Source organism: Phragmites australis, chromosome 1, assembly GCF_958298935.1.
Source record: "Phragmites australis chromosome 1, lpPhrAust1.1, whole genome shotgun sequence".
NCBI classification, from domain to species: domain Eukaryota; kingdom Viridiplantae; phylum Streptophyta; class Magnoliopsida; order Poales; family Poaceae; genus Phragmites; species Phragmites australis.
This window is the reverse complement of record NC_084921.1, coordinates 43,599,554-43,671,058: the sequence shown is the minus strand read 5'-3', so window position 1 is coordinate 43,671,058 and position 71,505 is coordinate 43,599,554. Positions and strand designations below refer to the sequence as shown.

At 45.4% G+C, this 71,505-nt stretch overlaps 4 protein-coding genes across 4 annotated transcripts; 2 read left to right on the top strand and 2 right to left on the bottom strand.

Moving 5' to 3' along the window:
* Window positions 1-16,980: 16,980 nt before the first annotated feature.
* Window positions 16,981-21,001, bottom strand: LOC133921086 (protein BIIDXI-like). Its single transcript, XM_062365822.1, has 4 exons — window positions 20,623-21,001; window positions 18,463-18,630; window positions 18,033-18,368; window positions 16,981-17,870 (listed from the first exon to the last, which is right to left on the bottom strand). The coding sequence occupies exons 1-4, from the start codon at window positions 20,729-20,731 to the stop codon at window positions 17,278-17,280; spliced, it is 1,206 nt and encodes a 401-aa protein (XP_062221806.1). The 5' UTR covers window positions 20,732-21,001; the 3' UTR covers window positions 16,981-17,277.
* Window positions 21,002-24,548: 3,547 nt separating this feature from the next.
* On the top strand, window positions 24,549-30,277 carry LOC133921079 (la-related protein 6A-like). The gene is made up of 10 exons (XM_062365809.1): window positions 24,549-24,999; window positions 25,719-25,800; window positions 27,573-27,667; window positions 27,796-27,867; window positions 27,943-28,022; window positions 28,123-28,207; window positions 28,486-28,533; window positions 28,634-28,885; window positions 29,142-29,238; window positions 29,815-30,277. Exons 1-10 carry the CDS (start codon window positions 24,652-24,654, stop codon window positions 29,940-29,942), a joined length of 1,287 nt encoding a protein of 428 aa, XP_062221793.1. The 5' UTR covers window positions 24,549-24,651; the 3' UTR covers window positions 29,943-30,277.
* Window positions 30,278-39,247: 8,970 nt separating this feature from the next.
* Window positions 39,248-40,448, top strand: LOC133921071 (uncharacterized). The gene has a single exon (XM_062365799.1). The coding sequence runs from the start codon at window positions 39,689-39,691 to the stop codon at window positions 40,193-40,195; it is 507 nt and encodes a 168-aa protein (XP_062221783.1). The 5' UTR covers window positions 39,248-39,688; the 3' UTR covers window positions 40,196-40,448.
* A 14,331-nt stretch (window positions 40,449-54,779) lies between these two features.
* On the bottom strand, window positions 54,780-57,562 carry LOC133889681 (basic leucine zipper 6-like). The gene is made up of 4 exons (XM_062330138.1): window positions 57,013-57,562; window positions 56,774-56,864; window positions 55,387-55,513; window positions 54,780-55,156 (listed from the first exon to the last, which is right to left on the bottom strand). The coding sequence occupies exons 1-4, from the start codon at window positions 57,450-57,452 to the stop codon at window positions 55,017-55,019; spliced, it is 798 nt and encodes a 265-aa protein (XP_062186122.1). The 5' UTR covers window positions 57,453-57,562; the 3' UTR covers window positions 54,780-55,016.
* Window positions 57,563-71,505: the final 13,943 nt, after the last annotated feature.

Genomic DNA, 71,505 nt, shown 5'->3' with positions numbered 1-71,505 from the left:
AGTACCGCCGTCGTTTCCTTCCTCCGAGCCCACTAGCAGTCTCTATGAACAGTGTACTGTACTGTAGCAGGGCAATATTATCTCCGCAGTACTGCTACAGTGACCCCACAAACACTGTGCGTCGAATCTGCAAATTTGTGGGATCTATTGGAGTTAGCCTAACGGCTGCACAGGCAGCAGAGCAGTAAATGCCTTTTGCAAGTTGCCAAAAGAGTAGTGCTAACCGGGATAAGACAGTCATTTACTAACAATCCAATTATCTATTAGCTAATCTATCCAAATAGATTCTAGCAAACTATTATTCAACTAACAATTAGCTCTAACTATTAACTAACTAACTATTAGTGTTAGTTCATTTCAAACAGGGCTTGCTCGGTGGCGGCTCACCAGTTGAGCAATGAGCGCTTCATCTCATAAACAAGGGCATCCTAGTCAAAGCTTTCTCTCACGCTTTCAAACACCTTTTGAATAAAAATCTCCGTACCGGTGTACTAGGCACGCATAAACAAGTTCGAATTTGCCACTGCAGCTACTATGTTCTCGATTATTGGAATGAGCATTGGATCGAACTCTGATTCATCTATCTGCCATCGAGCGGTCACAACGATTTGAAATCACTAACTTCACCGGTCCCGATACCTGCTAGAAATGCATGCCAGTTGCGCACATGCACAGACAGACAGACATTCTATTCCCGGTAGAAACTGCCTTCCTCCGAGATTCCAATGGTACAGAGAGGCTGACCGGCCATTGCCGTATTCCAAGGACTAGATCTGACCATATGTCTGAGAGTTCGAGTTGGACCGGCCAGCAACACCTGTAATATACCGTTTCCAATTAAATATGTGATGTTTTGAACGTATCAGGTTACTAATATGGACCTGTAATATACTTCCTCTAGTCATAAAAAAAAGTCATATCCAAAACATTAGATATTTTTTTACTGGAGGGAGTTGTGTTTCACATGATTCAATGATCTAAAATAATACTAGATAGGATCCCGTTCACTCAATTCGTATTTGATCCATAACTCTATTGGTACTATATCCAGTCAAAAAAGTATCATTTTAGATATCAATATAGTCACCAATACACTACTTTAATAATTAATTAATAATATAAATATATACAAAATACAACAAGGTTTAAATATGTTGACTATATATGCAATCCAAAATAATCTTTTTTTATGATTTTTTTAATGAACTGAGGGAGTAACACGGTAACTGAGAAGGCTAGTCGAGAGTCGATACTGAACGTGGGGAAGAGCGTTCTGTCCATTCTTTCACAAGGGGTAGCCGGGGGAATCAGATCCTCTGACTTCACCGATAGGTAAAGTTAGATAACTTCAAACCTCCGTGGACTGTTGATCATGGATGGATGGGTCAGATGCACTACTACAGTGCACCAGGAACAGTAAAATTAATACAGTAAATTAGTCGAACCATTGCTACCGTACTTTTGCTATAGTATTTGACGTTGGGGAACTATTTATCTACTTATAATTTACTACCTCGTGACTTAGTACCCCTGAAGTCAGGGGATCCGGATCCATAGCCGGGTAGGCTACGCTTTTGAGGGAAACTCTTGAACGCAAATTCGACAGCGTGGAGGTTGCAAGTTGAAATGTGCATGCAGCACCTCCTTGGGATATGAGAAAAGAAGTGGTTATCCTGCTTCTCGCAGAGGAAATCGTGGTGTGTGTACGCGGGAGCCGGAGGGCGGTCTCTCTCTTGGATTTGTTTATTCTGTTCGAGACTGTAAAGGGTGACGCAAGTACTGCTAAAAGGAATCCAGCACGCACTGTGCTGTACGTGCTCGTGAAGGCATGGAATGTTGGTCGTTTGGTCAAACGCGCGGCGGCCGGCCCACCGGCACTTTTCTCGGTCGAGGAGACACTATACTAAAACTACATGCACACACCCTCGATGTTTCGCAGAAGGTGCCGTGCTGTGCTGCATGCGCTCACACGATGCCATCCGTGCATGAGATCGAACGAGAGACTGATCTGCAGTCAAGCAGGTAAAAAAATCGTTGCACTTGCATGGATCGATGGCGCGTTGCCTTGAAAGACTAACCCGAATATGGAAAGCGAGGAGTTCCAGTTGTACACATCACCTAAGTGGCGATGAACCGATAACGAGATGCGCGCAGCTAGTGCGTGCTAGCTAGTGATGATATACCATACCAACTCTCTAATTGGGCTTCAGGTCACAGGAAAAGAAATCGAAAAGAAAAGCAAAACTCATCACTTCGGCGTCCAGAATTTGATTGGTTAGGTAGGAGGAAGCTGAAACATGTAGCCAACGTGAGGATATCTCAAAAGTCGTGCGCACCACTGCACCACCATATCTCCACTTCGCCACCGAATGAAGCTAGCTCCTCTCCACGTCTACGCATGCAACAGGAACACGACCTAAAGGACGGTTGCCAAGTAAAGCTCGATCGGGGTTTAAAGCTGGTGCATGAACCATGCACGCACGGCGCCCGTACGCCTGCACGTCCAAATCATCTAGAGAGCAGTACGAGATATTGGGTTAGAGAAAACCTGTCGTGAACAAAAAAGAAAACAAAAGAAAGAAGAATGGATTGACCAATAATCTGTTGACGAGATGTAATCCCGCATCGGTCATAATATATAATCGATCTCAGTGGGCAACTCTGAACATATCATCGTTTGTTTGGTGGAAGACACAATGCTCTTCTGTAAAAGCGAAGGCACGCGAGCTTTTGCGTGTTCCCGAAAAAGAAGTGCCACGGCTCTCATTATCGGGGTTGGTTTTTTACTACGAGTTGAGCTGAGTCTCTAGTGCTAATCTAGTCCATATATTTGGAGTCACATGTGAGATAAGAAGATTACAATAAAAATCGTCCTCATTTGGAAAACTTTGTTCATGATTTGGCCACATCTCTTCAGTGCTTTTCGCAGTCTGCCGCGTAGTCGGTGCTTGTAGTGGACTTCACTGTTGCGTACTGCGTCGTCCGTTTCTCTCTCTCTCTCTCTCTTTCTCGCACACAACCTTTTCCGGGTTTCCCCCCCAGCACACAGCTATATAATGCTGCAAATACGGTGGCCTGGTGTTTATATAGAGGTTGCCTTTGACTTAAAGAAATGCTGATTGGAGGCGATTTTAGGTCATCTTAGGAGATATTTTAAATTTTATTTTATATAATACTATTAAAGCATTATTTAATAATATTATAAAATTCTCTATTATTATATCTCAAGTAATTACTCTATTTTTTATTTTTATTATCTTTCTCTTTTCTTTGAATCTATGATTATCTTCTGTGACCAGTGATGAGGAGAGACTGGACTCCAAATTTAGAGTACGTTCGTCCGCTGTCGCAACATTGTTACACGGGAAATGGAGTTTGCTGAAGTGTTTTGTGGAAGGGGGCCGATCAGCTTTACACTGTAGCACTGGAAACACGGTGGATAGGGAGTTTTATGGAGTCGGCCTTAGATGAGTTTACCCATCCTCTTCTGCTTGCGCCGCAAGTTCCTGATTTGCATTTACCAACTACGTTACTGGCCCTGGATCTTTTCTAAGCCAACTATTGGTCCCCTTTCGTACTGCTCCGTAGTATTTTGGATGACCGCGTCGTCTGGGCAAAGAGCCACCTATGGATTATATACTTCTTTTGCACCGGTCGTTATAGTCATCAAGGCTTAGCTACTTCGATATCTCGAGATCAATTCCTAGAATTTCGAACTTAAAAAATCACTGAAGGATTTATTATATGTGAATTTTGAACTTTGAAAAAATCTACATATATATTTATCTTTGCTAATTGGAGGCTTCTACAGAAGTTTCACTGTAATTCCCAGAGGAGACATGCTATGAGAAAAGTGAAATCCTAGAAAATCTTAAAAAACGTCAAACATCCCTGGCTTAATTTTATAGATCCCGATTATATACGAAAGATTTACTGTTGATATTCCTTATAGGTACGAGTCAGGTACGCGAAAGACTTAGTCTGGCTGGACGACTCCCGTCACGTGTAGGGAGAATCCATCTTGGCACTGGTAAAAAAGGTATATCAGTGCCCGTTAAAAAATAGTTTTACTACTAGTTTTTTAATCGGTACTAATGTATAGGTACTGATAGTCACCGATAATTAGTGTCGGATCAGGCACCGGCACTGTAACTCAATATCAGTATAGGTTCGAGCTATGAACTAGTATTGATGGTATTTTTTTTTAAAAAAAAAGATGACCCGCGGGCGCGGTGCCACAACACCCGCTCGTCACCACGGCCGCTCGGCCACGCGCGCCTTGCAGAGAAAAATGTGGTGGCACGAAGGTCGCCGTTACAAATCCACCACTGCGCCTGCGAGCGGAGCCTGAGCCCCTACTAGCCCCAGGCTCGCCGTGCCGGACTGAGCTCCCTTCATTACCCGCGAGCTCACCTGCATAGCACATCGAAGAGGATAAGATGAGATCAGATCAAGGCATACCATTACCACCAGCAGCAAATCCAATCCAATCCAATCTAGTCTAATGAATTGCTAGAAGACAATAGAGAGAGAGATTGGTTACTCACATATTATCGAAGGGGAAGACATCGATGAAGGATTGAAGCCGAATCCATCCTGCAACTCTAGCACCACCCGCTCTTACTCCACAGAGAACTTGTAGTCGTTGTTGAAAAAATGTTGATTGCATCACCATCATGATCAACTGTGCATAAAATACAGGAGACAACAAATTAATCAACGCAAAGCTTTGCACTAGTGGAGAGATGACGAGGGATGAATCGGGATCAATATACCCTAAACCTAAGCAAATACTAATCACCCAATGCAAAATGGCCACTCAAGAAAGCCAAGTGTTCCAGGACCCTTCCGCACCGCCTCCCCTGTCGTCGTGTCCCTCCTGCTGCCCTGCCAGCGAGCGTCGCCAGGTGCTCGAGCCATCGCCTACAGATCTAGAGCAGAATGCAACGTGATCCTGCAGGAGAAATGTTCCGAGAGAGAGGGCCGCGGGGCGAGGCAGGAGTGAGGGAGGAAAAGAGAGGAAGAGATAAGATGTAGAGAGACGTTGTTAGCCGAATGGATGCTAGGACAACCAAAACGTGATTGAAGGAAATTTCGGGTCTGGTTATTTTTAGTGGCGGTTGTAACTGGAACCGGCACTGATAGTCGACTATCAGTGTCAGTTAGTGTTACTAACCGTCACTAATGTATCTGTGTTCATAACACGAGCCGACACTGATAATCTATTTCAATGGCGGTTCTTAACACCTTGATCATTGTTTGCATGCAAGAACTTAAGAACCGGTACTGATACATCTTTAGTGACGATTTATACGATCGACACTGATATACCATTATTTTTAATCAAATCTGTAGTAGTGTGGACATGTACCGACGTACTTACATGAAAGATGTTTGGACTCCTCGGTAAACATTGTACACTTCCCGTGATTAGTTAGGTGCTGTCCTGCCATGATAGTCCGTGACTCCTTGAGGCTCTCTGTCCAGATCGCCGTGTTGATCGCCAAAGCTCTGGTTCGCGTTAACCGCTGAGCTGCTGGGACATCGAGAAGTTTATATTAGATTGTGAAATGGGCAAAGCATTTATGGAAAAAGAGTGAATTGTATAAAACTAAAAGTATTATGCTATTTGTAACATAAAATTATAAGTATTATAAATAGTAACATAAAACTATAGGTATTATGCATTAATTTTATATAAAATCCGATTTTAATTATATTCACTTAAAAAATAATCTTATGTTTCTCCAAAAATCGTAAAAATTTTTGTTCGTGTTTCATAATCTATGTACAACTCATTTTAATTGAACTCATAAAAAAGCCTACGAATAATTTAAAATTCTTCAAAAACGTTATTTTTATAATTCCTAACTATTGTTAGGACCTCAAATAAAATCCTAAAAATATAGTAAAATTCAATAATATTCTTCTTATATGGTAGACTAATTTTTATTTGTAAGTATATAAATGGAGCATAACCATATAACCTATGATTTTTTTTAAGCAAAGTGGCAAGAGCTTTGCCTTTCAATTGAGAGGAGAAAAAGAGTAACAAAAGGAGAATAAGAGGTCAGCGTAAATGCTCTATGCCCATTACGTCCCGCATTACATGCCCAAAACTATAGGCATACGATATATAGAAAGCTAATATACATCGCCTCAAAACATCATGAAGGCTCTTTTTCTTTGCTCAATATCCTCTTCACGCTCATGAATAACATTTATATTTCTACTTGCAAACCATAAAATTGCGGTTCTAAACTAGTGCTATCTATTTTTCCACGCTTGAAAATGTTGAGCATGTATTTAATTTTTCCACATACTTCGAATACTCATGTGCCTTCTAAAATTGCCAGCCCATAGAGTCGGATAGGTTGACGGACTAGTATACTTAGGTCTGGTTTGTTTTCTGCTTCTGGTTCTGCTTCTACTACTGGCAGAAGTCAGAAGTCAGAAATTAGAATAAACGGGGTTCTGGAGAAGTGGCTTCTGAAGAAGCCAGAAGTCTGCTTCTGAGGAAAATAAACTAAAGCTAAGAAGCTCGCTGAGATACGCTTTTCTGAGAAGCTATGTGCTGAGAAGCCAAAAATTTGTTATAGGAGCCAACAGACTATTTTCAAAAACAGCTTTCAGACAAGTCAAAAGCACAGCTTTCAGAAAACCCAAAAGCAGAAGCTAAAACAAACAGACCCTTAATCCATCAACAATAGTAGATGAAATTTGAACCTTGGCGTTATACTACTATATAATTTATTTAGTGGGACGCCTCTATATAAATAAATCTATAGATCCGTTCATATAAAGGGTATTACAGACGGCTCCAAATTAGAATTGTTTGAGAAAATAGCAACGAGCAGTTGCAACAAAGCGGGACGCTACACTACAGACGGTTACAAACTACAACTGTTTATACTAATAGTACAAACAGTTCTAGTTGAGACCCTTCTACACGGTTCCGTTTTTATAGCTGATTTTAAATTAGAACCATTTTTACGGTTCCGTTTTTACGGATAATTTCAAATTAGAACCTCCATTTGTGCTCCACCTAGAACCACTAGGCAACTGGCCACGCGTGCACAGCATTACTACTGTTGTCTGATGGTGCCCATGTACTTAGCACTGTTGTGATCTCTCCCACAGGATACGCCGCAAAGAAAGAACGGCGCGGTGCCGGGCGTTTTCCTGACAGGACATGTGTTGGCGCCTCGGCAAATGGCGTCGAGTTTCGTGTGCTGTGTTAATTCACGCACGCGACCGTATGCATGCGCGTCACCGGAGAAGCGCGCGGTGCCGCTGCTGCTGCCACGCCCACGATCCGTCGAGCGCGTGCTGGGCTAGCTGCAGCAACAGTCGTCTATCTGGTCGTGCTAGCTCCATCAGGAGACGGTGGTATTGTTGCGATGCTGAGGCTCCATTGCGATCCAGGGGAGCATATAATTGGACTCTCCGCGCATTAATGGAGAACGGAAGATGGAGATGGCCTGCGATGAAGTTATATTTTTAGATAAAAAATTATAAATATATGTGTCTATTTTGAAAAATTAAAAATTTAGATTTATATCGTACGTTAGAAGAGCAACAGTTTGACGTGAAGTGCTAACGTGGATAGACATAGCTTTCTATTACCCTTCAAACAGGCGACATGTACCAACAATTTTTTCAATAAAATTATGAGTGGTTTTAAAAAAGAAATTTCTAATTTTTTAAGAATTGGTTGTTTTTTTAGATATTTGACATCGTAATGCTGACGGAACAGTTGCTTAGAGTCATATGTCGTGATGTTGATAGCGAACTGAAGTTGGAAAAATGAATCGGATGTACGATAGGAAGTTAGTAGAATAATATGTCCATAGTATATGGTACATACAACGAAGTCCGTAAAATACTATCTAAATGCACCCCCGTTTCATGACAATTCCACTATACTCATAAGGTCTCGGCACCTTGCGACCCTGTTCTCTCGCGTGGTGCGCTGATTGCGTGAGCGGGACAGGCAGGACGACTGTCCGCAAAGGCCGGCCGCTGGGAGCTGGCATCATGTAGTCCTCGTGAATCTGTTGCGTGCCTACGGGAGGTGCACCACCTAGTTGGGAGGGTTCGATCTCATCCTGCGTAGGACCTGAGCCCATGAAAGTGTCAAAGCAAGCCGAGACGTCCATGGTACCTTCCATGATGACTTGCTCGAGATACTCAGTCCTTGCATGTATGTCATCATAATCCTTGATATCTGCATGTAGTTTACAGAGTAAAAAATGTTACCATGAATTGCGAATGCAAAAATAATGAAGTACATAATGTATTCTTGACAGAGGTACTTGGCTCCACGACACCACTTCAGGAAGACTTGGAAGAGTTGGGTCCGTGATGCTCACCGGGACCAGTGTAAGATGGCCTGGAGGAGCTATCGCCGTAGTGGTAATCGGCTCAAGTGTAACACACCCAAGAGGAGTTGTTGCCATAATGCTCAATGTGCGTCGAGCGTAATGGGTGGGGACCTGTAGCCATGAACATCGCAAAGATGCGTGGACTCAGAGCAATGGTTGTCGTGGAGGGGCAAGGGGACCTAATAGGTTGTCGTTGTCATGCAGGGGCAAGGGGACCTAACAAGAGGCATCTGAACCGGTCGAGCAGAAGGAGGTCGATAAATAACATCATGAGTGGACCTACAATTGAACATCTTCATAATCTTCTACGCCTTCTTGCAAATCCTATGGAACACCCCACGTGTCTCGGAGGCAGGGACATCTATTCCACTGTCTAGCTGTTTGACATTAGTACAAGCCTCCATTGAGATTTGGTACACCATGTCCCTCTGGGGAAAAATATTACGTAGGTTGACACAAATATTTTATAAATTAAATTTAGGGTACACCTAATGTTTCTGTTGAAGAAACATAGTGCCAATTTAGGGTACACGTAATGTTTCTGCACGTGCACCGCATGAGTCAGCACCTCAGACGGTGTGTATGTCACCCTGATCCGCGTCCGAGGTAGAAACTAGGCCAGATACTCTTGTCAATGCCTCCTCAGAGTGCGACTGGTCCTCATCAACCACGCTGTCTGTCAAGTTGGCCTAGCACGCTATCCTTAGCCGAAGACATGGTGCCCATTAGGTAGTAGACAATGTACCCTCCCGCATCATCCCACAAGATAAGTAAATACATGATATAAGGTGCATGACTGAAGATTGAAAATAATCAATCATAAAATCTACATGTGCACATGGACAGACATAATTTGGACGGGGGATAAGGGAACTACTAGTACCAACTAAACTGACGCATCACCCGAAGCGCCACGTAGTCCTCGACGAAGATGTTGAAGATGATGGCCTTACTCATCATTCAGAGCTCACTGTCCCATGTGAATAGAGAAGACAATCTATATAGGGCATGTCTGATTACGTCCTCGTAGGTGGACCCTCATATCGTTGGCAATGAGGTCATCGAACTAGGCTGTTAAGTCTAGGTACACCTTGTGCGCCTAGGCGCTAGTCCACATCGGCTGTGTAGAAAAGGCTCGTTAGAGAAACAAATTAATATATTCAACATAGGGAAGATGTGAGATATGTAGAGATCTTACTCGTTGCTGGAACCACAATGAACCCATGGTGGGTCCTTCCTCACAGTCTGACGCCATGTAGTAGGGGAGTGCTACAGTACTATTAGGCCAATGGCGAACCGCTTGTACGACCACAACTGGAAAAAAAGTGGGCAGCCGGAGGTGGCCGAAGTTGCCTTCGTGCATGTCTCGTATAAACCTCTGTATGTAGTGTCTAGCACAACGAAAGTCCAACTGTACTTGGGGACCTCTCTCAGACCCATATTAGCTATCTCCTTGGTATATGTGATCAAGGTATTGAAGTTCGAGTTGACGTGGGTGGCGGTGAACATGATCCACCCGAATAACCACAACAAGTAGGCCTCGAAGTGCCTAGAAACAACATCATTGTCCACCTCGGGGTGAATGTAAGCCGCTTGTAAGTAAGAAAATATATACCATTAAACACATATAGGCGGACCATTAAGCACATGAAGAAAATCAGATATGTAACGTACCATGAACTGGAGTAGAAACCTCTTTGTAGGTCCATACGTCTCAGTCCTGGGCATCGTCCTGTACGCCAGGGGGAGGCATCGTCCCTCTAGACAATGGTATCGAACCGTGACAGGATGTCATCTCGCTAAGAGGGACCTAGGTCCCTCAAACCCACCGCTTGGCCCGCGTAAGGTGGGCCAAGTAGAAACGAGACGTCCTCAAGCATAGGCCTAATCTCCCTGTACGGGAGATGAACATGTGTGTCTTCGATCTCCACCTGTCCATCAGCGCAACAAGCAAGGACCAGTTGAAACTAAATCGCCATGTGGACTCTAATCACCCGAGCCCCGCGTCCACCTTGACAAGCCTAATGAGCGGGAGAAGCCCAGCCTTGTGCAACTTGCAAACAAAATATAATGTAAGTCGGAATACTTCACAAACACCCGAAGTATGTGAAGAAAAATGAATTGCAAATATGGGGATCCAACGCTCATCCAACCTCATGAGCTCATCAGGAATCCGCGATCGGAGTATCGGGAGCCCAAGCGCCTTAACAACGATCATGTATGAGCGGTGCCTTTCATCCACGCGTGGATCAAGCAGCTCTGGTGGTCAGCAACCATACCTGTACATGATCATTGCTAAAAAAATCTATATCTAATAACAATATAGCTATCCTATAAAACCTAGATATAAAAAGTTACACATATCTCTAAAAATATAGGTATACAAAGTTACAATTATCTCTAAAAAGCCTAAGTCTAACAGTATCTCTACGTTGCTAAAAAATCTATATCTAATAACAATACAACTTATACCTATAGAACTAAGATATAAAGAGTTATAATTATTCCTAAATAAACTATGTATAAATAGTTACGACTATCCATGATAATCCTAGGTCTAACAATAGTTCTATATTACTAAAAAAACTATATCTAATAATCAGCCATGGACGACGCGACACCGAGACGCCTCGCGCATCATCAGCCAGCCCATCATTAGTTACCGTCACATCTCTCTAACATGCGCTGAACACACGTAACCCCTAACAATCATTCCTCCAACTGTTCGGTCTGATTAGCCTGCGCTAGCTAGCTGGACTGCTGGAGTAGCTATGTTAGCTCAAGTGGAAACTCTTGACGGACTGTAACTTTTCCGGGAATTATCGCATCTCTGCCGCCTCAATCCACCACAAGTTTCAGCCAGCGATATATATGCATGTTCACCAGAACCACCGCCGGCCGTTCGTTTTTAATTGAGCTAGGTGATAGACATGATATAATCATACAACCAATCAAGCAGGAAGCAGAAATTTTTCTAACGACAAACTGTGCGCCCAATTTATTCCGTGAAATAATCTCAAAGCTCGATGCCGTCCCACTTGAAACAGTGGGAGCTTGCTGTCTGAAATCTGAACTGTCCAACACCAGGGACTAGGTTAATCACGAATCTGGCAACTGAACTGCCGTGTTGAGTACTGAACAGAGCCAACTTGGCAGCACACATCAACTGCACAAACAAAAAGCAGAGTTCAGGGACTACTGTACACGCTTACACTTTATACTGATACCACATTAGGAGGACATGGGAATAGGGTACCACAATCTGGTACCATTTGTACGACTGGATTGCTCAAGTGAAGATGCAAAGCCTAATTAGCTGGGAGTGACGCACTGGGTGACTTATATTTCTGTGGTTGGTATTGGAGGAACGGGGTTCCTGTTCAGATACGAAATATATTACTCCTGTAGCTGTACTAGTCATCACATAGTAAAAGCGATTCTTATTCCGATTTCTGACTTGACACTACATAACTGACCGTTTCATTGGCTGTGTACTTTTGTGGTGTCTGAAGAGGCAGCTGATTCCTCGGCAAATCCGTCCAGAAAAGTAAAGATCATGCGTGATCTACCAGATCGACCCGTCGCTTTTAAAACCAGTATGTCGTTCCATGCTGCTTGGAGAAGACATTAACAGCGCTTCTGATTCCGGTTAGATTTTTTTAGATAATTGGTTCCAGTTAGATACGTGATATTGTATAATGTGACAGCTGAAAACCGAATGCTATCAAGTCATCTGCGGGAGTGCGAGGCAATTCGGTAAATAATTAGCAGCAGCCTCGGTTTTTTTCATGCAGTACGTACCACATAACCCTGTCATGTCTGAAGCTCAGTGGTTCTGATTCAAGCTGGATCTGTTACTCCTCTGATGGAGAGAGCTTTGGGCTCATTGGTTCAGATGTACAGGAGATGCAACTGCCTCTTATCATTACACACCCATGTCCTGTCGAAGTTATAGTGGCCGTCAACTTGTTGTAACAGCTCCTCAATCCCCCCGAATCATATTCATATCCATAACGTTTATGCCGATCGACCTGTGTCAAGATAAGCTCGATCGATGGAGCCAAAGTCATTCAGCTATCCAATCACCATTGCCGTCATAGCTTCTGCGCCTCCTGTCCCTACTAACACCAATAATGTGCCATGACAATGTTCTCGGCGTGCCCAATATAATGCCTTTAGCAGGACACTGTTCGGCTTCACTGGCAGTAAAGTTGCGGCCAATGCTGTAATGGATCACCGAGATCTTGAGAGATGGCTTCACCGGCACTTGTTGCCATTTGGCAGAGGGGCAATATGTAAGGCAGCTACCGGTGATAGATGCGACGTATTACGCCTGTTGTTGCATGCATGACTGACATTCCAACCGTTCGTTCGTGCAAGAAAATATCGTGACGAAATTCCGTCAATTACTATCACCCAGTGAGCAAGTAACAAGAAGGCGAATCATCGTCGATTATCTCTGATCCCCGCGACGTTCTTATGATAAGCTGAACACATTGAATGCCTCATGAGCAATGGGCAGTCTGGCGCAAGTGGCGATAGTGGCGGTAGAAGATGAGCCTGTGGTACCGCTATCAATCATATCTGGATTGTAGTCGGGTCATAAGTTCTCTTGCACACGATCACCTTGGAATCAATAAGCACGTGCGATATTTACCAGCCATTCTTTCTTGCATACCTGATTCCAATTGTATGGCCAGATAATCAATCCGAATGCATGGTCAGATAATCGGATTGATTGACGGGACACCGCCTTTAATCCAAGAGCAGTGATAGCAGTTAGCCCATCTGCCTAGCTATTCTCCTGCCTGGTCTCCAGCTCCACGCCCGCACGTTTGTGCATACCGTTAGGGATCCGTTAGCAGATCTAACTGTCCTGTACATGTATGAATATGAATTACCAAGAGTATCGATTGAATACATTGAGCGCTGCACATTAATCTCGTTCAAGCAGAAAAGCTGAGCCCGATCACGAACGATTATTGTAGTCCCGTGGTTCGTTATGCCACCATCCGCCAGGCCCGGGAATGGACGGACGCAGGCGTAAGGAGCCGGAGCCGACGCGGGAGGACGGATCTCGGCGACGGGACCGCGGCGGCCACGAAAGGTCCCGAGAGGCGGGCAGCGGCACCCAAGAAATACTTTCACCGCTGAATCGCCGCTGACCAACACACCCGAATAATCGCGGCGAGCAGAGGATGCGTTCTGGCGAACTGTTATGGCTCTAGTTGGGCCTAAATTGGGCTGTTTCCCTTACCACGTCACTCATCCATCAGTTCCCGCACCTGGTGGCCCAAACAGGCTCGCGGGCTACTTCATGGTCTTTCATGGGTGAGGCTTAGGGCCCGAACAGGCTCACAGCTTTTTATGGGATAGAAAAACATCGCAGCTGTGGGAAAATGCGCATTGCATCGAGAAATTCATGTCGTTTACAGAAAAAGTCCTCTCGGAATGTGCTCTCACAAAAAGGAATTTGCTCGGTGCAGTGATTCCGGAAAGGGCTCACAGCTCTCATTCTATATCGCTCTGAATTTCCCTTCAACAGTTTGCGGATAAGTTCTGTTTGAGTGCGAATTGTGACATCGCCAGATTCAGTCGCTTATTCGTTATTCTTACGCGAGCCGGAAATGTTAAAAGAATAACAAATAAATGATATTATTGAAAAGATAATTCTCTCTTATACAGGCAAAAGAGAGATTAAGCATCCCACAGTCAACTCCACTGGTAACACAGCTAACGAACGCCTAGAACGAACAGAAACAATTCCCCTCTCCACTCTTCTCTCGCAGCAATCCAGATCGCAGGATTCTTCCCCATCTCACGCGCCCCCCGCAGATCCACCAGGCCAGGCCGCGCCCTCAGTGAGCGAGGAAGGCGATGAGCGAGACCACGGCGGCGACGGCCCACGCCGCCGGCGCGGCGGCGGGCCCCGCGGCGCCGCCCTGGGCCGGCGCGGGCGCCGGGGCGAGGCTGCCGAGCACAACGTCTTCCTCCAGCTGCCTGCTGGCCACCGCGGACGCGACAAGCACGAGGAGCACCGCAGCGAGGAGAAGAGCAACGGGCTTGGTCGACGCGGCCATGGAGACGGAGACGAGAAGAGCAAGCCAAGCGAAGCGAGAAAACCGAGGCTGCGCGAGTGCTTGCTTGCTCGGCAAAAGCTTCCTTCTCGTCGGCTTCTCGGGCTCGCTGCGCTCGATGGGGATTCGGGAGTGTGTGGGTGAGCATTGGGGAGGTGGAGCGGCGGATTTATAGGGGGATGAGAGGAACGTAGCCGTTGCGGTGGCCGGTGGGGTCGCAGGGGTGGAGACGCAGGGGGGACCTTCGGAAACGTTCGAATTCGGCGGGGCGGCCGGCGGGGACCACACCAGTGGTCTGGTCTTTGAGTGGAGTAGCCGTTAAAAAGTTAAAGCTGCTGCACGGCCAGGCGTAGGCGGTCAGCAGCTAGCCGTTGAGCTGGACCGGTCACGCGTGCCGGCGGAGGGAATCCAAAGCACGGGGACGGCACGGGCGAGGCGAGGCGAGGCGAGGCCATCAGTCCGTCACGACCGGGCGTGGCGGCGCGTGGTTCTCTTCTGCACGACGAGGAGCGCGGAGCCCGATCCGAGAGGCGGTTCGATTTTGGAACGTGTTCCCTAAAGCGCCGTGCACGCTCATGACGGTGGGTGGAGAAAGACTGGACCAGGAACGGTGCGTGGCAAGCAAACCGAGTATCATCTGGTCTGATGAAAAATCATGTTTTGACTCGGAAAAATCGACGCGGTTAGATATTGAACAGGTAATGTTCCTTGGAATCCCATGATCGATCTGCGTTTTGCACTACCTTCCTACTACTTGAAGAGTGTATGCGTTTTATATGTTCTCACGTACTTTTCTAAGAGTACATGTGAAGAATTATGCCCACATAAACTGAGCGGAACAGAAGTCACCAAAATTAATTGGGTGTTTTTTTCTTTTGCGTTCTTAGGTCCGGGCTTTAGGATGTACACCCAAAGCTAAAGGTGCAGAACTAGAGAAACCGCGTTACACAGTCCCTTTTAAGTTCGTGGCCCAATGGAGCCGAATTTTGGAATATCTTTGGAATGTCTAAGATCACCCCAACTATTTTCATTTCATTTGGTTCCCATTCTATTTCTCTAGCAGCTTCACTTCGAGAAAATTTATGAAGAAAAAGGAGAGAATCTCATGGTGAAGGGATTAGAGGTGAGAATATTTTCTGACGGGAACCGCGAAGTGGAATCGTTGAAGCGTTAAAAGGAAAAAAATCGCTTCACAAAAAGAACTCACTTTTTTTTACAAAATAACCTAAGGTTGGAGATATTTTTATAAATTAGTACATCATATGAGAAGAATATTAGTGATTTTTTTTTCTAATTTTAGAAATTTATTTGAGGCATTAAAATTACTATGATTTATAAAATAGGTTTCTTTGGAGAATTTTACTTAAATATTGTCTTAAGATTTTTGGATCAAATCAATTAAAATGGGTTGCTAGTGAGCTCTAATTTACTCATAAAAATATTTAAATTTTTTTACTACTCGTGTACTTAGGATAAAATTGAGAGTTAAATAAAAAAACAAATACACACATACATAACGCAACACAAGTTGAATGGGCAAAACAGTCTGGCCATATTTTTCATATTTTTTAATTTTCTAATCGATGGGATCTACAAGGCCAATTCGGTTCATCCGACGAGATCAAGAACGACGATAGCCAATTTGCAATTTATTGAAATAGTTGTGTAATTTTATAAATATTAAAACATAAAATATATCAATAAAAAATTTCCAAATATATCACGTGGCCATCCACACCTTCCAGGACCGCTCTTGCGTTATCACAGCCCCCAAATGCGCGCTGGATAGGGATTCGCCTGGGCTCGATCCATCAATCTCGTTAGTCCAGCCGAAGCGGGCCTTCTCTGCACACCTATTTGTTTGGGCTGGCCCGTCTAACCACCGACCAACCCCCGTTTCCCCAAGCCCAGCATCAGCGTTGAGCTGGCCCAGGCAAAAAAGTTGACCAGGTCTGGCAATGGTACTCTCTTTTTTTCTTTTAGCTCAATGGTACTTTTTTTATAGATGAATGGTACTCGTGTTTGGTAGCGCACAAGTTGTTCTGGTTTGTCTTCAAGCCATGCAGTGCAGATCTATTCAGGCATTGCTGCAAGCCTGCATCCAAACATCAGTGAAACACGCCCATACTGATAGATGTCCATGCTAGATTAAGGTGGTAAAACTTTAGTTTCGAGATTTATGCAGGATTTAAAATTTATAAAATAAAATAAAGTAGTTTAAATATTTATTTTTAATTTAAAATAAAAATAAGATGTCTTAACAAAGATGCTTTCGTAGCGCTAGTTTTAAAAATAACTAATTCTATAAAAAAAATAGAGCTAAAAGCTCCGCCAAATAAATTCTAAGTTTGATGAGTGGATACCAATTTTTAATCTGCTGGACTTGGCAGTAGTAACTCTTCGTTGTAAAAATCACAAACTTGTGCCTTTTTCCCGGGTTGCAATGCTTAGATGCATTTTATCAACCCAGTCGACTTGAACCATAGATGCTCAGAACAACACTCGGGCAAGAAGCCATATGAAAGCAGATGAGCCCTTCATATTTCTAATACATTGAAGAGATGAACATGGATCACTTCTGACATCTCACATTACAAGCTCTTGGCACACCGACCACACAATCCCATATAATTGCAAGCTAAAATCACAAAGGAAGTAACATAAGCAACCATATATAGGTTCTGGTAGCTTCTGCCTAAGCTCACATTACACCTGGTACAAACTTCAAGCTCACTACCAAAACTACTAGCCTCCTCAGACTTACAGAAGAGGTCATGCATCCTTAGACAATACTCAGACCAAAGCCACAGAGAAATTCAGAACAGCACCGAGCCAACGATACCAACAACGGCAAGAAGCAGCCCAAGACTTGCCTTCAACCCAGCAGCTCCGTTCAAGCCCCAGACGCGGACGTCGTCGATCACCGGGCCACAGAGCGAGCTGTGGTCGTCGCTCCTCGTGTTGTAGTACACGCTGTAGAACGCCACGCGCGTCCTCTCAGCGCGCGCCGTGAACGTCACGTTCGCGGTCTGGCTGGTGGCGTTGCCCATCGGCGAGTAGTGGAAGTTCTGGGCCTGGTCACCGGCGAACGCCATGATGGCCATCGGCGGCTGGCATGAATCTCCCGCCGAGCCCAGCGTGAACGTCAGGTTGTACACCTTCTGAGGGGTCGTCTCCACCATCTGGGAGATGATGCCTTCCTTGCCCGACAGAAGCTCAATGGCGCGCTTCCCCTGGGGAACCTTGTACTCATCAGAGTCCACGTAGCGGACTGCGCGGTTCGACTCGATCATCCAGCCAGGTAAAGCAGATGTCTGCTCGTCGAGGTTGGTCGGGAGAAGCACTCCAAAGCTCGTGTTTGGAAACATCCACGGACCTTCCTCAAAGTCTCCATTGAGCACCACATTATCTGTTGACAACAAAAACAATGCATCAAAGATATGCTTGAGAAATGAGCTAAGGTGGCAGCTCTAAACTTCGCAAGACTTGCTGAAGTGAATGACAAAATGCACTAGAAACATGGACACTGAAACTGAAATTACAGTCTAGAGACGGCAGTAGAGTCTTATACCCTTCGGTCTCTCTGGAGTGAAGAGCTTCTTGACCGCGACGTTGTCAAGGATAGGCCCACAAGTTGGATCATCCTCCATGCCAGGGTTCATGAATTGAAGATGTGCCTGCTCGTCTGTTGCCTGAAAAGCCAACGCGTATGCATCCCAGCCTTCTATGTTGTACAATGTCTGCAAGTCCACCGTCTGTGATACACCGCCTAGCACAGACACATTCAGTGACTCCAGCTGTGCACATGTCCGGGCAGCGCTGAATGTGATAGCATACTCTGAGCCCTTTTCAACCTGCACCACCTGCCCAACGCTAGCATCATTCCCTAGCCGTACAGCATGATCGCCTGTCATGAAAATCCAAATGTTTCATCATGACCAAATTGACACATCAATTTTGGTGTTACTTGATTATTCAGATACAAGAGCTTTGTAGGATACCCTGTGGAACAATAAGGATCATGCCACCCTGGTGCTGGCCTGCTGAAATGAGCTCAACCGTGCCATTGATCGTCCAACCAGGGATTGATGATGCACCCTCAGCAACAGACGCAGATTTGACAAAACCACCAGCTGGTGCGGTCTCAAAGTCACCATTGCTGAGTAGGCCTGTTGTGCAAGGAAATCACTAAATGGCATAAGTTCAGGTCAATTTAGTTACAGATCTCACTCCAAACACAATGCTGCTGCAACTCAAGATGCTCTATCAAATATCGGCTTAACCTAGCTAAAAACATAGTCATATTCTTAAAAAAGCATTTAATACCTACTCCGTGATTGTGGTGGTATGCAACAAAAACTGTATTAGCAGGGAAGTGATAAAAAAATTGTAGCATAGAGCATAGAATGGACCATAAGTTTGACATTGGAGAAGTCTAGTACACTATGTGCTGGACAATCTTTATGACATAGATGCTAACCCAAATTTACAGTCCGGAACTAATTAAATGACACTGAATGCATCCAGTAAGCGCATGACAGTTTCAGTGACAATAGAGTTTGAAAAAATAGTTTTTGTTGAACAAGGGAGGAGAACTACTGTATGGAAGTATAGAACTTCAGTTAAAAACGTAGCCTACAGATAACAGTAGCATCTTGCCATCTTTTTTTATGGCAGGATTAACAGCTCCTTGCTGATGCAAAACACTAGGAAAACATGCCCAAGTTTTTCTATTGTACATCCAATGCAGTTCATAGGGGCACTACTACTAGGCCACATTATTATGCGTCATTGTTCTCACAAGGACAGGACAGCCATGTGTCTACGCACATCGATCTTATGTGCTGAGGCCGTGAAAAGTGAAACATCTACCAACCGTCCTCCCATGGAGACCCCATGCAGTGGTCCAGACCTACGTGTACAAGGCGCCATAGATCATTGCGTAAATCCGGGGAGGTGAAGAAAGCACGGAAATAAAAAGATAGGCGTGGACCTCCATGGCCATCCTTTAAACAAACCATTTAACCCTCACGGGACGATTCACTAAATGGTTTACAGTAACACTTGTTATGCTGTGCTGTTCCTTCTGGATCCGAGTTACTACAACTACACTACAACTGATTTTCTTTTGACCTGTTCTGACTTCGTCTTTGCAGTGGCGTCATAAAACTTTCTTGAAACGAGTAGGAAAGTGTTTCAATAAAACATAAACTCATAGATTTTCTTCTTAAACTCCCTATGAATCTTTCAAGTTGTTTTTAGCATAGTTTTGCATCCTTCCGTAATCCTTCTTAACTGATGATAAGGCAGCTCACTTGGGGGTTACTAGTCATTTTCAAGCATAACATGCATACTACGTCACAATATACCCATGAATCCATGATATGGTCCCGGGTTCTATTAGAAAGGTGCACATACAGACATACTGAACTATACAACGGAGTTACACAAAAAAAGGAAAACTGCAAATTTGAGTAACTGTGGGAATGCCTGAAGAAGTGACGGCCCCAGCATAATCTGCCATCACAAGAACGAGCGCACTAAGTATACCAGAGGAAGGAATGGTTTGGTCCAAAGACAGGGACGTGTCCGTTTTTGGCTGTTAAACAGAGGTGGCACAAGCAACAAGACGTGGCCAAATCTTTACAGCTAAGGGCTTCACGTTTTTCCTCGGAGCTCAAGTTCTGAAAATATGATACAGACTGTATTCGAAGCTACCATCGAGTTGGCCCTGCCTACGGAAAGATGCTCTGAAAGAGGAAACGGTCACATTACTTTGCACATCTCCTCCTCCTTTCTCGTGAGTGCAAATATCTGTATGCTCCTCATGCACAGAGTCACATGTTTGTCCTACACCACACCAAACACTACTTTTCTTTGCCCCCTGTGTGCTGTTTATGCTCATAAACTCAGCATTGCCAACATAAATGGGAGAAACGGTAAGAAAAGGAGATGAGCACCCAACTCCATGTTTTCTCAATTGATGAGATCTGACGCAGGGGCAGAGGAAAGCCACCCCCAGACTCTAACCAAAGATTGCACAAAGGTGTACACCAAACTGCCCCCAAACGAGCAGTTGCAGCAGCAAGGCATGCATTAAGCGCAACACTCTCGATCAAGAAAGAGCAAGAAGAGAAGGGGTCAGAGATGCAGCAGCGTACCATCCTCCAACGCAGCAGCCGAGGCCGGGCGGGCGGGCGCCGCCAGAAGAAACAGAGCCGAGCACAGCGCCAGCAATGCGAACCTCCTACTCGCCGAATCTTGCTCCATCTCCTAGTCCCCTCTAACCCTCCGCACTCCCTCCCTGCTCAGGCTCTTCCCTGTGGTAGACAAGCAGAAGTATGGGGTGTGGGGGTGGGAATGGGAGCCGAGTAGTGCAGAGGTAGGAGACAAGAGGGCACTGTGCTGGGCGCTGCTTCTGCACGCCCACGCCCTGCTTCTTATGGGGTCACACGCCCTTTGGACTTTGCTGGGGCGCTCTCCCACTATCCTATTTTTTCACAGGCCCGTGTCTGTATCGCTGCGTGAGAACTGCGGCAACAATAGTCAATGCTCCAGGCTCTAGAGACTAGAGTGCGCCTGCTTTTGCTTTTTTTGCAGCCATTTTGGTACCACTTTGTCGAGCACGGAAAAGGGCAGTGTGCTCATGTGCTCCACCGTACTCCTACCCCATGGTCTCTTTCTTCAGGTAATTACCGGGAACTGTCATGGAGGATGCACACAACGGTCATTGGTTAACGAACGAAAATGTTATGCATATGACCCGGCCGTCCGACTGAGTTCCAACTCCATATTGTTACAGTGACGCGTGATACAATATCGTGCTACAGTATACAGGTCGGAACAATCGGTTGGACGGCCGGGTCGTAGCAAAGATTACATGGTTATTTACAGCGAAGTAGCATGGCCTTGCGGTTCAGTCTTTGCTGCTCTTCGTGTGCACGCGATCTTTCTCAGTGCATGATTGTGAGACACAACATAACCAGCTCAATAAATTCAGCAACAAACCGATAAGGCCGTTGCTTTTCGCTTTAGTTAGGTGGTTGGAGACAAAGCAACTGAAAACCATCAACATCTCCAAAAGTGAGACTTATTAGGAGTAAACGAGTGAGCGTGCCGGCGATTCCGCCTTATATAGTCTGTAGCCTGCCATCCATAATTCAGCATGCTGGCCACTCCTGAACGGTGGTGACGAAGTTTTTTTTAAACAATAGCAAGAGTTCTGCCTAAATTAATTAAAAGAATTAGAACAAAAGTGTCTAATTACAGTTAGCGACATCCTGATGAGTTTAAAGCCAACAATATAGATGGTACAAATAAAACAGTAATCTGAACGTCTCACCCCTTAAAAGCATCACGCACGAGTTAGTCTCATCCCTTAAAAGCATCACGTATGAACTCGTGTTGATGTCATCTATAATAAATTGGGTTATCTCATCTTCTTGTTTGAACGAATTCTGAAAAATATGTTGATTCCGTTCTTTACAAACGTTCCGTATTATATATATCAAAGACCTATTGAAATCTCTTCGGCGTGGTGTTGGCGTAGCCTGCGACCAAACACAAGAGAGTGTAACACTACTAATGGGCTGGGACTGGCCTTAATCAATCATCAGACAGGTTAAATTAAGGACCACATCCAGTTTTTTGGGGAACTCGGGGAGGCCACCATGTCGCCGAGCACTCGTTCGCTTTGCGCTCACACGAATAATGGCACCGTGCTGCGATGCGACAACCCAAGTTCCGATACCGAAGATGAGAACGGATGGAGTGGCAGTGCACAGCACCGACACATTCTTCTCGGCGTTCATATGGTAAAAGTAAAACTCGATGCTACTGGCGTCGAGCAGCACCATCGTTCCACTGGTGACTGGTGCGAGCTGAACTCACCTGACCGTTTTGCTTTCCATCGAGGCGTGGAAGCGCGTAGCCGTCCATGCTCGCAAGCCAGACTCCGCACAGAAGTCGCTCTACGGCCTCGCGGATTCGCTCTCAGTGGCGTGGAGTAATTCGGTATCAGTCTATCAGACATCAGAATCTCAGTACGCAAGTCAGACTCCACATGCGTGGCATTGATCTCTACCACCAGTACAGAGCTGCTGTACTAACCGGCAATCACCAATAGTTACACCACTGAGCCATTGACTGCGAGTGAAAACTAGATGGCAAAACTGCAAAGCCTCTCACCCTTGATACGGCTAATGGTGCCCTGTTGGCGTGCATGGACAAAGAGGTAAGCCAGAGAGTTGGCAGGTCGTTCAGGGCATGATGCAAGCGAGGCATGATCTCCTCTGGAAAAGGAACGCGAATCGACGCGTCGTCATCGCATTCTCGGGTGCGATCGAGTTGGCCGCAAGAGTACCGGCCGGTGTGATAAAAACATCACGGCTGGTTTGGAGAAATCTCTCGTTCCGAGTCATGGACATTACCGGCTTCGCCTTTTTTAAGCCAGCCGAGAAATCTGTGCTTGTTTCCCTCCCCCCATTGCTTCTCTGTCCCGGTTTGGTTGAGGCTGGTGCCCGTACCTCCTGTAGCCTGCAACCCCATGTCACGATTTAAGCACGTACTAAAGCCTCCAACAGGAACATACTTTCCATGAAAAACTATTTGTTAGACCACAAAGGACTCCCCCGGGAATTATACTGTCTTTTGTCAAATTCATGTGTCCCAATCATTTCCTTGATCAGGATAAGTGTTATAGGTAAAACCAGGATCCGGTGAAGGAACTAATGACAGGGAGGTCGGATGCACTTCAAACTACGGCATACTGTGCCTCTGTGATGGGAAGTTTGCTACTAAAACATAAGATATAGGGGGAGACAAAAAATGGAGGGGCTTGCAAGGGTGTTTTTGCATATTTTTTTGGTCCGCAAGCAGAGTGTGATGAGATAACAAAATAGTATCTGTCAATGAATAAATAATAGTAATGTATCAATGATAATGTCTATTTGTAAACAGAGGGATATTATCTTTACCAAACCTTCTTTGTTTTAGTTGAAAAAGACAGGAACTTGCCCGGTTTTCCCGACACAAAGGTTCCTTCAGTTGCAAGGCTACTGTCCTGGTCCAGTGCACCTCAGTACTCAACTGTTCAGAAGTCCAGCGCACACATTTTGCTGGATTTTCATACCGATGGCATCTCGCTTGCAGTAAAACTTAGTATATGCACTATGGCCTCGAATACCGATACCGATATTTTTCAGTCCAGACTGAAAAAGACAAAACTGTTTTACCACGAGAACTCACACAGGGTACGTAAATCGACAACGGCAGACCGACATGAGTCATGACCGTAAGACAGTAACCATGTGTGCTAGTGTCCTCGAAGCAGCGCGCGCCGGAAACAACCGTGCTTACCAAATTCCAATGGCAAAACGGCTACGGAAAAGGAGAGGGAAAAAAAGCTAGTAAAGAATATCGCCGTTTGCCGGTGGTCCGCGGCCAAATAGTTGTTCGCGTCTTTCGGGCGGCACGCTGGGGAGCGAAGGGCGCAAAGATGCTAGGGTCCGTGTGGACCATGGCCACCGTGCCGCTTCCTTCAGTCGAGTGCTTACTCTGTGCGTCCATCTCGGCGATGATTTCTCCGCGTACTGCCGGTTTCTCCTTGGCCCTGCCCGTGCCCGTGCCCGTGCCCGTGCCCGTGCCCCTCCTCCCCGCGGTGCTGCGACGAGGGAGCTGCTGGTTTTCTCCTTGGCCCTGCCCGTGCCCGTGCCCGTGCCCGTGCCCGTGCCCCTCCTCCCCGCGGTGCTGCGACGAGGGAGCTGCTGGTTAGAAGTGGCTCATGGGAGATCCGGAGTGCAGCATGCAAGCATGAAGCATGAACAAACCGGAAGTGATTTGGAGCCTGGAGGAATGCAGCCATGGAACACGAGACTTTTGGTGCGAAGCAGCCCAAATTGTCATGAAGCCGCCTGGGCTGCATCGGGCCGTTCGCCGGTTGGTTTACAGAGCCCACTGAACGAACGCACGGTGCAGCTGATGCAAACCAACGCAAGATTTACGGCCCAGTGGGCCGTTCGCTCGCCGAACCCTCGCGTCACTCCTCCCCTGTCCTGCCCACCGGTATATAGCCCAGATCACCGCGCAGACCCGGCCTCGAGCCCGCGGTCGCACCCGCAGCCGCCAGCCACCGACTGCGAGCGGCGGCGGCGACCGGGCGCGCGCCTCGGCTCCCCTGATCCCTCTCCGGTATGGATGGCCAGGCTCCTACTACACCTCTCGGCGCCGTCGCGCCCGAGCCCCTTACCGTCGTCGGCGAGCTGCAGCGGTCGCCGCTGTCGTCTCCGACGAGCGAGGCGAATGACGCCCTACCCTCCGGTGTGGACGGCCAGGCTCCCCTTCTGGACGCAGTGGCGCCCGAGCCCCCTACCGTCTCCGACGAGCTGCTGCTGCAGCAGCCGCCGTCGCCTCTCGAGGTGGTGGAGGATGCCCTCCCCGTCGTCCCCGACACCGTCGACGCCATCTCTACGGGGGGCCTCGAGGCTGGCGCTGGCAGCGTCGTGCTCACCGATGAGCTCCGCGATCAGATCGTCAAGCAGGTACACCACTGCCCGATCCTTCCCTCCGTAACTTCTCGTGCGGCGAACTGATCCTAGGTCATCCTCGTGTTGAGCAACGATGGCTCCTCATTGGGCATGCCAACGGCTCGCCGTAGGCCACATTCCCCACCTCCCCGGGTTGCAGAAAGTCTATTCTGAGCCGCTCGTCATCTCTTCTAGAGTCTCCTACTCACCTGTAGTCAGTGGCGGACGAAGAAAGTAAAACGGAAGGGGGGGGGGGGGGGGGCGTTCATCTCCTCTTCCTCCTCCAGCCCCCCTCGCCCCTCTTCCTCCTCCTCCCTTCACTCCATGGAGCACCAGCGGGTGGGGGGCAGGTGTGCTTGAGGTCCTAAGACCCAACCAAAAGCTAAGGAAGATCGAGTCTGGCTTAGTCGCAGTTCAGTTCAGTTCGATCGAAACAATACAATCCAAAGAGGCATGGGCTAAATTGGTAGTTCCGTTGAGAGTACATGGAAAATCTGGAGGAAAAATTATGGGAAATATGAGGAAATGGGTGAGAATGGCATATTACAAAACTTCCGTGGACACAGTAGCCTAGATGTTAAGTTTTGAAGTGGCATATATCAATTTTTTTCCCTTTCATTTGGGCATGTTGAGTCTGTGCGCTCTCAACACTTCCATGCCTTCTCGCCGTTCAAGCATAAATTGCATTTTTGATAGGTGTGCTTACTGAAACTTCGAATGCTCCAAACTTGCAGGTGGAATACTATTTCAGCGATGAAAATCTTCCTACCGATGAGTTCCTGTTGAAATTTGTGAAGAAGAACAAGGACGGCTTTGGTAAGTAGTGTGCTCTTACGGTCTTACCTTAGGACATACATGTAGGAGAGACACTGTGAACTGTGACGCTGGCTAGTTGAGATATTCTAGTTGCCTAGTTGTGTAAGCTGTCTATGAGACCATAGTCATATGGAAAGGTTGGAACATTTTTTTAATAACTTTTTAGGATGTGTTTCACTTTATTTACATCACAATTATTTTTCAGTTTTTCACTATGATGCTTGGCTAAAATACTAAGTACAGCTTTGCTAGTTGCGGAAATTTCATCTTAGAAGGTAGAACTTTGACATATGGTCAGAACTATGAATTCTCTTTTAAGTCCGTTTCTGTATCTCTTTTCTTGCACCTTTTTTGATATATCTGATTTTTCATGGGATCATTGTGCAACTCTGGTTCCTCTTTTTTCCCCTGCATTTTAAATGCTGGTGATATTTTTGGCCCTAGCGATCTTACATGTAGTGGAATGGAGATGAAAATGATGAAACGTGACAGGTACTTATGATGAGGGATTTACATTGGTACTCCTGGTGCAGCTTTTGTTAGTTGTGCCGAGAAGCTTGTTTAGGCCTCTGTGAATACCAAATTTGTTGGTGTCTGATTCACTCCATCCTGTTAAGAAAATTATAAATTGTGGGATCTTCTAATTGAGCAATCACAAAGTGCTTGCTAATATTTTCTAGCCCTTTGAGACTTTTGCATATGTTTTTCCAAGACTTATTTATCTTGATTGTTGGGACCATGAAGATATGTGAATCCGATCCTGTAATTGGCAAATGTTGCCTGGTGTCCTGCCATGGTAGCCGAGTCAAGTTGATATCATCGGGAAATGATATGTTCCTTACTTATCTGAGTTGTCCGCTGCCCCCATCATATTTGCTAAAACTGCACGTTGACTACCTTTGTAGATGGGTGGCATGCATTGTGTCAACATAGAGTGGATATTTATATTCAAGATTTAACTCCAGAATTACAGTTAGACGGACTACTATTAATTAATCACCTACAGGATGTAAAATTATGCCTACTTTTAGGATTTTCAGGGCATTGTGTTTACATTCAAAGAGATCTGCATAGAACGTTACTTTTTTTTAGCCTAGTCTCAAATTTCGCCCAAGACACTAATATATGTTGAACTAAAAAAATCTATTTGTATTTTTCAAATAAAAAAAAATCAAAATGAGGCATAACTCGTGATCCTTGCAATGGTGAGGTCAGAACAAATAATCCCTTTCATACGAATCCATATGCATTTTTTTTCACTGAACAGAATGGCACAAATAGTGCACTTTTGTGTTAACTTTTTTCCCCTCCTAACATGCTCTATTCGCTGGAACTGTATGTGCACATAATATGCTGCATGAAATATTGAAATTATGACACTTGTGAACTAACCTAAATGGCGATTCACTTGGCACACATTTTGATGTGAATTTTTCTTTCTATTTAGGTTTTGTCTTGATTTTTTTTTGTTCCACCTTATGGTTTTGTATTCTTCTTTGTTTCTGCAAAGTTACCGTCATAATTGTGGTTTTAAAAAAATTAAAAATTCGTTAGATGTTGGTGCTCTTCCATCGCATGCTAGCAATTTGCCGTGTAAATTGGAATCGTTAACATAAGAAATAATTCGAGTGAGTTAAGCACTGTTTAGCAATTTTATTGCTTTATGTCCTATATTGAATGGGTACACATCAATATTTGCTGCCACTGGATGTTTTATGTAGTAGAAATGCAACACGGTCTCTTCTAATGGCATATTGTTTTATCGATAATAGTTCCTATTGGGGTTATCGCATCATTTAGAAGAATGAAGAAACTTGTTCAGGACCTCTCTATAATTGAAGCTGCACTCAGGACATCATCGAAGCTGGTAATGTTTTGCCATTTCAGTATCTGTCCGGACACTTCGAATTTCTACTGTTTGTCAGTAATGCATGTACAATTGGTACTTCTTGGTTTTAGATATTTGGCCATAATTATTGTCTTCTGTTCTTTTAGGTTGTGAGTTCAAATGGGAAAAGGATCAGGAGGGTAGATCCATTGCCACACAATGAATCAAAAGATGCAAAGGTGAATAGCTGATTTCTCCTTATTGGAGTGTATTATACCTCGATTATCTAAGTTGTAACTTAAATGTTTTTGCAGAAAAACACCGTTGTGGTGGAAAATCTATCTCCAGATTTCTCCATGGAGAGTCTACAGGAAAAATTTGGTACAGTTGGCAAGTATGTTATCTGGGCATTTGTTGTGTTCTGTACTTTAATGCATTTTATTAACTGATGTTATAATGTTCTGAAATTGCACTTTATACTTTTTACATCTCAGAATTGTGAATATAACAATTCAGCATCCACATTCAGTGAAAGAATCTGCAACACCTAAGAAGGCTGACTTCATTTTAAGTAGTAAGGTATGCTCTCAACATCATGTAGTGTCTTTGTTATTTAAGAGTCCTGCAGATGTTTTAATCTGTAACTCTTTTGATAATGCTTCCTACTGACAGTAGGTTTTAATTATGGTTATTTACTAACCTATCTTTACCAACGACCGCTCTGTTGCGACTACTATTCTACGCATAATATATTTGATAACATAGTCATCCCTTGATGTAAAATAAAAACTACTGTTGGATCAAGGTAGTTGTATCCTTTCTGCCCAACAAGTTGTTAACAGAACGCATTTGCCCAGGTTCATGCCCTTGTTGAGTATGAAGCAATGGAGGCAGCTGAGAAGGCTGTGAGTTCATCTCCTATTTAACAACCCATTTGGTGAAACACCATTAATTATAACTAGAAGAATTAACTTTTTATTGGTTTATGTGTTCTGGTCATGTTAGGTTAGTACCTTAAATGATGAGAGGAACTGGAGAACTGGGATGAAAGTCAGGCTTCTGGCTAAACGAAGTGTAATGGGATCAGAAAAGCATAACCAATCTTCAAAAGAAAATCGGGATACAGTTTCCAAAAAGAACAATCAGAATCATCCTTCAAAAGAAGAGAAACATACAACCTCAGAAAAGAACAGCAGTGCTGATTCAGTGGAGGGTGCCATGGACAAGGATAATTTGAACTCTGTTCTTACCCCTGAGGTCTGAAATTTTCCATATGCTATTCCATTTGTCTGTTCAATCTGGTTAAAATAGTATAGGTTAACTATACCTTAATGTTCATGCTTTGCTGTTTGCACTTTCTTGCTGATAATTTGGGCCCTTATTCTTGAACTATACATATACATTTGCTAGTTCGGATTTTGCTTAGTGAGAGGTTATGACTATCTGCATCCAGAATGTTGCCATCATTACCCTGGATATATTTTTGATCATAGCTTGTCGGCTGTACATATAGGATGAGCACCAACACCAAAAGCCAAATGCTAAAGGAGGGCAAAAGGGTCGGTACAGAGGTCGTCAAGGTCAGATTCAGCAAAATATAAACAGACAAGGTGATACACTTACACATTTTATCGAATTTGTGAATGCTATTTTTTCTTTGTAGTGACAAAACAAAGACAGTTTGTTTTACATGCCATGAAGTGTGTTCTCATATATGCGCCATTGAGAGACAATAGTTCAGTTAATTCCCATATTCGCTCATGGTGGAGGGTACAAGGCCAACATGTTATTTTTTCTGTATAAGGAAACACCGAAATGATTCATGTGATGATATCCTGATCTAATTACTACAGCTAGGTCTGTTTTTGTCTTGAATAATAACCTGGGAATTTTTCATAGGCTTAATTTTTTGCTATGTGCTATAAATATTTTTTCTTAGCAAAGTTGTCCCCAAAAACACTTCCTGCCACAACTGCACAAAGTCCAGGAACGTAACCCTGCTTCTCCTTCCATGTGAACCTTGCTCCGAAACAAACATGCAAAGGCAACAAGATGACTGCTTATAGTTTTCCAGTTTATACCCGTTTTCAGACATATTTTGATTCTTTATTTCTTCATGTATATGTCGTGTAACTTACCATTGTGGCATATGTCTATTTCTGATGTTTTTATTGTTTGCATATCAGGCAGTTCTGGTTCTGAGCCTTTAAACAAGTCTCTTCCTGGACCGAGAATGCCAGATGGGACAAGGGGCTTTACAATGGGGCGTGGTAAATCTCTTGCACCTCAGAAATCTGAGAAGGCTGAAGAATAAAGCTATTCAAAGGAGCCTGGTAAGATCTTGCTGAAGGACCATAACCAAAGAAGCCTGGTAAAAAATAACAGAAGAGAATTATCCAAATACGCCTGGTAAAAATCTAACCACGCATGAGAATATAGAGTACCCAAGCTGTTTTCTGCATGATGATACATAGAAGGAAGCGGATGACTTTTGTACAGAACAAAATTTTAGCCAGCATCGTTTCTGAATCCACTGGCGCTCGTTTGGAGCTTCCTTTTGGAAATTTAGGATTGATAATTGTCAAAGGTGAGCTTGCATTTCTGGCGTGAATTGAATGACAGTGAAACCTTGTTTATTATGTCCTACTATACAGTGAAAATAGTATTTGACGAGGAGCTAAATGCTTGAAGGGTGCGACTAGATCGTTAGTTCATCACTACTAGTGTATAGTTTTTCACGAACTTTCTAGAAGGACTAGTAACGGATCATGTTTTTTTTTTTTTTTTTTTTTTTTTTTTTGATTGGAAACAGCTTCCATTAACACAAAGGCACAGCTGAGTCGCTGGCCACGCAAGCTGTTACAACAACCGGGAAATTCTCAAGCCAAAGTTGAGAAGCTTCCCTAACAAGTTTAGAACCATAATTTGCTAATACATCTGCGGCCGTATTACATTCTCTGGGACAGTGGACGACCCCAGCTTCATTGAAATGCATCGACAGCAGATTACGAGCTTCCATTACTAACACTCCAAGTGGGGAGAGATCATACGATTTTCCAGATAAGGCAGCCACCAAGTTTGAAGCATCTGTTTCAATAATGATCCTTGTCATGCCCCATTGTCTTGCCTGGCTAAGGGCAGCCACAGCTGCTTCCAGTTCTGCATGGAAAGCATTATTTGCTCTTGCAACCTGTCCAGCTCCTGCAGCAAGAAGTTCTCCTGAGTTATCACGAATTACAAAACCCCATCCGGCAGCTTTGTTGGTGTCAGAAAAAGAACCGTCTATGTTCACTTTCAGAATTTCACTTGGAGGAGGTTTCCATTTTGCCTGAACTCTGTCAGTTCGGTTGTGGGACTCTTTTTTCAGCTGTTCAAGGTTCGACCATAGTGATAATCGATGAAAGACATCATCAGGATTCCTGCTACTCTCCCCTGCATTAATTTTATTTCTTGTGGACCACCATACCCATAGCAGCACACACGTCTTGATCTGTTTTTCTGGTTCCAAAGTCCATAAAGTTCTAAAAATGTCTTTTGCCGATATGCATTCAATCAATCTCAGTCGAATAGCTTCCATATCTGCTCTTCTCCAAATTTCCTTGACCCATTTACATTTTAGGAAGAGGTGACCCCCATCTTCATCCATTCTACAGCAAACTGGGCAACTTGTTTCATTATCAACCCCTCTACGAGCCAAACTAGTACGGAAGGGTAGGCTATTATGGCTTAGCCGCCAGAGAAAAACTTTAATCTTATTTGGTATTGGGAGTTTCCAGATTTTCTCCCAAATTTGGTTCATGGGCTCTACATTCTCTGAATTTGCAGCATCTCTGGTCAGATTTTGATCCCTTAATTGCACACCCAATTTGTATGCAGATTTGACAGAGAAGATCCCCTTGTGATCAAAGTGCCAAGCCGGCATATCTTCAAAAAAAAAATTTAGTGGAATCGATAAGATACATTGTGCATCTTCTTGGCAGAAAATCAAGTTAACAAGGTCTGTATCCCATTCCATGGTGTCTGGATTGATAAGTTCAGAAACACGCTGAAGGATACATTGGCCTCTATGTGTTGCTGGTCTTCGAGTTGTTCCTCTCGGTAACCATGGATCATTCCAAATATCAATACTGTCCCCATTTCCAACTCGCCATATCAAGCCTTTTTTAACCAGAAAAGCTGCCTTTAGGATACTACGCCAAGTGTAAGATATTCCTGGCCTTGAAACCGCATTGAGGACACATTCATTTGGGAAATACCGAGCCTTTAAAATTTTTGCACACAGGGATTCTGGATGAACTAAAAGGCGCCAGAACTGTTTGGCCAGCATAGCTTGATTAAAAATGTGCAAATCCCTAAAGCCCAAGCCTCCCTTCTTTTTAGACCGTGTCATTTTTTCCCAGCTCACCCAATGAATCTTTCTATCCTCCTCTTGTTGGCACCACCAGAAACGAGCAATAAGAGAATTGACTTGTTCACAGAAACCTTTAGTAAGATCAAAACATGACATTGCAAAGGTTGGGATAGCTTGTGCTACTGCTTTGATGAGGATCTCTTTCCCAGCTTTAGATAAGAGTTTTTCTTTCCACCCTTGAATTCGACCCCAGATCTTCTGCTTAATGTATTCAAAAGCTCTTTTCTTGGAACGGCTGATGAAAATGGGAAGTCCCAAATACCGATCATTTTGTACATCAGATGAAACTCCCAAACAGTTCAACACCTGGGTCTTATGGCTCTGTGGCGTATTATTACTGAACATTACTACTGTTTTATCCATATTTAGCATTTGACCGGATGACTCCTCATACAGTTGTAGTGTTTGTTGCAGTTTATTTGCAACCTCTCCTGTGGCCTTCATAAAAATAAGTGAGTCATCAGCGAAGAATAGGTGATTAATTCTTGGAGCACCTTGACAAAGCTCAACCCCTCGAATGCTACCATTCTCATCAGCTTCATCTAAAAGTGTAGATAGGCCTTCTGCACAAATAATGAAAAGGTATGGTGATAAAGGGTCCCCCTGCCTCAATCCTCGAGAAGGTGTGATTACCTCTGTAAATTCTGCATTTACTTTGATTTGATATGATACTGTGGTGACGCATTTCATAAGTAGCTGGACCCATGTTGCAGAGAAACCCAATTTCGTCATCATACCTTCTAGGAAAGCCCATTCGACACGATCATATGCTTTACTCATGTCCAATTTAACTGCAGCCAGACCTTGAACCCCTCTTCTTTTATTTCTCATATAATGTGTCATTTCATAAGCTATCAACACATTGTCTGTGATAAGTCTACCTGGAACAAAGGCACTCTGGTAAGGGGATATAATATTAGGCAGGATAACCTTCAGCCGGTTTGCCAAAACTTTTGATATGAGCTTGTAAAGCACATTGCATAAACTGATCGGCCTCAGATCTTTTATTCGATCAGGATTTTTGGTTTTAGGAATAAGTACCACCGTTGTAGAATTCCATCCCGCTGGCATTGCACCACCATTGAGAACTGTCAACACCTCATCTTGGACCCGGCTACTAATTAAAGACCAAAACCTTTTGTAGAAAATTGATGGCATGCCGTCCGGTCCAGGGGCTTTTAGATCACCAATACTGTCCAAAGCTTCCTTTACTTCTTCTCTTTGAAAGGTTTTTAATAAGAAATCATTCATCTCCTGGGACACCTTCCTCTGAACTTTCTGTAACAGTTCATTTGCTCTTGTCCCTGCATGTGTAGAAAACAAACTCTTGTAATGGTTAGTGATAAAAGTTCTAAGCTGCTCCTCCCCCTCCACTACTTCACCATTCTCCATTCTTAACTTTTTGATTTTGTTTGTTTTTCTCCTCTCCGAGGCATACGCATGGAAGAAATCCGTGTTACGGTCACCCTTTGTTAGCCAAGCGGTATGAGCTCGCTGCTTCCAGTGAAGATATTTTTGATCCTGCAAGCGCTCCAACTTATACCGCAATACATGTTCCCGGTTAACACGTTGTTGAGTAATGCTGCCTCTTCTACATTTCTCCAATTCTCTCTTTATTCTTTTAATCCTATTCTCAAGCTCTCCTACTACATTTTTATCCCACTCTCGGAGTTCTCCTAGCACTCTGCTTTGTGCTTCCCGTACCCCCTGCGCCCCTGCACAAAAAGCAGCCTCCCAACTATTTTGTACCATCTCCATACACCCATCCTCCTCAAGCCATCTCGCCTCAAACTTCATTTGATTGTTTGATGCCGATCTACTTGTCCGATCTTCCCATTCACCACAATCAACAATAATAGGACGGTGGTCAGAGTGTCTCGGATCAGCATGAATCACCCGGTACAATGGGAAACGCAATCTCCACTCGTTGTTAGCCACCGCCCGGTCAAGCCTTTCTCTGATGTAACCATCCGCATTATGTTGATGATTTCTCCATGTGAACATGTCCCCAACGAAACCCAAATCCTCCATTTGACAATCTTCTAGGGCTGATCTGAATTTATCCATACACACCTGGGGTCGCATCCGTCCTCCTTCCTTTTCGAAACCAAAAAGGATTTCATTAAAATCTCCCATACATATCCAAGGGCGCTTATGGTGATTATGTAAAAGGCGCAAAAGTCTCCACGTTTTATCCTTTTCATCATTTTTCGGTTCTCCATAAATGCCAGTGAATCTCCATAAGAAGCCATCATCATCAACAATTTCAGCATCAATATGGTATTTTGATTTATTTTTAACTGTAAGGTTTATCTCCTTTCTCCAGAAAAGAGCCAAGCCGCCACTCTTTCCTTTAACATTCCATCCCACCATATTTGTCATATTCATTTGCCACTTGAACCTTGCAACACTCTTTTCATCCATTTTTGTCTCAGACAAGAATAGCACATCCGGGGCCTCCTTCTTCCGGACATCCAGAAGACCTCGAACTGCCGGGCCATTCCCCAAACCCCGACAGTTCCAAGCGATGAGCCTCATTTAGTTTGGCGGGACTGCTCCTGCAATCCCGCCTGTTGTGCGTCATTGTTCATACATGTTTCCACTTGCATCCCTATTTTCTTCTTTTTTTGAATACCAACCTCTATTCCCTGTAGAGGTCCCATTTTCCTCTTCCCGCTTACCAGAGACATCTGTATAGGAGGAGTGGATGTAGCGGGTACTCTCTTCATTTTCTTGTATGTTCGAACCGATACATTTTCCTTTTCAAAATTCAAGGTGCTGTTTTCTTTTGGGTATATGTCTTGCGCCATCAGAAGCAAGGTACTGTCAATATTCTCCTCCAGGCTACTCTTTTCTATTTCCATTGGTTGCATCTGCACATTATCACGCGCCATATTGAGATTTGCCCTATTATGTTTGTGTTCTAGTACCCATTTTTGGTCTTCCAGATCTTGTTGAGCTTCATTTGTACGATGTATCTCCTCTTCTTTCTCTTCTTCGTATAAATCGGCCCCTGTTTTCTGCTTTGAACCATGTTTTGAGTCATCCTCACCATTTGTCCTTTCATTATCATCTCTCTCACATGGCTGAGCCCTGGCAGTAACAGTGTACTCATTTCCCATGTTGAGTTGCAAGGAACTCCTTTGTACTCTCTCTTCAGTAGTCTTGCTAAAATCGTTCCTTTCCCAAATACTCGCAATCTTACTCCTGTCATAATCCTCCCTAACAACCAAAGGTCTTCGCCCTTCGCTCCAGTTTGTTTGTCCTTCACTGTTCCTCGGTTTTGGTACACTTCGGCCATTAAAACTACCAAATGCTCGCCGACGAGGAGGAATAACACGCAGTTCATTGCTGTAGTGTTTTTCTTTATCTTTCCAATTTTCCAATTCACACTCACGAACAATATGGCCGAGAATTCCGCAGCCATGACAGAAGTTTGGAAGGAACTCATACACGAGGGAACACCAGATGTTCCTGCTATCTTCCCCATCCTCTCCTTCGACAACCATCGTAACTCCTCGTAGCAAGGGAACTCGGATATCTAGCCGTATCTTGATTCTGAGGAAACGTCCAGCTGCCATATCATTCCCATCCACATCCACCTCTATTGTTTTCCCTACATGATCTCCTATATACTGTCCCGTGGTCTTGTTCATCATACCCAGTGGCAAACCATTAACTCGAAGCCAAACCGGTGTCGACGTAAAGTCGTATTCCTCCACCCGCTTAGATCCCTCATATTTGGTGATCACAAGAAGATCAGAGCGAAAATCCCAAGGCCCGTCCTCATGGGCACGCCTCATTCCTGCGACACTTGAAAAGGTGAAAAGGAAAATATTGTCGCCGAGGTCTTTGCATATTAATTCCTTTCCCGGGCACCAAACTCCATTTAGCGCTTGAGCGATCCCGTCTGCGAATCCTGGTTTGGAAGCATATAGTTTTCCAACCACCTGGAATAAAGGCGCCTTATTGCTCCCTTCAGGTTTCTTCCCCACTCTAATTTCCTTTCGTTCTGCTTCCGATAGACAAAGGCTGCCCAGCAGACTACTAATGCCTGCCATCTTATCCTTTCGTGACTTGTCCCCCATTGGGAAAGAACAGAGAAAGTGATTACCACACTTAACAGATGTACCTGAATCCCTTAGAAAACCTGATTAGTTTCCTTAGCTCTTCGTCCTCTTTTTTCTCTCTTTTTTTTTTGTTTTTGTTTTTTTGTTTTTTTTTTTTCAGGCCCGCTGGAAGAAGCCCTTAAGCAGACGGCATGGAAGCAAGGGCGCCGAACGTGAAAGAAGCGAGGACAGCGGGAGGTAGTGGGTAGCCTCCAGCCAACAACGCTCAGTGGGAGCAGAGGTAGAAGAAAGTGAGCTTGGTGGACAGTAGAAAACGAGAAGCAAAAGAGGAAACGATGACTAAGAGAGAAGGCGAGAAGGTTCGGTTCTGAGTCGCCTGGGAATCGCCCAGTCGCCAGACACCAATCGTGAGACGGAACCCCGCCCACGCACTGAATCTCCGTAACGGATCATGTTTTGAGGGAGAAGACAATGGAATTGGAGTAGATCCTGGCATGCTGCGGTGCTGCCGTCGTTCTGGCGTGCGAGCACTCAAGTCTCGGCCTGACTGCGCTGATAGGATAAGGCTGCATGAAGAATGGTCCGTGCAGATCAAGAACACTTTCTGGCTCCGCAGCCTGGGCCAGGGTCTCAACCATCTGTGGAAGCGTGAAGGGTCCACCACGTTGGGAGCCTGTTCTGCTGCGGGTTGTTAGGCTTTGGTCCCTTGATCGTTGGACCTCATGTGCGTCTATCGACAATCTTATAAGTCCCGTTACTCAGATAAATATTCATCTTGACCAATGGATTTGCAGTCTTCAGTGATGCCAGTTCGTCAGAGTTATTTGGTCAGATCATCAGTACACGGAAATCAACCACAAATGCACGCCCAAAATTGCAACAATTTACTGCCATCTGTCATGATTTAATACCATGTTGGATCTTGAGTTGGAGGGCATATCTTTAGCTCGAGCAGCATCCGCCCCGAAATGAGAGTGATCGATCACACCCTACGACCCCCTAGGGCAATAAAACTGGTCACGTCTGATCAGTGATCACTCTGCCTAGATTCTGCGAGGCTTGAGATTCGCCGTCGTGGCGGCGCCCACCAGGCCACCACCCTCTCGGCCATGTCGCACGCTGCGGCAGGCCAAGGCACCCACCGCCGAGCAGCGACCAGGACTGCGAGCCGGGCGCAGGCTGAGGGGCGTGACCGCGTGAGTGCAGGTGGTGCATTGCCAGACGCGCCAGCTACATCCAACCATGCGAAGGGCTTTTGACTGTTACGAGCCTGCTTGATCAAAGCAACTGTCAATGGTGGTTGCACCTGTCCGTTAGTATGGGATGCCTCCCGACCGACAGGATGCTCATTGGGCATGTATATAAACACATCAAGATCGTGAATGGAAACAACTTTTTCACTCCCCAAGCAGGGTTCAAAAAACCATCGGTAACTGTCCAAAAATCGCGGTTACCGACCTTTCCGGTCCGGTCCGGTTTCAGAAACCGAACGGTAACCGAAATTTGAATTCAAAAAATTCGAAAAAATAAAAAAATTCAAAAAAATCTTAAAAAAAACTAGACACGATTCTAAGACCTTCTGTGAAAAAACATTTCAAAAATAATATCGTTTGCATCATATTCTATAGGGAGAAAGTTTGACAAAAATGAAAAAAAATTAAAGCGTGCGGCTCAATTATTAACTCACGTTAAGTAAAAGTGTAACATGCAATCACATATTTTTCTTGTATAAAAAGTATTTTAAGAGAATCTTTAAAATTGATTTCACTTTATTTAGAGTTTTATTAAATTCTCTATGATTTTTACAAAGTTCACAAGCATAAAGTGAATATGTTAAGAAACAGCACTGTAATTAATTTTTTCATGTCTGCTATTATTTTTTCTACGTAAATCATAATATAAATAAGCTAATGAAAGTGGTTTCACTAATTTTTAAGGTGTAATGGGTCAGTTATGAATTAATCTAGTTGCAACACATTTACACAATCATGCATGTTACAATAACTAATTCATGAGTTCATATATTTTTAAAAGATATAGGATCATGTAAGAAGACTAACAAAATTAGTTTCATGATTTTTGGATTAGCAAAGAGTAAACTATGCATTTAACTTGGTTTAACAAATAAAATTTCTCACAGAAAATTTTGAACTTTTTTTATGAGTATAAATACTTTTATCATGTTACAAGGAAGCCAACAAAATTTGTTTCACTTGATTTGAAGCTCAGATGAATTAGTTATTGATTTTACAAGATTGAACTCTTATTTAGGTTTTTTGTTGAACTGCGCTGAAATTCGATAAAACCGCTCGATAAATCGAGAAAATCGAGCGGTTACCGATCCAAACCGCTCGGTAACCGACCAAATCAAAAATGCGAGAAAATCGCTCGGTAACTGACCCAAACCGCTCGGTAACCGATCAAAACCGAGCGATTACCGAGAGGGCAAAAACACGATTTTTTTCGCAAAAATTCAAAATTTGCCGAATGAATTTTCTCTGATTTTTTTTGAATTTTTGACCGGTAATCGCGGTTACCGCGGTTTTTCGGTTAACCAGTCGTAACTGACAAAGTCTATCTACCGTAATTGATGAATTGAGCCACAGCTTGAGCCAGGTAATCTTGTCTGATCATTCATGCAGTCATGATCATCGCCGGAGGTTGAAACTCAGTGAAAATCCAATTGAGCAGTCCTTTGACGAAGATGTAGGTGTATTGGGATGTCGTCGAGACATAGACCCAAGCCGAGATCGACAAGGCCTCTGCCGTGTCGCGCGTACAGCAACCTAACAGTGCTGAACGAGTGTGAGATTATTTGACCCCTGACGTGGCAGTGGCTAGCTAGGGGTAACACTAGTATTGGTGGCAGCTGACACACAGCCAAGGACAATCACTGGGATCAGGCTGCGGTTTTACCATTCCTGCCTCCTGTTTCACCCCAGGCGACACAGTATCAAGCAGTCGTCATCGGCACGCCCAACCAATTTTTGACCAGATCTAACAGTGCCGTGGATATGGACTGGATTCTCTCGCGATGTCCTGGGCGGCTGAACCTGAACCTAGCTCATTTGCCATACGCATTCATGGCGAACAGGCCAGGCCGACCCTTGGAGCTATTAGGCGCGTACAGCCCTTTGTCCGTACCGGCACGATGCAGAATCTCGTACAGACCACAATGATGAAGGCAGCTACAGAAAAACTTCGTTTGAACGTCTTTATGATCTTCTGCTTTGCTCCTTGATCCATGCTGCTTAGTTAGCTTGCTCCCAGCAAAAGCAATCTCTCTGATCGGACCAAGCGCGCGCTGCGCGGCGCCAACCATCAATGCTGCTTGCAAGTGGCGTCCTCCGGTCCACATGCCGCTTTTGTGCGAGACCGGCCGGCCACTCGGCCCTCATGCCCGACTCGGCACCCGCAGCTGGCACGTCCCACCTCACTCTATAAAATACCACCTCCCCAATCCATCACACACCCTGCCATGATCATTGATCAGTTCGCGATACTTCACCTTTGATTTCTCTTCTCCTCGCTTCCGTTCTAGCAAAGAAGAGCAGGTAGAATTTTGATCCATATACGTACATGGCCAGCATCCAGCAGCAGCACGAAGAAGGAGACGTCATGGAGGTGCTGGAGATCGACGACAACTTGCTCGTCGAGCTCCTGGACGCGTCCGTCGCCGGCGCCGACCAGCCCGAGGAGGCAGCAGGCCGGCAGCTCGGCTTCACGGCCGACCTCGGCGGCGGCTGGGTCGACAGCCAAGAACTGAACAACTCTATCCACCCGCACCAGGACTGCGAGGACTGCGTCCTCGATGGCATCCTATCCGACTTCGAGGGATGCAGGTGCTCACGATCCCCGGCGCCGTACCCGTACGCCGTCTTTGACGACGTCGACGACATCGTGGAGTGGGCGGAGACGGCCGAGGCCGCACTGGGCCCGTTCACCGGCGAGTGCATGGGGGAGTGGTACATGGACGGCATGGCCATGGAGTGGGACGAGGACGGGGGAAGCGGCTTCTCGTTTGAGCCCTGCTACGGCGGCGAGGCTGGCACGGAGCAAGCGTACTGCGGCCCGTTGTGGGAGTGAACTGGTGAACTGGTGAACTAGTGTGCACGTGTGGCCCGTCAGTGTATAGTAGATGCGCGTCGCCTGTAACAAACTACTACGGATCAAGTGATCAGGCTAAATCTGGTTGTTTTGTCTCCATTACGCGAGTTCAGCGCAGTCTGAATTTGTTGGAGAGAACAGAACTTCTGGGCCTCTTGTGCTTGTTTTCAGGAACTCAGAAGCCTGTAGTTTGAGTGCTTCCGTAGATTCAGGTGTGCCTGCAGGCTGCAGTCGTCCCAGAGTTGTGTTGAGATGGTTTATGCTCTATATAACTGTTGTTTGGTCGCAGTCGAGCAAAACTTTCGTGAGATTGTTTGTGGTTATGGAGCCTGAAAAGAACACACCAACTAGGTGCTCGACACTGGCGCTACCAACCGCATGATGGGTTCACGTGCTACCTTCTCTGAGCTCGACACCGGCGTGCAAGGGATCGTCCAATTTGGGGATCATCAGTCATCGACATTCGAGGACGTGGTGTGATCGTGTTCACCTGCAAGAACGATGAACATCGTGCCCTCACCGGTGTGTATTTCATTCCGAAGCTCATGACGAATATCATCAACATTGGTCAAGTTGATGAAACGGGTGCCAAGTGATCATCGACAATGGTGTTCTTAGGATCAAGGATGAGCAGCGACGACTTTTGGCAAAGGTAAAGCGCTTCCTGTCACACTTGTATATGCTCAGATTGAATGTTGTGCAGCCGGTGTGCCTCACAGCCCATGGCAAGGATGAAGCATGGCTGTGTCACTCACAGCAGGTATGATCATCTGAGCTTCAAAGGGCTTAGAGAATTTACAAGGAAGAAGATGGTGCGTGGACTGCCAGACATTGACTATGTTGGGCAGCTGTGTGACATTTGTCTGACCAGCAATCATCGTTGCGCGTCGTTCCCCAAGCAGGACAATTATCGTGCTGTAAGAAAGGTCGAGCTTGTCCATTGCGATCTCTATGGACCGGTCATGCCGGTGACACCAAGCGGCAAGCGATACTTTTTGCTCGACGCTATATGTGGCTCACACTCTACTGCGAAGGATCAACCCCGGTAGCTGTCAGAACTCTGATCTCAGGTTTCCCTGTATTTCTATATTAGTCTCTGGATCAAGTAGCTAATACGCACAGAATTCAACAGAATAAATCAAATACATACTTTAAATAAAATAAAGTAAAATAATTATCTGAATAGTGTGAAAGATGTTCTGGTGGACAAAGATTCACAATAAACTAGCCAAATAAAAGAGCTTACAACACAACAAAGCGAAACGAACAATGCAATCCAATGCCACAGGCAACTCGGGTGTGGACACGACCTTAAACTTCTTATCTTTGACTTTAACTAGGTTGAGGTTGATCTCCATCTTAACAATCTGAAAAACAGCAAAATTGAGTACGGAAGGTACTCAACAAATCCTATACTACTTCAAAGAGATTGATAGATACATAATGAGTATTTCAAAGATAAGATTTTACGATATAGTTTTGAGCGTAAAACGGGTTGTATGCAGGTATTCAGTTATATTCTCTATTGTTAATATTTTGAAACAAATGTAACCTAGTAACAAAGTTTTGAATCAGTTTGAAACAAGGTAACCTGATAACAAAGCTTTTGAAATAGTTTAAAACAAGTTAACCTGGTAACCATGCTTTTGAAACAGTTTAAATCCAAAAAAATAGTAACAAATTATGTCTGGGAGATTTTTCGATCTTATAAGAGGCTACACCACACTTTGCAGTCCCCTTTATCATATCTAATGTATCTCTAGCAACCTCATCACACGGACATCTAGTCCATACGCTCACTCATCAAGACGCATGCACTCAGAGTCTAGTCAAAATGGTTACTATTGTCGTATGTCTATGACCGTGGACACAACTATTTTAATAGATTTGCACTCTACAGATATTGTACACTATACGTATATGATATGCTCAGCCTCCAACCGTTGTAAGCGAAGGAACGAATCATATCGAGACACTCCAATTACCTTTCCTGTCGGATTTTTTTACGAGATTTACCCCAAGTACTAGTGGTCTTGTACTGAACGTCAGGTTCCCTTTTCAAGCATTTGCTAATCTCTGCACGCTCAAATAGAGGGCCACATAGTCACTTGATTGCTCGTTGCTCTCAGCCTCCTAGTATGTTGCCTAACTCAGTCTAGTAAAGGAGAAGTCAAGTCCTGCCAATTCAAGACACATGGTTGCATGGGGATGGCTAAGCATAACGGTGCAATGACTCGGTCGTTAAACGGTTGGGGTAGGTATCTTCTAACAATGAATACCATAGAGGTGACTCATGCCCCTAGGAGCATCCTCATCTAGAGTACTACTCTACTTGCCCCGCCAAACAGTTTGCACCCATTTTTACACATCACCCACCATATCCCACACGACATCAAGGATTTCACAAATATCACGGAATTCACAACCATCAAGGATTCGTGATATATGAGTTATCATTGATAACAATAAATCTTATCTCCGATGAGAGGTGTTTTAAAATCAACGTCTACGAGGAGATGTATTCAATTCTAAGCATGCTAGATATCAAGCCGTCATCTGTCATTAATATATATAACAACAGGTAATCCTATGGTAATATGTATTTTGGATGATAACATTTATGGCATGACAAGTGATTAATAGAATTAACTGCTACAAGCAGTTTGTAAAAGCATAATACATATCACATGCGATATAAGTCCAGTTTTAGTTGATCATGCAGATTAGTTGAAATCATAGATTCAATATGATCAAGGAGATAGGATTTACTTTCTCTGAAGGTCAATTCACAATTGGTTTGTCGCTTAAGCATCCCAAGTTCTTCCTCATCGGGTTCTGCCTTTAGATCCTTCCTTGCATTCTTGCTTAAATCCTTGACTTCGAGCCTACGTAGATTAATGACGAAAGGTGTACGGTGACTAAGCAAAGGAACACCAAAGCGAAAGAAGAACTACTAGGGAAACAACAAAAGCTACATAGTAAGAAGACGATCCACAACTCTAAGCTATGCGAAACTAATATACGGAGTCTAACGATATTATCTAGTGAAACTAAGTTAAGTTGTTAACTTAGTTGTTTTATTAACTTTAATAGAAAACCTAATAAACTCACGATCACTAAGTGAGTGTTTATTAGATTAACTATCGAAAGATGACAAATAAGGATTCTACGTGTAGGTGAGTGTATGTGTACACATATAAACGTATATATGATACTTACGTCTATATGTATATGAGCATATATACATATATACATGTATATGAGCATATATACATATATACGTAAGTAGAACTCTAGGTGATCAAAACTATAAGTGCTCAAGATTAATATTCTAATCTATAACACTAAACTAGATTTATCTAATAATTAACCTTAATTACCTAGTGTTGTTTAATTGCCACACTAAGTTATATTTTATTGCCATTATAAAAGCATACATGTAATTAAATAACTAGGTTAAACTATTCCTTCAAAACTATTTAATTAATTACTAAAAGGATATTCAATTAATTAATTACCAATGTTAAATTATTCTATCATATTCTAATAACATGTAGTTATTTATTTATCAACTACATTGGTTAATCTTATTACATTAATTAAACCAAGATTAAGTCCTATGGATTAAAGCATGAAATAACAATCTATTTCTAAACATTAATTAAAAGAAATCCTTTAGTTAATCTAACAGCTATTCTATAATTAACATAAGGATTCAACCTATACTTATGCTAGATTAACATAAATGACTAATCTATGATTATATCCTAAACATGGATATGGAATTAACTAACTCATCTCTATTTAACAAAAGACGAATCCTAATTCTAGTTTTAAACTGTGACACGAATTAAATATTGGATAAGAAAATATACGAACTTCCAAAATCACAAGATTTGACGGTGATATAGATTATGATTTTAGAGGAATATCGGTGAAATAACCATCAAAATCGGAGTTAAAATGGAGGAGATATGGCGCTCGGAAGTTTTGCCAGAAAGGATAATCTCTGGAAAAAGAAAAAGACACTGTTCTAAAGACTTGGTCTACGGGCTGTGGATCAGAGGGGGATTTGTGAGAGTGGTGCATCGTGGGCCAAGATTTGTGGGCCAGGGCGGTGGACGTGATGCATGGGGCTTGTGAACCAGAGGGAGTTCAGTGGGTGGTCCATCGTGGACCACGGCCGATGGACAGAGGATAAGGTCGTGTGGCCTGTGCCCATGCGTGCGGCTCAGAGCGAGGGAGGCTGGAGGGGAGAGAGACGCCGGAGGAAGTGAGTGGAGGGCACCGGGAAAAAGGAGGCGGGGCAAGAGGAAGGATGAGGGAGCTCGCCGGCAACAGAAGATGACCGGAGGGAGCTCACTGGGCGACGACGACGTAGAGAAGGTGGAGGCGGCGGGAAAAGCTGGGGCGGAAGCCTTGGTCGAGCTCACTGGCGGTGGCAGGTAAGGCCGGGCCGGTGGAGGGCGTGGTGCGATACGATGTGTGCTGGCCCGGGAGACGCGCGGGCAGAGGAGAGAAGGCCGGAGGGGCGAGTGCTCTCGACGGCGGTGGCCTTGGCCGAGTAGCGGGCGACGCCACGTGGCTGCGTGTGCGGTGATAGCGTGCGGGATGACGCGCACCAAACGATGCGCGCGGGTGGGACTGACGGCGGCCCAGGCTGTAAATGGTGGAGAGAAGAATGAGGACAACCGTTTTGTATTGATCACGCGATTACATCTTTATACATGTACATGAGCAGTCAGTCAATCTAACACTAGCTACAATCTAGGAGAGCCACTCAACGTGGTCTGCGGCTATACTCAAGGAGAGCCTCTATACGTGCTCTACAGCTCGCTAACACCCCCCCGCAGTGTGAGCGTCGTTGCCGGCGACGCACAGACTGTCTCTGAACTCCTTGAAGCTCGAGGTTGGTAGACCTTTGGTCATCACGTCGGCGATTTGCTGCATAGTTGGTACATGTATGACTTTACATTGTCCCACAGCCACTTTCTCTCGGACGAAATGAACATCCAGCTCAATGTGTTTCGTGCGCTTGTGATGCACTGGATTTGAGCTCATGTAGCAAGCGGACACATTGTCGCAAAAGATCACTGTTGCCTTCTCTAGTGGACAAGCTAGCTCACCGAGCAGTTGGCGGAGTCAGGTGCACTCGGCCACAGCATTTGCAACGCCTCGGTATTCAGCTTCAGCACTTGATCGAGACACTGTCGTCTGTCTTTTTGATGACCAGGATATCATGGCGGTGCCAAGAAATACACAGAACCCCGATGTGGAGCGTCTCGTGTCCGGGCACCCTGCCCAATCTGCGTCCGAATAGGCGACGAGCTCCAGCTTGTCACAGCGTCGGAGGTGAAGACCAAGGCTCGTCGTACCTCTGACATAACGGAGAATCCGCTTCACAAGTGACTGATGGACAGTTGTTGGAGCATGCATATGCAGACAAGCCTGTTGAACTGCGTATTGCAAGTCTGGCCGTGTCATTGTCAGGTATTGAAGTGCGCCGACAATGCTGCGGTAATCAGAGGCATCAGTGTTGGACAGTGGCGTGCCATTGGTGCTGGAAACTTTCCCTGTAGTGTCAACCGGCGTCTCACACGGCCGGCAGTCGAGCATGCCAGCACGTTCAAGGAGGTCAAGAGCATACTGATGTTGCTGAAGAAAGAAACCATTGGCGTTGCGCTGAACCTGGATGCCGAGGAAGAAGTGAACTGGCCCCATGTCTTTGAGCGTGAACTCGGCGTTGATGGCGGAGATGACCCGGCGAAGAGTGTCGACGGACGAAGCTGTGAGCACGATGTCGTCGACGTAGAGGAGGAGGTAGACCGACTCATTGCCAGCTCGAAGGACGAACAGGGAGTTGTCTGAGCGAGTCGGTTTGAATCCCATCGACCTGATGAACGACGCGAGCCGTGTGTACCATGCCCGCGGCGCCTGTTTTAGGCCGTAGAGGCTCTTAGAGAGTTGGCACACCGAGTCCTTGCGCGATGGGTCGATGAAGCCGGCTGGCTGCCGCGCGTACACGCGTTCGTCGAGGATGCCGTGGAGGAACGCGTTGTTGACGTCGAGTTGGTGAACCGGCCAGCCGCGCTGAGCAGCGAGAGTGAGCATTGTGCGCACCGTGGCCGGCTTGACGACCGGGCAGTACGTCTCGCCGTAGTCGATGCCGGCGCGCTGCGTGAATCCCCGAACCACCCATCGGGCCTTGTATCGATCGAAGCTGCCGTCTTCCCTGTATTTGTGGCGGAAGATCCACTTGCCGCTCACGACATGGGCACCAGGAGGCCGAGGAACAAGCTCCCACGTGTTGTTGGCGAGAAGGGCGTCAAACTCGGACTGCATTGCCGAACGCCAATTGTGGTCCTTGAGAGCTTGATTCACCGTGCGTGGGATCGGAGAGATCGGCGTCGTCGTCGCAGTGGCTGCGTAGCGTGGGTTCGGTTTGAACGTCCCCACGCGCGATCTGGTGACCATCGGGTGAGGGGCAGCTGCGGCAGCGGCGTCCGTGGTTGGCCCGGGCGTCGTGATATGCGACGGAGGAGTGCTCACGGACGTCGACGCGGGAGATGGCGTTGCTAGTGGAGCCGAGGTAGAAGCGCCCGGTGCCGTGGCGCGAGCCGACGAAGAAGACGGGGAGGCCGGTTCTTGTGCGCAGCGCGCGTGGGACGGGGACGGATCGCGCGTGGAGCGTTGATTCGGCGACTGGGCCGGTTGGGGAAGAGCCGGATCAGCGGAGACCAGGTCAGGTCGCCACGGATCATAGGCGCACGCCGTTGGCGCCGAAGCCGCTGGTCCGGAACGGAAGGGGAACACCGTTTCGTCGAAGTAGACGTGCCGCGAGGTGAGCACTTTCCGCGTCGACAAGTTGTAGCAGCGATATCCTCGGTGGTCCTGCGAGTACCCAATGAAAATGCAAGCCACAGATCGTGGAGACAACTTGTTAGGGCTGGTAGGTGCTGTGTTCGGGTAGCACAGACAGTCGAAGACCCGCAGGGACGTGTAGTCGGGGTCACAGTTGAATAGGAGGGAGTAGGGGGTAGAGAGAGATTTTGGCTTGCATGGTTTTCGATTCAGCAGGAACGCGGAAGTGTGCAGTGCTTCAACCCAGAACACGGGCGGGAGCGCGGCATGAAGGAGGAGAGCACGAACACCATCGTTCAATGTGCGTAGGATGCGTTCGGCCTTTCCATTTTGTTGGGAAGTATAAGGACAAGAGAGGCGAAGGAGGATGCCATTGTCGGAGTAAAACTGACGAAGAACATTGTTGTCGAACTCGCGTCCGTTGTCGGTCTGGAACGCCAGTATTGGACGCGCGAATTGTGTGCGGACAAGGGCGTGGAATGACTTGATCGTTTGGGCAACGTCGGACTTATGACGAAGGGGGAATGTCCACACAAAGTGTGTGAAGTCATCGAGGAGCACAAGATAATATTGGAAACCAGTGAAACTTGAGACAGGTGATGTCCAAACGTCGCAATGCATTAAGTCAAAAGGAGCTGTAGTTTTTGGCTGAGATGAACTAAAGGGAAGCCGCACATGCTTGCCAATTCTACAGGCATGACAAGTATGGGACAACTCCTTATTACATGTGAATGGAAAGGAATGTAAGAGGCGACGAAAAGACTCGTTGCCGGGGTGTCCAAGTCGTTGATGCCAGAGATTTGCAGACACGGCAGCGAGACAGTGCATGGAGGAAGTGGCCGGCGTCTGGAGAGGGTAGAGATCGCCGTTGCTGTCACTGCGGAGAATCACCGCCTTGGTGTGCCGATCCTTGACAGAGAAACCAAGATTGTCAAATTCAATCGTGATCGGATTGTCACGTGTGAGGGCACGAACGGATATTAAGTTCTTGATTAAGGAAGGAGAGACAAGAACATTAGTGAGGGAGAGAGGATGAGAGGATGTCGGTATGGAGGAAGAACCAGTGTGTGTAATGGGAAGGGAGGTGCCATTACCGACAACGATCCGTGTGGAGGAGGAGTTGGGTGTGAGGGAGGAGAGGTTACCAAAGCCCTGCGCCATGTGGGAGGAAGCGCCGGTGTCGAGGAACCAGTCGCCGGAAGACTGGGGCTGGTGCAGCGAGATGTTGTTGAGCGTGGCGAGGAGTTGCGGATCCAGCTGCGAGGATGCTCCGGCGACGTGTGCCTGATGCGCCGCGAACGAGGGTCGGGCACCAAGGACACCGGCCGCAGGCAGTGGCGCTCGTGGGGGCCCTTGGAACGGCCATGCCTGCACCATGCCTGTCCACGGGTTCATGTTGGGCCAGAAACCGTGAGGCGGTGCAGGGCTGGCGGTGTGGCCCTTCTTCTTTTTCTTCTTGTTGGGGTAGGACGGCGCAGGGGGACGGCCTCCGCTGGACGATGCGGCCGGGAGCTGGGGTGATGAATGCAGCTTCCCCGCGCCGCCTGGAGTCGTGGGCGCACCGTGTGTCCCGGAGACACCCTGAGGCGTGGGCACTGCAGGCGCGGTCTGAGAGACGAAGGCCGCCGCAGCGTGAAGGTGTGGGCCCGACGGAGCCGCGGACGACGTGGCGCCGGCTGAGGTGGCGTGCGCGACAAGAGCCGCAGCAGCCTGGAGTTTCTCCGACTCGTTGATGCGATGCTCCTCGAGCTGCAGCATCGAACGTGTCTTGAGGAAGGACGGGAGGCGTCGGCGCATCGTGATGTGGGGGATGGCGTGGTGCAGACGGGGGTTGAGGCCGCGAACGATGTTGTAGATGAGGTCTTTGTCATGCACGGGAGCACCGAGACCGCCAAGGCGATCGGCCATGACCTTCATGCGGGAGCAATAGTCGAGTACGGGGAGATCACCTTGATAGAAGTTGCGGAATTCCGCGCCGAGGTAGACCGCACGGGTGTCCTTGTTGTCGCGGAAGAGAGAGCGCACGCCACGCCAGAGTGTGTACGCGGTGTCGGCGTCGTCCGAGACAATAGAGAGGAGCTCGGGGGAGATGCGGTTGTAGAACCAGGAGACGATGGCGCAGTCGTTCTGCACCCAGTCGTTGTCGCCCTTGGCCGCGGTGCCGTCGACGTGGTCGCGGAGACCGTACTGGCCGAAGACGGCGGAGAATGAACGCGCCCAGGCGGTGTAGTTGGCGTCGTTGAAGTCGAGGATGATGGGGACGCGAGATTGAATGTTGATGCCGTGGACGACATTGGGGGCAGCAGGTTCAGTCTGGACGCGCAGGGTGTGCGGCAGCAGCGATTCGGCGTCGGAGTTGTTGGATGCCGACGACGAGGAAGACGAGGAAGAACTCATGGCGACGGCGAGGAGGTGGGAGGCAGCGGATAGTTAGGATCGTAGATCGCCTGATACCATGTAAATGGTGGAGAGAAGAATGAGGACAACTGTTTTGTATTGATCACGGGATTACATCTTTATACATGTACATGAGCAGTCAGTCAATCTAACACTAGCTACAATCTAGGAGAGCCACTCAATGTGGTCTGCAGCTATACTCAAGGAGAGCCTCTATACGTGCTCTACAGCTCGCTAACACAGGCGAATCGGTTGCGGCGTGCGTGGGCCAACGGCGCAAGGGCGGCGCGACATGGGCTGCAAAGGCGCGCACGGGCAGCGGGGTGGGCACGGCGGGGCGGCGGTGTGACGCGGGCCAGCGGCGTGGCGCACTGGAGCACAGCCGAGCAGCTGGCGAGTGTGGGACGACGCAGGTCAACAGCGTGGCTAGCAAGTGGCAGCACAAGCTACTAGCGGGGAGTAGAGCATGATGGAGTCACCGCCGGCGCTAGAGTAGAGGAGGGCGGAGGAAGAAGAGGGGCTCATCAGGACGACGCGGTGATGCGGGTGGCAGAGTTGGCCGACTGAATTCAAGGCGGCCCACGGTGGCTCGGCGGGGAGCAGAGCGGCAGGCGCCACGACGACGGCGACGTGGCGCACGCCGGAATGGCGTAGTGGAGTTCAGCGGCAGTGCGCACATGGGCCCTGCGGTGATGGTAGCATGGCGACAGCAGACACGGCTGAGCGGCGGTTGCTCAGTGCACACGACGACAACGCGACGTGGTGGAGCTTTGGCCCAGGGCATGGCGGAGCTACTGCTGCCATTTGTGTGTGTGTATGCTTGTGGGGAAGCTGGTGTGTGTGCTTGTGTGTATGTATGTGGTTGCTCCTTGTGGAGGTGGGAGTCTTGAAGGTGAAGGAAAGGGAGGAGGAGGAGAGCAAATTGGTTTTGACTCCTGATGAAAAGATCAGAGAGACATGGTAGGGAAGGAGATGGTAGCCGGTGATGCTGCTCGGTGAAAAAAATCAGGGATGGGGAGTGCGAGAGCAGGGCATGGGAGAAGGTAGCCGGTGCTTTTGGTCGGTGATCAGAGAAGGAGCAGAGAGAGAAAGAGGAGAAAAGATCTGAGAGTGAGATTCTTTGGATGATGATTCAATTGTATGTAGATGAATTTGCAAACTGGCGGTAATAATTCAAATAGATTAATTTGAATTTGAAATTGGATTTGGAATAATTCAAATAAATATATTTGAATTAGAAATTGGATGTACTATGATTTGAATTACGAGATTCGAACTTAGAACTTGATTCGAATCAATTTGAATTTAATTTGCATAGCAATTGAATTGGGAAGGAATTTGAAATTTGAGATTGATTCAAAAAGAATATTTAGAGTTGGATTCAAAATAAATGAATTCAATTGGATCTCCAGATGAAAGAATCTAAGAATTAGAATTGAATTTGAGAGATGTTCTAATTCGAGTCGATCAAAGTTAAATGGAGATAATTCAATTGAATAATTGAATTATATATTTGAGCTGGATTGAAAGATCGATTTTCATGAATTGATTTGGAAAGGAAATTACCGAAAGTAACTAAAACGGATTCAAATTTTGAATCGCCACACAAGAACCATAAGAACAATTAAACCATAATGCATATAATCAATTTATTGCAACAATTAATTTAGAAATTAATTTAGTGATCTCTGGAATACTTAGTCAAAATAATATATTTGAATACACACATACAAGTATATACATATTCAAATATATATTTCCCTTTATTTTATATTGGTTTAAATAATTAGATTTTTTTAATTTGGAGTGAATCTACTATTTTCTAAAATGCTAAAACGCATGATGTTACAGCAGCAGTGAAGGTGGTTCGGGCTAAGGCTGAGGTTGAGTCTGGACAGAAGCTTGGTGTGCTCTAGACTGATTGTGGTGGAGAGTTCACATTGAAGGAGTTCGGTGCGTACTGCGCCAGAGAAGGAGTTGACCGCCACTTCACCACACCATACTTTCCACAGTAAAATGGTGTGGTGGAACGCCGAAATTGGACAGTGCTAGGCATGGCGCGAAGCATGATGAAGGCAAAGTCATTGCCTGGGAGATTATGAGGAGATGCGGTGACAACAGTGGTGTTCATCCTGAACCGATTGCCCATGAAGAGTGTTGTCAACAAAACTCCGTTTGAAGCTTGGTATGATAAAAAAAACCCTTGTGCAATTTTTTTTAACATTTGGTTGTTTGGCGCATGTGAAGGTAGCACAGCCGAATCTGAAGAAGCTCGATAGCCGAAGTATGCTAATGGTATTTGTTGGCTACGAGATCAGATCAAAGGCTTATCGGGTCTATGACCTAGTAAGTGATCGTGTTCATGTGACGTGGGATGTGCTCTTCGATGAATTGGCGAGCTGGGACTGGAGTGATGAAGGAGAACATCATGATGCGAGCATTGAACCGTTCAATGACAAGTTTGCCACTATTCTTTCGAATAGAGGTTTGAGCACGGCGCATACCATGGAATCATTGGCGTCTGCATCACTGGACGAAGCTAGCTCGGTGTCTACCACACAATTTGCGGCAAGTCAGGTGGCGAGCCAGAAGGAGTTCATCTCACGGCCATCCGAGGTGCCACCACTTGATGTGGATCATGATGATGCACCTCTACGATACCATCATGTCGACAATCTGCTTGGTCCAGTGACTCATCCTAGACTGGTGCCATGGGAGCTCAAGCCTGATGAACCACTATTGTCAAATGGGTTGTTTCTGTCAGCAGGAGAAGAGCCAGCGACCTTCACTAAAGCGGAGCAGTACCAATCTTGGAGGCAAGCAATCTTGGAGGAAATGGCGTCGATAGAGGCAAATCAAACTTGGATGTTGGTTGATCTCCTGGAAAATCGTCGGGCAATTGGTCTAAAATAGGTGTACAAGGTCAAACGAGATCAACTAGGCAATGTAGTCTGACATAAAGCACGTCACATCGCAAAAGGGTACGCTAAGAGATTTGGGATTAAATTTGAGGAGACTTCCACGCCGGTGGAAAGGCTCGACTCAGTTCGGTTGTTGATTGCACTAGTTGCGTAGAAGGGGTGGCGAGTCCATCGCATGGAAATGAAGACAACATTTCTCAATGGTGACCTCGATGAAGAATTTTATGTTGAGCATCCACTGAGGTTTGTAGATGACAAACATCCGCGATGTGTTCTGAAGATGCACAAGGCGATGATGGGCTTTGACAAGCTCCCTGAGCATGGAATGCAAAATTGGATGCTACTCTGCACACACTCGAGTTTCACAGAAGTAGATGCGAGCATGCCCTCTACACCTGAAGTGATATTGATTCCTGGCTGGTAGTCGGGATCTATGTTGATGATTTGGTCACAATCGGACCAATTGATGATGACATTGCAACTTTCAAGGCTGAGATGATGAAGTTGTTCCGAATGAGTGATCTTAGGCTCTTGTCACACTATCTGGGAATTGAGGTTCGTTAGGGAAGCAAAGGTACTGAAATCCGTCAGACAACCTATGTTCTGAAGCTACTTGAGAAGGCTGGAATGGCAGGCTGCAATCCTTGCCAAACTCCCATGGAAGCTCAATTGAAGCTGTCAATTGGGCTCTAGGGAAGTAGTGGATGCCACTCTCTACCGGAGCATCATTGGAAGCCTTCGGTACCTTGTACACACATGGCTTGAAATTACTTTTGGAATTGGGTATATCAGTCATTTTATGGAGTCACAAAGGCAAGATCATCTTGCTACTGTCAAGCACCTGATAAGATACATCGTCGGGATAGTGAACTATGGTATCTTCTATCCCAGCAAGGAAAGCTCAAATCCTTGCCTTACCGGATATAGTGATTCAGACATGGCCGACAATGTAGATGATCGAAAGAGCATGACAGGCATACTCTTCTTTCTTGGTGGTAAGCCAATCTCATGGCAATCCCAGAAGCAACGAGTGGTGGCACTTTTGTCTTGTGAAGTGGACTACATTGCTGCTTTAACTGCTGCCTATCAATGTGTCTGGTTCATTCGGTTGCTAGGCAATATGATCGTAACAAAGACCGGCACACCAAGACTCAAGGTGGACAACATGCCTGCTATTGCTTTGAGCAAGAATCTTGTCTTCCATGATAGAAGCAAGCACGTCAACACCAAGTATCACTTCATTCGAGAATGTGTGGATGAAGACATGATTGATTTGGAATTTGTTAGTTCTGACAAACAACTGGAAGACATGCTCACAAAGCCGCTTGGCCATGTCAGATTCCATGATCAACATGAGAAGATCGGTGTTATTGAGCTCAAGTAAGTGAGTGCAAGAATTAAGGGGGAGATTGATAGATTTAACAAGAATTAAGGGGAAGAACGTGAAAGATTGGTGCTATTGAGCTCAAGTAAGTGAGTGCAAGAATTAAGGGGGAGATTGATAGATTTAATACTTGCACGACCATTTTGTTTAGCTGGTCTTCACTCAGGTTCAGTTAGTTTCTTCAGGTAGCGGCAGTTAGCGAGTCTCCTGTTCAGCATTCGTTCTTCGGTCAACACCGGTGCTGCACAATTGGTCTCTGGGATGGCATGGTCATGGAGATCGTGGCACACCTTGCGGCCTCAGTATCACGTTGTGTATCCATTTTGCTATTTAGTCGAATGAAAAACCCAGAAAAGCTGCTTGGTTCACGCGGGCAAAATCAATGTTTGTCAGGTTACTGTTCCCATAATTTCGACAATAGGCTGAAATTCTTCAGTCACGCCCTCGCTGAGTCCGGCGAAGTTCCAGTGATTCCAATGAGTTCGAGTGATTAGTTTGAGCGATTACCCAACAAAGATGAACCAGAAAAAATCCTGTTTGAAGCGTGAAGCAGATTCAGTATAGCTGTAACTTAAATTCTGCACTGCAACTAATGCAGAAGGTCCTCAAAAAATGTGAGGTGAATGAAGAACTATGAAGCGTTGCACATAACAGAGTAAACAATGATATGAAACAAGCAAGGTTGTCACAAATCAAGTGAATGATCATACAATTTTGAGAATTAGAAGCTCAGTAAAAGGGGTATGTAGAAGAGTTATAAGCACTCCTGGCCAGATTGATATATCAGCGTTGTGGCACTGCACATTCTACTTGTTCATTGCAAATTAGCATTTAGAAGACATTAGTTGGAGAAGCGACTATGCTCTTTCCACAATGCGGTTATTTCCCCTCTCGGTACTGCGCAAGTTTCTGGCCGCTGCCGGGCCTTTTTACTGGATATGGAAATGGACTGAATGAAGCTGAACTCTGTTGAACTTGCAAATATCAAGAGATATTCAGATGTCCAAAGAAGATGTAATGCTTCAAAAATGATTTACATGACAGTTCAGTTTTTCTTACGACTTTAACACAATTTGCAGAGTAACCCGAATCCAAATTAACTTACAAAGAATGCATACATGTCAATGGAAGAACAAGAAGAAGAAAACATCCACAAGATCTGAAAAAAATCATGATGCAATGTTCCCTCGAGGTTAATGACACGGCGACTGCACAGAGGACAGGCATGGATCAGTGGCTAGCTCATGAGCTCTTTCTCTGCGCGCACCGGAGGCGGCACATGCTCAGAAGCGGGAGCGCCAGCTGCCATCTTGAGATTCTGCTGCTCGTACACCTGCCGCAGCCTCTCAATCTCCTTCCTCAACGCCTCTTGATGAGCTGCGAAACATGCAAATTTCCTCGGTCATGAGTGATGTTTCTTGAAGCATGATGGCGTGCATTAGCTCTTTATGAACTAGTAGTACTAATTAAAATTCAGTTGCCTGACTAAGTATAGCTAGCTTGATAGAGCTAAGAAAGTTCGGAGCGGAAAAGAAAGGCAGCCGAGGTTCTTTGCAAAGGTAGCTAGGGAGCTAGGCGAGGTTATTGTAAAGGGCTCGCTCACTCACCATCCTTGAAGATCTTGTCCTGCGCTAGAGCTGCGATCCGCTGCTTCAGGTGGCTGTTGCCGACAGTCAGTATCGTGCGCTGCTGATCCAGAAATGCAACCCGAGGAGACAGTACGGACACCTCATTCTGCAAAACAAGCAAGCAATTTATTACTGCTAGCAAAGCAAAGCACTCCCCAGAAAAATAAGACGCACAACTGTTTCTCTCTGCCTTCAGGAATCAAAATCATTTGCAGGTTCACGGATCGTTCCGAATCTTTCCCTTAAAACTTTTCCAGATTCAGTATAAACGTAGCTTAAGCCTCAAGCTGATGCCAGTAATTGTTTGGAACAAGCTGAGCATATGCCATACGGCCAGGGCAAGTAAACAAAAACCGGACAACTGAGAAACGTTCGATCTGTATGCACCTAGCGAGCTCCATGTGCAGCAACCAGCAATGCATAAAAATACATCGACCCCATTGCTGTTATATATTCATTCAAGTAAAAAAAAACCCTTGTCGTACGCCTGCATTGTTAAGTGCTAGTACTAAACACCCAACTAACACATTACGCAAGAGATTAATAATCAACCACATCTTGCGCAAGGAGGCACGGCTCGTGTTCTACTAGCTTCGTGAATGCGAATTGATCCAGCACTCACAGGGACCACCACTCCATGCAGAAGCATGTCATGTGCATTTGGATCATGTCACTACGCGGTGGGTACCGCGTGACCGGGGGAGGGGGGGGGGTAAAGACATCGGCGCGCTTGCATGGGAGGAGCCTACTACCTGCATGATCCATCTCAGCTGCCCATGGCCAACTCCTCCACATGCACATGATATGGGTTCATCATTTGCGATGCTGTTGCTATTGCTGGCCAGCCTGTGCCGATCTACCACCGGTGCTGTTGCGTACTCTTTGTTTATATATGTGTTGAGATGGCAAGTTAATCGCCTTTCAAATTTGTACATGCATGCACGCATGGCTAAATCATATCGATCTTGTTGCATGCAGGAGCTGCCAAATCGTGTTTGCACATGTAATTTCTTGCGAATTTTTGTAATCACAGGAATGTCGGGCAGTACTTTAATTTCCACGCTTGCACTAGTTTTCTACTCTGCTCTTTGCACCGAGCCAGGACAGAATGTTGGCATGATCTATATAGGGAGAAGCTAGCGCGTCAATTTTCATTGTCGAGCCAAGTCCCATTCCTAGAATTGAGCTCCATTTGGAGTAACTAGTGACTATTAATTGCATGACGGTTTTGACTTAAGCATTATGTTAGCTTGAGTTTGTTTATGCTGAAGCTAGAATAATTCATGTGCCTTGTGTCAGCTTTAGTTTGTTAGTGATGAAGCTAGAACTGCAGAAGTTGCGTCTATACAATTCTGTGTCTGTATACCTGCAGGCTTGTGACGCTGCGCTCGAGTTCGGAGATGTACTGCAGCTTCCTCACCCGCGACCTCTGAGCCGACTGCCGATTAGCCAGGATCCTAGCAGCATTTCCAGGCAAACCGTTTCAGTCTAAAGATCAAGCTGGTCTGCTTGCAGAATGGCGTTGTAACGAGACAAGGAAAACAGCATGCAGCATTGTTTGAGCACGTACGAGATGCGTGCGTGCGTGCATTGGCTCGGGCTCACCTCTTGACCCTCTTAGGGTCCCGGATCAGCTCCGAGGCGGCGGCGGCGGCTGCAGCGGCGGTCTGACCTGGTGCCGGCTCCTTGGGGTTCCCCGCATCGTCGTACTCCTTGTCGTTGCCGGTGGCGCCGCCCGCCGCAGCGCCGAGCTTGTCGCCGTCGCTGTCGCTGCCCCCGTTCTCGGACCCCGGCGCGGACGTGCCTCCCTCGTCGGGGAACATGGACATGAGCTGGTCGTCGTCGAGCCTGTCGAACTCGCCGGCCCCGCCGTCCGCCGGCGCCACCTCGACGAAGGCGACCGAGTCGCTCAGCGACCTCCGGTGCGCGCCCCGCCGCGACGCCGCGAACTCGGCGAACTCGTCGCCCCACGCAGTCGCGCCGTGGTGGCCGCCCTCCGGCCAGTGGTGCACCGCGGCTGGGATCCTGGGCGGCAGCTGCTCCATGCGACGCGACCGGTCGATCCGCACGGCGCAATGTGCGCGGCAGCTACTGATCTCCTCGCTAGCTCTAGCGAGTGCGTGCGCGTGCTCTTGCGTTGGGCGCCGGCGCTCGCAGTTTTGTTTTATAGCGGCAGCTAGCTAGCTAGCGCAGGGTTTTATTTACCTGTAGTATAAATTTACCAAGGCCACCGATAAATAAGATTTTCGAATTTATCAAAATTCTATTCACAATAAATAAATTTTTGGGTCAAAATTTAGAAAAAAAGCTCAATTTCTCTGAAAAATAACACTGATAATCTCTAAACCATTTAATATAAAATTATACATAATAATATAGAAATACAAGAGTATCATAGATTCAAAGATATAATAATAATGTATACTGGTGTTGCGATAATTTAAAAAATAAAAAATTTGGACGATAAAACAATTATCAGACTCAAACAATAAAACAAAAATATCGGAATTTAGGGACGAGCAAGAGAGGCGGAGATGGACGGGAACCGGAATTGGAGGGGTCACATGGGACGAGACTTTTGGAACATGAGGACAGCCCGAGCCAGCTAGCCGAGTGGAGTGCGCGCGGGAAGGGAAGGCGTTGTTGGTGGGGATCGACGGTTCCAAGTGGCAGCGAAAGCTGAAAAGGCGAGGCGCCGGGGCAGTTAAGTCGGTGGGCAGGGAATCCCCCGTCCACGTGCCGCTGTCCGCCTACCGCGCCCGGAACCATGCCCCATGCGCCCGCCTGCGGATCGACCGATCTCGCGTTCGCTAGACATGGATCAGGCAGGCGTCCTTGTCACCCAAAAATGGCCACGTCTGTCGCCATCGACTGCGCTGCAGGGGTAGGCGGTCCGCGGTCGCGATGCCGGTACTTGAAATCAAGCGATTATTAAGCGTCTCGGGACGATTAAGCAGTTAAGGAGAGTGGTTACATGTCGCCGTAATTCACACGACGGGAGATGAGCTTCGTTTTCAGTAAGGGCGTCATGAGATTAATTCGCTCTGGAGTCTGGACCACCATTGCCGAGTGATGATGATCTGCTTGATATATTCGGTAGCAAGTTTAGTCGTATTTGATGCGGAGAGAAGCATGCGGCAGAGATCGAGCTGCGACGGTGCCTGGAGTTAGCCTGGGTAGATGGTGATGTAGCGCAATCAGGTGATATAGTGAATGTCAGTGTGAGGAAGAAGTCGTCGGTCTGATGTTGTTGATCGCTGGTATGTAGTCGTGGATAAAGTGGCGGTGGTCTTCATCCATTAACAGCACTTTTAAGGATCGGTTAGGGTTTTAGGTGTAGGAGAGACGGCTGATTTTCATAAATTGATCACTTATTAGTGTTGGACTCTCCTCGTCTAGTTTTGTAGTGTTGCACGGAGGTAGGATCATGACCAACATATTGGTTAGTGCCCCTGATCATGACGCTTGTGGAGTCCGAGCTCCCTAAATATCTCGATCTCTTAGGATTAGTTGATCAAGATCAATCCAATATTCTCTCTCTTAATCGTAAGACTAATATTATAAGCGCACTCTCAATAAAATAATACATCAAGGCAAAACGTTACAACGGCTGATGAAATACCATAAAACTCAAATATCTATAGTAGACCACTCTATCTTAAAATGGAAATTTGTTATGATTAATGGAAGCTGGTTTACTTTATAGTCCTCTTATTTAGAATCATAGACTTTTAAATAACCCAATGCTGGTAACATAATAAAAAAAAATATGGAGTGATAAGCCTTTAGTTAGCGGTGCAGCAAGCATTGACTTAGTACTTATGTGCTTGACACTGATTACTTGATGCTAGATTCTATCTTTCACAACATGATACTTAATATCGATATGTTTGACAGCATCACTCGATTTATTGTTACTCATATAGAAACTGAGTATAATATAAGTGGTTTTGTAACGCCATCTTACATTCTTAATTCCGGGATAACATAAGTTCTTTACTCATACAGTCTGCCCGGTAGCCTTATAACATACTACAAACTTAGCTTGCATCGTTGACGATGTCATAAGTGTTTGTTTGAAGCTTTTTCACGAGATAACTCCTCTAGTGAGGGTGAGGATAAAACATATTGGTGAGGGTCAGATAGACTTCTCTGACTATAACCATTGCATAGGTCTAATAGACTTCTCTGACTGTAACTATTGCATAGGTTAGATGGACTTTTGCAACTGTAACCACCGCATGGGTTTCAGTGGTATTTCATCAGCCGCTGTAACGCTTTGTTTTGGTGCATTATTTTATTGAGAGTGAGCTTATGATGTTAGATTTACGATTAAGAGAGAGAATGTTAGATTGATCTAAGCCAACTAATCCCAATAGATTGAGATATTTTGGGAGCTCGGACTCCATGAGCGTCACGATTGGGGGCGCTAACCAACATGTTGGTTACGGTCTCACCGCCGTGCAACACCATAAAACCAGACGAGAGGAGTTTGACGGTAACAAGTCATCAACTCATGAAAATTAGTCGTCTCTCCCATACCCAAAACCCTAACCGATCCTTAAGGGTGATGTCAACGGGGTGAAAACCACCACCACCGCTTCATCCACAACTATGTACTGGCGATCAGCAATACCAAGCCGATGACTTCTTCTTCACGCTGATATTCACTATATCGCTTAATCGCGCTACATCACCATCTACCTAAAGCCATCTTCAAGACCCAATAGTTACTCAGGACTCATGTCAGTATCACGCTTCCCTAACTAATAAAGTGTTCGATTTTGAGAGTCCGTAATTATGTCTTAGGGAGATTAAGGCTTAACAACATAACATGACCATGGCGGCGAGGCGACCTGCAGCTGAGCTGACGGAACAAGAGCATGCGGGAGGTGACTGCCGTGCTTGGAAGCGCGTGGCTGATTCGTTGCAGTTGCGGCACTGCCGAACCGCGCAGAGATATAGATGAAAATAAACAACGCATGTAGTATCAGGATGGCACGGCGCCCAGAGAAACAACTGCGCGCGTATCGTTTCGTCAGATAGCAGCATGTTCGCAAATCCTCGGGATCAGAGATCTAACCGCGTCTGATTCCTCCCTGCGCGGGAATCTTCTGTGCTTTAATCTTCTCACCACTCCTCTCGATCAAATCAAACGACATCAAAGACGTCGAGAGAGCTACTCTTCTGCTTTCTGGAAAGTCTCTCTCTGTACGGATCACGTGTTGGACGGTAGTACTTATTTATCTTGGCAATCGGCTTCGTGCTGACAAAAAGAAAAGCGAAAATAAAATAGAACAAGTGGACGAGGTCACATCCTAACATTATAGGGGTTTAGCTCTTTATCTTAGAAGGATCGTAAATATGTCAAATTGGAAATACACACTAACTAACGGAATGCCAGTTTTGTAGTTCAAAAGCCTCGTCTAGACTTGGCTTGCCGGCTGACCGGGCAATCGAAGAAAAGATGCAAACGATCTTCAGGCGCCGAGGTGCATCGTTGGGGACAGCCGTCTTACGCAGCAAGTTGCATGCACCTCGTGCTGATGCGATCCTTGCACAAGGGCCAAGCAAATATTTGCACCTTGTTCGGAACTTGCGAGCCCCAGATACGCGCTGCATTCGGGTCGACATGCCCCGTCGCGGTGAGATCATGATATGTGCCTGCTTCGTAGCGTAGGCCTTCCCTGCTGACGCAATGTGCCGAATGTCTTCCCCCTCGGTTCAAAGTGAGAAAAATGGGCAGCAATTTCTAGAGTGGAGAGGATAGGAGGAACAACCCTCTCTACCAGGAGTTGAGCATATGGAAGCCCCCCCCCCCCCAATTGAATAGTCGACCTCTTGCGAGCTCAATGCCATTTCTTTTTATTTTTTAGAGGAATTTTATTTTGTTTTCATTTCCCTAATCCTGGATCACGAAGGCCCATCCATCATGCTGCTGAAGGAATCTATATCTTTTAGGCTCAAATGCACCTGGATCTTGGCATGATATCAAAACTTGGCCGAGCCATGGTGCCAAGATATGGTTGATACTATAAAAAATGATTTAGTGGGACGCTTCTGTACAGACAGTTCCATGGAATCGTCTGTGCAAATATTATCACAAACGGCTCTAAACAAGAACCATCTGTGATAATGACAAGACCCCTCTGGAAGTGGTGGGACGCTTTTAGCACAGATGGTTTCTGTTGGGAATCGTCTGTATTAATATTACAGATAGTCTAATTACGAGTCGTCTGTAATAAAACGTGAAGCCGTATGTACTATTATAACAGTACATCATCCCCTACCTTCAGATCGAAGCAGAGCAGTGGTGTTGAACAATAGTGCACAACTTTTGGAGGAGAAGGCGATTTTGACAAAAAAATTTGTTAGATTTCGGTGAAAGCTTGAAGATTTATTGGTATTTGTTTCTCCAAGGTAAGCATCATGTTCTATTTTGATTTAGATGGTATAGATTTTAGTTTATAGAGCTAGCTAGATCTAGATCTAGATTTTTTTTTTTATAATGGTATAGTTTTATTCTATTCATTAGATGATGTAGATTTGTGTTCTAATTTAGTCTTGAGAGATCAAATATATCTACATCTAGACTTAGATTTTTTTTCATGATGATCTAGAATATATTAGTTGTTCTAGGTATATATGAAACTCAAAGTATAGATGAAGGTTTAATTATGTGATACTATAAATGATTAGCTTTAATCTAGTATTGTAGATAAATTTTGGATTTTTGGTATTTAAACATAAAATTATCAATAACTATATAGTATTTAATGACAAGTTTTGAATTAATGTTTACCCTTATTTTTAGTATTCATGTATATAATATAACAGTAATCATTAATTATTTTTGAATTAATTGTCATTTGTATGGTTTATTCATGCATGCATGTACGGTAGCTCCATTTTTTTCAACAAAAAGCTTTGTTGCTCTTTTTTATTAGGTTGATTTGATATTAATTTACTTCGTATATTGTAGATAGATTATGGCTGGATGTACGGTTCTCGTATGAAACAAGGGTATCTTAATGGTGTGACGGCTTTTCTGGTAGCTACCGAGGAGAATCGATTGGAGAAGGGTGTTGAATTTATATATTGTCCTTGTTGCGATTATAGAAACGAAAGATCCTTTCTTAGACACAACACAACCCTACATATCCAAACGCATTTGATTATTAGGGGCTTCAAACCAGACTACACGTGTTGGACCAAACACGGTGAAGAGCAGAATATGTTACATGAAGAAGTTGGTATCGTTGAAGAACTCGAAGTCGACGTAAGAAGAGAAGATGATGAGGAATTTGGTGCAGATGATGTTGATTGTGATGGTGCAGGCGATGATGATAGGCTGGATCAGATGTTGTGCAATGCGGACGTAAACTTGAGTACTTAGAGAGACTTTAACAAATTCATGTGCTTGATCGAGGACTCGGAGAAGCCATTGTTCTCTGGATGCAAACTGGAATACACAAAGTTGTTATATGTGCTTAAACCACTTAAATTGAAAGCAAGGGATGGTTGATCGGACAAGAGTTTCATAGCGCTATTAGAACTCATATCGGGCATGCTTTCAGATGGAAACGAGCTGCCCAAAAGCATATACGAAGCAAAGAAGGTTCTTTGTCCATTGGGGATGGATATATAAAGGATACATTCATGTCCGAACGACTGTATCCTCTACCGTAAAGATCTATCAGACTTGCATTCATATCCAGTGTGCAAAGCATCTCGATACAAGTGTAAGAGTCAATCAGACGATGGCGAGGTGAAGAAAGGAATTCCTGCTAAGGTGGTGTGGTGTCTACCTATAATTCCGTTCTAAGAACGACCCGTCTATACTATTACTATATCACAAACGACTCAAAACTTCGAGACGTCTATGATATTACATAGTACATATGACTCTTGTTTGGAGCCGTCTATACTATTACTATATCACAGACGGCTCGTGACTCCGAGCCATCTGTGATATTCCACAGTATAGACGGCTAGTGATTCAAGCCGTCTGTACAAAAGTTTTGTATAGACGGTTTAAAATTCGTCTGTACAAATCTAATTTGTACATACTCTTTTCTATATACGGTTCGAAAAACTGTCCTGCACGGGGTTTCCGAACCGTCTGTAAAAATGATTTTTCTAGTAGTGTGAGTGTGTTATGATATCTTTGATGTTCCTGTTATCCATGATTTTGAGTCTATGGCGAGATGATGGATTAGCAACAATAAATCTGTTGAGTTAAATATGTTAACTTCTGCCATTTCCTAAGGCTTATGGAAATCTCGGAATGGTTTGTGCTTTCACGGTCAAGTTAGACGGGATGAATGCTGTTTGGCGAAAAGTCCTGGGAATGATGAAGAGCTAACGCGGTATGTGCATTGATACAAGATTAGAGAAGATGGATTGTTGCGTGGCTTTGGTCCTGAAAAACGCCGCAAGTCCCATAGCTCAGATGGCAGTCGTGTAAGCTTGGGATCAATGGTGTCGCTGATGTCACATGGAGGAGCGAGTGTAGGCACGGCCTTACTGCTGCTGTTGGTGTGAGTGTTGGTGAAGTGTTAGATAGGGTCAAAGTTTTTAGGATCGTGATTCTAGTAGGATTATTTTTTACCGAGCAGTCAAATCATAGCATTGGATCGTAGGATCACGATTTTATGGGATTTTTATTTTTAAAATTTATTTTATTTTTTATATTAACAATACATTTAATAAGTATGAAATGTCGTTAAATATAAATTCTGAAGATACAAACTAATAAAACATATCAGATTAAACTAATAAAACTTAATTATACATAGATCTTAACGATTCTATGAGATCCTATAGATCCCTCATCCATAATAGTAGAATCGGAATTTTATGTAGGATCTTAGCGATTATGTGAGATTGTATAGAACTCTCATCTAGAATCATGATACTATAAATTTAAGATGCATGATAGGATCAATATCGTATCAACTTGGCATATGATCATAAGATTTTAGGATCCGTATCGGGATCCTAACAACCTTGGATAGGGTTGAAGTGTGTGACTATGTGTCGACACTGCAGGGCAGAGCTGAGTCCCTCGATGCAGTACTCTGAAGAAAACGTTGCAACTGTAAACAACAACTTGGTTTCATATCAATGGAACTAAGGATGAAATGCTTTTATTCTAAAAAAATTAGTTTATTTCCCCTCCCAATTTAAAGGGATCTTATCTAATCCCCATGCATCCAAACAAAAACCTAAGGGTTCCATATCCTGAGAGCATTGTTTCCTCGTGATCTTGCACCTTTAGAGGTTTTTATACTGTTTTTTTTTTTTTGTAATTCAATCTAATTGAAAGGACACTCCTAAAAAAGCCATATATGTCCATATATAGGCAGTTGGCAGTGAGCGGCAAAATGTTAGCATAACTTCTGTGTGTTGAGTCTTTAGTGTATGGGTCCAGTGTCAAATCTGTCAGGTAGGTTAGCACTTAGTCAAACAGTTAGTTAGCTAGTAGGCGCATGATGCAGATCCTACTAGGTTTTTAGGAGGCCACTAAGGTCACGAGTAATAGACCGGGCCATGATCAGGATAGTTTTTTAGCTATAAATATGCAATACATAAACAGAAAACGATACATCTTTTAGCAGCACCAATCACTTGTGCCCAGTGCGTGTTTGTGTGCGTTCTCATCTCATCCCTCACCAGAGATCATTCGACAATTGGCAAGCCGAGGTTCGTCAATGGCATCATCTCCAGCACACGAAGGTTTGATGAGTCCCCCACTACATCGCCGCCACCGCTCACCGTCACCACCTCCACGCCGAGGCCGCCACCGGGACACCAGAGGGAGCGAGATCGTTATGCAACAGGTGCTTAAGGAGGTTGGTGGCTTGGCGAACTACTCCACATTGGCAAACACCAATTACAATGATTGGAGCCTAATGATGAAGGTAATGCTGCAAGCTCGCGGACTATGTGATGCGGTTGATCACAGCGACACTGAAGTTCAAGAAGATCGTTTTGTGCCATCAGAGATGATGGACACACTCGCAGTCAAGCCAAGCACCAAGGACGCCTGGGACATGATCTGGTCGATGCGTGTCGGCGGTGATCGAGTCCGAAAGGTCAAGGCGCAATAGCTGCTGAAAGATTGCAAGTCGATCACGTTCCGCGATGGGGAATTGATTGATGATTTTACATTACGCCTCTCTAGATTTGTCACCGCCCTCGACACGCTCGGAGAAAGGATTGAAGAATAGAAGGTAGTGGAGAAATTTCTGTGTGTTGTCCCTATGAAATTCTCACAGATAGCTCTATCTATTGACCGCCAGGTGGGCCCGTTTAGCCAAGCCGGCTGCGCCGAGCCGAGCCGACGGCTCCCCTTCTCCCACCTCCGTCCGCCCACCTCCCTGTTTAAACACCGCCGCCGCCGCCGATTTCAATTGGGGCCTCCCCTGTTCATCTCCCCGCCCCGATCGCCTCCGCCTCGTGTGCGTGCCCCTTCCCCTCCTTTTCCCTTCTTCAATTTGGTGAAACGGCCGTCCGTTGCCGTTTCCGGCCACATGGAGCTAGCACCGACATTGAAGTCCGGCCGGCCGTGCGTCCCTCTCCCTTCCTTCCTCTCTATAAAATCCGATGCCATTGAGTTCGTCGTTCTCTTGCGCACCCCGTCCAGCCATCTCCACCCTTTCTTCTCTCTCGGTTTGCCGTGGCCATTGTCTCCGGTGAGTCCGCCGCCACCGCCGCCATTCTTGCGTGCTGTGCCATCTCCGGCCTCTCTAACCACCTTGCCGGCTTCGAAGGTGACCCCGGAGGAGTTCTCACGCCTCCTAGTTGCCGATTGGGTGCCGGAGCCCCTTTCCCGTCGCGCCCCGGCCGCCTCCACCGCTTGCGCTCGTCGGCCGGCTACCTCGTCGCCGCCCCGACCTCACCGAAGGCCGGGGTAAGTTCGCCGGACTCCCCTCTCCCTTCCACTGCTCGTCGGAGTAGCCCAGCTGCCGGAGCCCGATTCGGTCAACTTCGGCCGCGCTCCGACCACCCTGCCGCCGTCGACCGCCGTTCGCGCCGCTGGACCGAGCCCGGATCAATCTCGACCGTACGATCTCCTTTCTACAGCCAGGGTTATAACCCTCTTTGTTTTTGAAGTTCGGTCCACCGTGGACTCGTGGACCGGCCTTTAGGCCCTGGTCCGTGGGCTCATGAACCCATTTCACAACCTTTTCTAATAGAAGAATAAATCAATAAATGTTTATTGCGTCATAAATCACATTTCCAGTATAAAAATAATTCGTTCTATTCTCAAAATTAAACTAAAATTTACAGTTAACCCCTGAAACTTCAAATGATCATAACTTTTTGCCCGTTGCTCCGTTTTAGGTGATTTTTCGCTCAAACGATCGTAGCGTCGCGTAGAATCTGTTTATAGGGCTTTTTTTTTAATCTAGTTTTAGGACTGTTTCATGTACTGTTCTTATGTATGAATGTGTGCTCGTGTAGACGATTCAGTCCAAGAGTTCGGGAATTTCCAGGAAGAAGATTTTGAAGGACCTGTGCATCACTTTGACGAAGGCAAGTGTCTTGACCATGTTGTCAACCCAATTTTTACATAAAAATAATATTTATCAAATATGCATGTTGTTTTATAAAATAGGTAGTATAGCAAACACTAGTGTTAGTTGTAGATGTTTTATCCTTAAAATAACATCATGTTTATGCTTAGCCATGCTTTTAGATGAACATATAGCATGTAGGTGATGAATCATGAGTTATGAACTAAAAGTTGATATAGGAAGTATGACATGAAAACTGATGTTGTTAAGGGAGTTAACAACAAGGATATTTGGTGTTTTGGGCAATAAAGGGGTTATTCTCGGCATTGTTGGTTGATTGGAGATGTTTGGTAATCTACCCTTATGGGGTAGTTGGCGGTCTTGTCCAGACCATTTTAAGGACCGGTTCGTGGAGCGACTATCCATGGCAACAGAACAACCACGAGACCAATATGGTACGGCTTGGCCTAGTAATTAGATGTTCTCCCAGTGTTGTATGAGCCAATTGGATGTGTAGATAAGGAAGGGTTACTTCCCAATTCTATCCGGCACAAGAGGGGGCTTCTGGGGGTGGAGGGTTACTCCACTTATGTACGGCGGTGAAACCTCAGTGGACAAATGCATACTGGGAAACTCTTTGGAAAAGCCTCGTAGTGATCTCTTGGTGCACACCCCGGAAGTGTGTAAGGTACCGGCAACAGAGAAGATCACAACTCGTGAGTAAAGTGTACAAACTCTGCAGAGTGTCAAACTGAATATTCAGCCATGCTCACGGTTATGAGCAGCATGGACCCTCACATGATTAGTCGGGTGGATATCTTACATGGTTGAGAATCGGTTGAATTCTCAAAGGTTAAAGAAAATCTTTTGTACATCTTTTCCTTTTTAAAATAAAATTACTTTTCCATAGTTCAGGGATAAAAATCGGCTTTTATGCAAATAAAATCCTAGAGGATAGGAAATCTTGGTTCAAGCCACCATGTCATATTTTCCCCCCACTTGTTGAGTATTGAAAATACTCACGCTTGCTGTTTCAGAAGGTGAAACTTTTGAAGATTTCCCTGAAGATGATGTCGAGTTCTAGGCTTGTGGAGTTTCCAGTCGACTGCCTGTTGGCATGGAGCTGCGCTGTGTTCTGTTCCGCTATGATGTATTTTCTTTTAGACCCGTGTGTGGTCATTTTGTAATAAATAACGTTGTAATAAGAAGCATTGTGTCTGTTATGCACTGATGACGTTGCTATATGTATGAATAAACTTATCTTGGCATACATATAGTTTACACTTGATTTTAATCTTAAAATCGGGTGTGACAAAAACACATAACTTTTGGAACACGTTTAAACTCGAATTGATAATCAATCGCAGAAAACATAATGCAATCATGATTAGGCATGCCTGACTACATAATTAACATTTTATGACATGACAAACCTCCCCCCCCCCCCCCCAATGAAAAGAATCTCGACCGAAGATTTGGCAAACGAAGGGAGAAGGTGACGGTGATGAAGTGGAAGGGAATCTCCCACAATGGAAAAGAATTTTGTTGAAATTCATTGACGGGTCAAAATGATAGCCATTTGAGCCTTCACATGAGTTGGCTGTCAGACCGCAACTAAGCTTGGTCAGACCACAACTCAATTAGACCGCCGAAATGACGGTTAGACTGAAATCTATACAAAGAATTTTGGGCTCTGTCGGTCAGACTAACATTATGCCAGCGGTCAGACCACCGACAAACGGTCAGATCACAAGCCTGAGGAGGCCAGACCACCCAAGAACAGAGAGTTTGGGGTTCTAAACGCCTCTGGTAGTCAGACCAGTAGATCAACAGTGATCAGACCGCCATGAGTGTGTTCTCCTAGTTCGAAAGGTTTGTAAGTGCAATCCTTTAGGAACAAACGTTTCATTCAACATGGTGGTAACTATAGATATGTGAGACGCTCTAATTATACAAAATTACAACAATATTTACAAGTTTTTAAAAAGTTCATGATATTCAGAGCGGATTTTATCCTCACGCTCTAAAGTTGTTTCATGCTCAGTGTGGTTGCTCCATTGGACTTTGATGAATTTAATAGAGTGTCATTGAGTCTTGTGTCCCGCTTCATCCAAGATTCGAATTGGTCGCTCGCAATATGAGAGATCCGATTGCAATTCTTGATTTGCAACTTGAATTACTTTGGTTGGAACTTGAAGGCATTTTTTGAGTTGCGAGACGTAGAACACATTGTGAATAACAGAGAGGGACAGAGGCAAGTCTAATTGGTAGGCCACCTGTCCACGCCGAGTAATGATTTAGAAAGGCCCTACATAATGAGGCGCCAACATCCCTCAGACTTGAAAGCATCAAACCCCTTTGAGAGGCGATACCTTGAGATATACAAAGTCCCCAATATCAAACATATGCTCTCATTAACGGCGGTCTACATAGCTCTTCTGTCGGGACTGAGCCTTGAGGAGACACTTGCGAATAGTTAGAACATGTTCTTCTGCCTCTTTGACCAAATCTGGGCCTAGAAAAGCCCTTTCATCAGATTCGGACCAATTCAATAGCGTTCGACATCTTTGGCTATAAAGAGCTTCACACGTTGATATTTCAATGCTTGACTGATAACTGTTGTTGTAGGAGCACTCGGTGAATGACAAGAAAATTTTCCACTTCTTCCCATATGTGCACAAGCTCATAACATATCTTCTAGAACCTGATTCACCCTCTCGGTTTGACCATCGGTTTGAGGGTGGTAAGTGGTAATATGGAAGAGCTCAGTTCCCATAGCTTTATGAAGGCTTCTCCAGAAATGTAAGGTAAACTGAGTGCCTTGATCAGAGATGATCTTCTTCAAAATCCCATGAAGTCAACTAATCTGAGTGAGGTACAACACCGTATATTGCTTAACCAAATACGTGGTCTTGATAGGAAAAAATGAGCGGACTTTGTCAACCGGTCCATAATGACCCAAATTGAGTCATATCCATGAGAGGTCTTTGACAATCCGGTAATGAAGTCCATTTCGATCTCCTCCCACTTCTAGGAGGGAATAGGCAAATGTTGGAGCGTACCAGCCAGCTTAAGATGCTCGGCCTTTACTCGTCGGCAGACATCACACTCTGCAGCATATTGAGTGATTTCTCACTTCATGCGAGTCCACCAAAACCTTAGCTTGAGGTCTTGGTACATCTTGATACTTCCTGGATGAATAGACAATAAAGAATCATGGGCTTCATCTAGAATTTTCTTTCTCAGTGCCTCAACCTTTGGAACTACTAATCTCCTCTCAAACCATAGAATACCCTATTCATCCTCAGAAAAAATAGGTAGCCTTACCTTCCTTTTATTTTCTCTCGAATTTAAGCCATGCCCTTTGTCATCCCTTTGAGCTTCTTTGATATGGTCCAAGAGGGTGGATTTAATCTCCAAATTTGCAAGAAATCCCTCTAGGATCATTTCAAGTCCAAGTCTCCAAAATTCATCACAAAGCGTGACATTTTCGGGCCTGACTATAAGATAATTGCATCGAGCCTTTCGACTCAGTGCATCGGCGACCACATTCGTCTTACTGAGATGATAATGCACTTCTAGCTTGTAGTCTTTTATTAACTCAAGTCATCTTCTCTGTCTCATATTCAGATCAACTTGAGTGAATATGTATTGAGACTTTTGTGATCCGTATATATACAACACATATTTCCTAGTGGCGCTAAATCTTTAAAGCATGCATAACTGCCACAAGCTCTAAGTCATGAGTTGGGTAGTTCTCCTCATGTCGCTTCAACTGGCATGAGGCATAAGCAAGAACCATGCCTTCTTGCATGAGGATACTTCCGAGGCCTATACGGGAAGCATCACAATAGATGTCAAAACCCTTGTCCATTTCGGATTGAGCAAGAATGGGAGCGGTCATGAGCAGTTTCTTCAATGTTTGTAAAGTTGACTCACATTCGCTCGACCACTTGAATACACTTCCTTGCTTCAATAGCTCAACCATTGGCTTAGTAATCTTGGAGAAGTTCTCGATGAACTGGTAGTAATAACCTGTGAGTTCGAAAAACTTAAGATGTTGGTGATATTCTTGGGTTGAACCCAATTGAGAACTTTTTGCACTTTGCTTAGTCAACGGCAACACCGTTCTCGGATACATACACCCCAAATAAGCGATTTCTTTAAGTCAGAACTCATATTTGCTGAACTTGGCATATAGTTTGTGATCTTAAAGTCGGCCAAGAACAACACGGAAATGCTCAGAATAAGGTTTACAAAACCGTTTGGAGCATGAAAACTGAGACCTGATGGTAACCGAAAAATTACGGTTATCGCGATAACTACTCAAAATTCAGTGAGAATTCGCTCAAAATTCACTGGATCAAATTTGAAATTCAGCGAGAATTAGGACCGAATCGACCGAACGGTAACCGCTCGGGTTGCACCGGTTACCAAGCGGTTTTGCCGATTTATCGAGCGCATTTTCCACATTTTTCTACATTGTCAATAACCTTTCGGTTTTATCGGTAACCGCTCGGTTTTAGCGATTTAACGAGCGGTTTTCTCGAATTTCAATGATGTTAAAAAAATAAAA

Excerpts from the sequence above, each read along its gene's own strand:
- LOC133921086 (XM_062365822.1), bottom strand. The coding sequence starts at position 20,731 with ATGGAGCAAGATTCGGCGAGTAGGAGGTTCGCATTGCTGGCGCTGTGC. Across the intron at positions 18,369-18,462 it reads GATCCTTATTGTTCCACAGG|GCGATCATGCTGTACGGCTA; the intron begins GTATCCTACAAA and ends TTTTCATGACAG. Across the intron at positions 17,871-18,032 it reads CACTCCAGAGAGACCGAAGG|ATAATGTGGTGCTCAATGGA; the intron begins GTATAAGACTCT and ends TGTTGTCAACAG.
- LOC133921079 (XM_062365809.1), top strand. The coding sequence starts at position 24,652 with ATGGATGGCCAGGCTCCTACTACACCTCTCGGCGCCGTCGCGCCCGAG. Across the intron at positions 25,000-25,718 it reads GCGATCAGATCGTCAAGCAG|GTGGAATACTATTTCAGCGA; the intron begins GTACACCACTGC and ends CCAAACTTGCAG. Across the intron at positions 25,801-27,572 it reads GAAGAACAAGGACGGCTTTG|TTCCTATTGGGGTTATCGCA; the intron begins GTAAGTAGTGTG and ends TATCGATAATAG.
- LOC133921071 (XM_062365799.1), top strand. The coding sequence starts at position 39,689 with ATGGCCAGCATCCAGCAGCAGCACGAAGAAGGAGACGTCATGGAGGTG.
- LOC133889681 (XM_062330138.1), bottom strand. The coding sequence starts at position 57,452 with ATGGAGCAGCTGCCGCCCAGGATCCCAGCCGCGGTGCACCACTGGCCG. Across the intron at positions 55,514-56,773 it reads GCAGCGTCACAAGCCTGCAG|AATGAGGTGTCCGTACTGTC; the intron begins GTATACAGACAC and ends CTTGTTTTGCAG. Across the intron at positions 55,157-55,386 it reads GGACAAGATCTTCAAGGATG|CTCATCAAGAGGCGTTGAGG; the intron begins GTGAGTGAGCGA and ends CATGTTTCGCAG.